This window comes from Antennarius striatus, chromosome 2 (assembly GCF_040054535.1).
Source record: "Antennarius striatus isolate MH-2024 chromosome 2, ASM4005453v1, whole genome shotgun sequence".
NCBI lineage: Eukaryota > Metazoa > Chordata > Actinopteri > Lophiiformes > Antennariidae > Antennarius > Antennarius striatus.
Window position 1 is genome coordinate 26,253,068 of NC_090777.1, and position 62,390 is coordinate 26,315,457.

The 62,390-nt window shown below is 45.1% G+C and overlaps 7 protein-coding genes, 1 long non-coding RNA gene and 1 other non-coding gene across 12 annotated transcripts; 2 read left to right on the plus strand and 7 right to left on the minus strand.

Annotated features, from left to right (window-relative positions):
• Nucleotides 1-450: 450 nt before the first annotated feature.
• marchf9 (membrane-associated ring finger (C3HC4) 9) lies at nt 451-9,713 on the minus strand. Its single transcript, XM_068342702.1, has 4 exons — nt 9,381-9,713; nt 2,966-3,121; nt 1,558-1,750; nt 451-975 (listed from the first exon to the last, which is right to left on the minus strand). The coding sequence occupies exons 1-4, from the start codon at nt 9,711-9,713 to the stop codon at nt 644-646; spliced, it is 1,014 nt and encodes a 337-aa protein (XP_068198803.1). The 3' UTR covers nt 451-643.
• A 6,190-nt stretch (nt 9,714-15,903) lies between these two features.
• On the minus strand, nt 15,904-21,444 carry tspan31 (tetraspanin 31). Its single transcript, XM_068330597.1, has 6 exons — nt 21,300-21,444; nt 19,368-19,535; nt 19,146-19,226; nt 18,880-19,020; nt 18,435-18,545; nt 15,904-17,750 (listed from the first exon to the last, which is right to left on the minus strand). Exons 1-6 carry the CDS (start codon nt 21,360-21,362, stop codon nt 17,676-17,678), a joined length of 639 nt encoding a protein of 212 aa, XP_068186698.1. The 5' UTR covers nt 21,363-21,444; the 3' UTR covers nt 15,904-17,675.
• A 777-nt stretch (nt 21,445-22,221) lies between these two features.
• agap2 (ArfGAP with GTPase domain, ankyrin repeat and PH domain 2) lies at nt 22,222-38,301 on the plus strand. Of its 2 annotated transcripts, XM_068327551.1 has the most exons (19): nt 26,353-27,236; nt 27,355-28,471; nt 30,923-30,981; nt 31,132-31,219; nt 31,321-31,406; nt 31,481-31,616; nt 31,706-31,840; nt 31,956-32,074; nt 33,139-33,291; nt 33,437-33,511; nt 33,840-33,944; nt 34,108-34,285; nt 34,365-34,475; nt 34,551-34,685; nt 35,278-35,429; nt 35,521-35,611; nt 35,708-35,930; nt 36,509-36,788; nt 37,112-38,301. In XM_068327551.1, exons 1-19 carry the CDS (start codon nt 27,177-27,179, stop codon nt 37,316-37,318), a joined length of 3,510 nt encoding a protein of 1,169 aa, XP_068183652.1. In that variant the 5' UTR covers nt 26,353-27,176; the 3' UTR covers nt 37,319-38,301. The 2 variants fall into 2 exon arrangements, with proteins under 2 accessions (XP_068183660.1, XP_068183652.1); XM_068327559.1 differs by lacking the exons at nt 26,353-27,236; nt 27,355-28,471 and adding an exon at nt 22,222-22,692 and having other exon boundaries at nt 37,112-38,283.
• Nucleotides 34,567-40,115, minus strand: LOC137603809 (uncharacterized). Of its 2 annotated transcripts, none has more exons than XR_011037327.1 (3): nt 39,975-40,115; nt 39,338-39,448; nt 34,567-34,704 (listed from the first exon to the last, which is right to left on the minus strand). It is a non-coding gene; the product is annotated as an uncharacterized lncRNA (long non-coding RNA). The 2 variants fall into 2 exon arrangements; XR_011037326.1 differs by lacking the exon at nt 34,567-34,704 and adding an exon at nt 37,231-37,346.
• Nucleotides 38,943-39,014, minus strand: trnaq-cug (transfer RNA glutamine (anticodon CUG)). The gene has a single exon. It is a non-coding gene; the product is annotated as a tRNA-Gln (tRNA).
• Nucleotides 39,418-43,106, plus strand: LOC137603800 (zinc finger and BTB domain-containing protein 39). Of its 2 annotated transcripts, XM_068327580.1 has the most exons (4): nt 39,418-39,510; nt 40,003-41,254; nt 41,337-41,690; nt 41,819-43,106. In XM_068327580.1, exons 2-4 carry the CDS (start codon nt 40,022-40,024, stop codon nt 42,731-42,733), a joined length of 2,502 nt encoding a protein of 833 aa, XP_068183681.1. In that variant the 5' UTR covers nt 39,418-39,510; nt 40,003-40,021; the 3' UTR covers nt 42,734-43,106. The 2 variants fall into 2 exon arrangements, with proteins under 2 accessions (XP_068183681.1, XP_068183673.1); XM_068327572.1 differs by lacking the exon at nt 39,418-39,510 and having other exon boundaries at nt 39,517-41,254.
• A 1,303-nt stretch (nt 43,107-44,409) lies between these two features.
• Nucleotides 44,410-47,319, minus strand: gpr182 (G protein-coupled receptor 182). Its single transcript, XM_068337692.1, has 2 exons — nt 46,361-47,319; nt 44,410-45,936 (listed from the first exon to the last, which is right to left on the minus strand). The coding sequence occupies exon 2, from the start codon at nt 45,931-45,933 to the stop codon at nt 44,863-44,865; it is 1,071 nt and encodes a 356-aa protein (XP_068193793.1). The 5' UTR covers nt 45,934-45,936; nt 46,361-47,319; the 3' UTR covers nt 44,410-44,862.
• A 1,148-nt stretch (nt 47,320-48,467) lies between these two features.
• pip4k2ca (phosphatidylinositol-5-phosphate 4-kinase, type II, gamma a) lies at nt 48,468-53,764 on the minus strand. Its single transcript, XM_068331704.1, has 10 exons — nt 53,303-53,764; nt 52,674-52,771; nt 52,389-52,485; nt 52,140-52,289; nt 50,690-50,836; nt 50,537-50,575; nt 50,325-50,438; nt 49,858-50,119; nt 49,651-49,754; nt 48,468-49,544 (listed from the first exon to the last, which is right to left on the minus strand). The coding sequence occupies exons 1-10, from the start codon at nt 53,459-53,461 to the stop codon at nt 49,464-49,466; spliced, it is 1,251 nt and encodes a 416-aa protein (XP_068187805.1). The 5' UTR covers nt 53,462-53,764; the 3' UTR covers nt 48,468-49,463.
• A 2,535-nt stretch (nt 53,765-56,299) lies between these two features.
• Nucleotides 56,300-60,483, minus strand: igfbp6b (insulin-like growth factor binding protein 6b). The gene is made up of 4 exons (XM_068335825.1): nt 59,904-60,483; nt 59,031-59,065; nt 58,205-58,324; nt 56,300-57,870 (listed from the first exon to the last, which is right to left on the minus strand). The coding sequence occupies exons 1-4, from the start codon at nt 60,238-60,240 to the stop codon at nt 57,757-57,759; spliced, it is 606 nt and encodes a 201-aa protein (XP_068191926.1). The 5' UTR covers nt 60,241-60,483; the 3' UTR covers nt 56,300-57,756.
• Between the last annotated feature and the right edge of the window lie 1,907 nt (nt 60,484-62,390).

Consider the following 62,390-nt stretch of genomic DNA (forward strand, 5'->3'; position numbering starts at 1 on the left):
GTGAAATGTACATACATATCTTTATTGCAGAAATGTCAGAAAAGTGTCACTGAACTGTTATTTCTTTCTTCCTTTTTTTTTTTTTACTCATCATGACTTATTGTTCCGTCAACGATTCCGCATTTCTCTCGGGTTCGTTTCAGTTTTCGGTCTAATTGCCAGCATCTCGTTAGCTCGTAGAAACAAAGATCGTTACACATTGTTGTCTGGAAAAGCTTGGCTTGTATGGAGTTACATGATTTTCTCTAAAATCATACATCCGTACAAAAGCAAGGAGTAAAAAAGAAACAAAAAGAAGAGATAAAAATAAAACCGAGAAGATGAAATTAAATAAAACGGTGTGACCTGATATTGAACTGGAAAAACGTCTCACCATCTTGGATTAGGTTATAAAGCCTGTTTACACCCCCCATCCCAACCCCCCCTCACGTCTCATACTTAATGTCCTTATAAGCTATTTCGTCCTTATTTTCATCATGTCTTTATTTATTGTAAAGGAGCCTCTGGCTTCCTCTTGTAGTAGGAAAGAAAGAACCTGTCTGTTCCCACATCGTCTTTACACTTTAACACGAGGTCCATGAGAAGGCCCCCCCCCCCCTCATTTACATCCTTCCATGAGGACGAGGCCCGTCGCCTGTCCGCCTCATACGGTGGTTACCCTCATCACCACCTCCCGGTTGGCGGCGGCTCGGATCCGCGGGTCGTTGGGCCTCAGCTGGCTCAGGATGTGCAAGATGGTGTATCCACAGTGGTGGTTCAAAATAGTTCTTAACCTCCTGCTCTGTCGACCGCCGCCGCTGCTGGCCAGTCCGTGGGGGTTACTGCGAGAGCCGCGACCCCCCGTCTTGCTGTTCGAACTCACCGGGTCGCCCAGATCCTTTGATTTCTCATAGTTCAGTACTTTCCACTGCTGATTGACAGCCTGCCATCGTTTGAAGATCCGATACACTGACGAACCCTCGTGGATGATGAGGCCTGGGCAGGAAGGAGAAGAAGCATAAAGAGAAGGATGGTGCGTGAATTCCACACAGCTTTGCTTTAAATATTTCGCTCTGCAAGCTGCAGTCAGCATCACAGCAACCCTCCTTTTGGCAATAATCATGGTGCAGATATCTGATGCCATCTGTTCACAGTGGAGTCAACTTACACTAGAACCGTCCACCAGGTTGGTCCCGGTGCATGAAGCCCTGTTCTCTGCAGCATCATCAAAATTTGCTTTGTTTTTAGTGTAGTTGTCATCTGCTACATGTTCACCATCTGCCTCTGTAGTCTATTCCCTGTTTAATCTTGCACGACCTTAACAACCAACAGAATGTGAGCTGAATATTTTTACTGCACCGTGTTTGTTTGTCCTTGCATAATGCAACCTATGCTTGTTAAAAGTACGTTTGTGTGGTTGCAGAGCGCATCCTCCTCCTTTGTTACATAATGCATCCCTTCATCCTCTGACACCTAAACCTTCTGCTGCACCCATGTTTTCATGCGGTGCTGTTGTTCTCATGCATCTTGTCTAAAAAAGCTGCAGCGGACGTTTTATATCTTAGCGTCCATCTTTACCTATGCAGACGATGTCCATGAAGCCGTACATGCCGTAGCAGATTTGGAAGAGCAGGTCCTGACGTTGCCACTTGGCTGAGGGGCTGAGGGACGACCAGATGAGCCAGGAGATGCTGGCGATGAGGAAAAGGGAACCCAGGATAATGGCTGCTATCTGCACCTTCTCAATCACCGTCAGTGAGATGGCCTGCCACTGAGAAGGAGAATCAGGATTAAACCAGAGGTGGGAGAAGAAATCACCTCCTTTGTTGAAGTAAATACAAGTTATATCAGAGTACAAGTTAAAGTCCTGCCCTGCACAACATCCAGGATTATTCTGCTCATATCTGAAGATTCTTTCATGTGGGTTTCCTTTTTGTCCAAGGTAAATCAATCAATATCAATTAGACAATTTTGAAAAAGCTGTAAGACATAAGGAATAAAATGTACAGATGGTGCAAAAATGTTCCAACCATTAGACACTAGAATGCCTTACGGCTGTTGATCATCAGGAAGCATTATGTGTGTTTATGAGTGAAGACATAACGCTTTATGATACACTTTAACGTCCTCATCACAGAAAGTGTGACTGAAAATGCTAAGACGGAATTTTGTAGCAAAAAGATCGCACAAATCAAAACAAAAAAAATCTAAAATCGGCAGCATCTTAAATCTAAAGCAGCAAAAAATGGAATCTCTTAGCTAGAAGTTTCTCAAAGTACTCAAAGTAAAAGTACTCAGTTACTCCATCCCCACAGGGAAACATTTACACAAAGGGCTGAAATACAACAAAACCTCCCTACAGAATTCTGTTGTCTGCATCTAAAAATATATTTTCTGCCAATTTGAATGAGAAGATGTCAAAAAAATTGTTTTTAAAAAAAATGAATTTCAACACATTTCCTTCTAGACCTGATCAAACCTCGTTGACTCGGAGGGGTGATGGTGATGCGGCGGTGAAACAGGGTGTTGTGTGGAGCGTTTGTTCTCTTCTTGGCAGCGTTTGCGTGTCGTATACGGCGTTCAAAACGTCTCAGTCAGCAGTGTACAATAAAATCGCCCTTCCTGAATGACTCATGAATTTTAAACATTTAAGCCTCGCGGAGCATGAAAGCATTTGTGTCTACCTGAATGTCAAGAAGGGTTTTACATATTCACCAGACGATCACCCTCTTGTTTGCGTGATGTTTATCCAAAGCCCAGAATCAAAAATAACGTTGGACGCGAAGGAAACTGAAGAGGACGCAGAGCCAAACAGAAATGAATTGAGCCATGCTTTGTGAGCTGAATCCCATGTGAAGCCTGAGTCACACTCATCTGAATGGGGACAATGTGAGAGCTGGGGGGGCCCAGGTTCTACAACTCATTATACTGTGATGATTTATGTGACATTGAGCGTTTTCGTGCTGCAGGTTTGACATCACGTTACCTGCAGAGGGTTCTTGGTGCTGATGGCCAGGACTTGGTACTTGAAGTAGCAGAGCTCACAGCTCCAGGATCCCCTCTCGCTGATCCAGCGGATGAGGCAAGGCTGATGGGTGCAGCGCACCGAGCCGTCACAGCGACAGGGGCTCAGCAGCTCCCCCTAAAGGACACAAACAGAACAGCAGAAAGAAGTCAGCTGAATGAGTCACCATCAATACCAGTTTTTTTTCCGCACTATAAGGCGCACCTAAAAGCCTTTAATTTTCTCAAAAACCAACAGTGCACCTTATAATCCAGTGAAAACCATTTTAAAATAGGCCATTCATTGAAGGTGCGCCTTACAATCAGTGCGATTACAGTGCCAAAAATAATGTAAGCAGTTGTGTTCTGTTTCAGTGAATTTGGCGTCTGTGAAAAAAAAAAGAAGAAGAAGATTTTTTAAGAATAGGAATACGGTAAAAAGTAAAAACCATGAATATATTCCTGGTCACCATATTGTAATTACAATATCACATGACATGTTTAGTTTACAAGAAGATGCCTTCTTTAGGTAGATTTCCAAGAGTTGGATCAGACTGAGGCAAAATTGTAAAGCGGGCCATCTCCTCCATAAAATGTTTATTTGTGAGAAACCTATCCGATGAACAAACAAACAAGCAAACAAAGTACAATGGCATTGAGAAAAGCAAATACAGCAGTCTCCTTTAATTTATCTAACGCTTCCAAAATCAAACCCACTTAGGATTACCGTAAATGTCAGAAGCTTCTCCAAATATCCGCATGTTGTTGACGTTCTTCAGGATCAACCAATATTATCTGAATCCACATTAAAGTACAAACGCTCATGGACACCAGCCGCCTAAATATGCCTGATTTTTTTTCCATCAAGATCCAATATCTCCAGAGAAATTACCTCCATGCAGGAAGTAGTAAACAAATCACTGGATAAAGGATGTTTAGATGCTTTCTAAAATACATTATTTTACTCAAGAAAAACGCGTGAATACAATTTATCTAATGAGACCTCCAGGTCATATTACACAGAGAAAAAAATGAGTTTAAAAAAAATATTTGTCGCCCTCTTCCTGCAATAAACAGAACTACATTGAACGTTTTGTGAAAAACATGCATTTCTTGTAAAAGTCGACAGTTAAACTGCGTTAAAGACTCAGTTGTTTTTATAATTAGCTTTTAATTTAATTTCATGCTTTACTTGTTTTTGTCTATTCAAATTTATTTTAATGTATTCGCTTGGTTTTGTTTGCCGAATGTTTTGCAGCACTTCGGGCATCGTTGTGTTTATTTGTTTACTTATTTGTATCCCCGTTTCCCCATTTATTGCGTGTGGCCCTCTGGAAGCGGATAAAATAAAACAATAAAAAATACAACATACTTAAAAATAGATATACATGTATAACACGTAGAAAAAGGTGGTGTCTGTCCATATAATAAATTCCACTGAAGTCAGATGAAATTAAATATAATTCTGACATATAAAAATGGCAAAACCTGCTCTTTGTCTGATGTATTCTTTGCCACTGTCTCTCAACCCAACAACATCCGCAGCCTGTTGGCACATTGGTCACATTAAGCATGGCCGGCCCGGCCTGTCGGTACCGTTCACTGTCAAACATCTATTTTGTCAGACACATCTGAACCCGTTCATGTCGTCGCTCACGAATCACATCAGATTCAAAGCCTTTCAAACAACAGTGTTGTGATGAAGGAGAGACGAGCTGCTGCAGCCTGACACACGAAACCAACACCGTCTGATTAATATGAAGCTAGAGACACTTAGCTTACCTTATATTAACTTAGCTTTTTTGAGCAAGCACTGCTAACTTAAAAACACCGTCAATATATATCATGTCGTTATCTTTCATAGCCAGGCTGTTTCATCCTCACCTTCATGTTAAACTCAGCTAGAATAATTGGCTCAATCCACTCATTCAGCTCTTTGTAAGAACATCAACAGAGTATTTTCCCAGTAGCCTTGCACATCATAACACCCTTGTTTAGTTTGATTATGAAATAACGTTTGTTTAAAAATGCAGCTAACTAAATCAGATAAAATACTGCAAACAGGGCTTTAATTAATTAAAATGCAAAAGGTATATTCCTCCAATGAAAATTCCTTGATGAACAAAGCTAACAAGCTGCTTAACCTTAATCTAAAGGGAGTGGATTCCTCTAAAAGAAAGCAAATAACTCTTTTCCTACCAATTTATCACATAAAGATTATTTTAATTTGTAAACAGGATCCAATTACGGTACAACTTGAAACAACAACAAAAAAAAACATTACAAGATTAACTTTATGTTGCTTGTCCATGTAATAAAGAAAATAGTAAAATCAACGTAAGTGATTGTCTCTGAATTGATAACAGTGCTCATTAAAAATCCATCATTAACAAAACGGGAGTCACTCACCACAGATGGGCTTGACTCACGTTTTATTCCCCATCACTGTTTGTTGACACAATTAATTAATTGCTTAAAAATACAAAAGGAATATCCTTCCAATGTAGATTCCGAGATTATCAAAGCTAACAAGCTATTTGACTCAAATAGTGACTGGGGTTGTTTTTCTGTCCTGTCGTTCTCCCATCCGACCCGTTTGACCTTCCCACTTATAATAAAAAACTTCAAATGTCCCGCTGCATAAAAGATTGTGTTTGGTAGATGAGCCACACGCCACTCATAAACTTTAAAATAACTTGCCTGATGACATTATAAAGATAACACAGAGAAGGTCAGGAGCATACGAGAAACTAAATAAAAACCATATGAAAGCAAACATTTCTAAAATGTCAAGCTGTCGTGGAGGAGTGTGTGTGTGTGTGTGTGTGTGTGTGTATGTGTGAATGCTAATGCCATGATCAACTGGAAACCAGACATTTAAAGGTTGTAATAATGAATTTAAACATCACCTCGAGGAGAAGCTGCTTAAGCAGAAAATGTGATACGTTTGACGACGATAATTTCATCTAAATTTATGCCCTAATTCTAAAATCAAGAGGAGTGCTTTCAGGAGTTGCTCCTTGAATGACAATTAAGCGACTGTATAGATTTATGTCACCCATTAAATATATTCATATGTAAAAAAATAAAAGCACTGAGCCTCTTGAATGAAATGCTGATGAACTTTTGTTTCAGCCTCACAACTACTGAAAATCAAGACGTGGGTGACTTTTATTTTGAAAAACTAATATGAAGGTGTGAGGGATATTGTTTTAATGGATGTCCACTAACGATGAGAATATAATTGTTTTTTAGGTATCTGCAAAACAACCTTCAGGTCCTGAAATCTAATTTCAGCTCGATGCAAAAGAAAATGTTCTGTGCAAATGAAGTTGATATTCTGAATGAGAGGAACCATAAAGGAAAAACGTGACATTTACTGGATCAGAGTTCCAAGCAGTGACACTAATAAAGACTTGACACTTGCAGGGGGGGGGCAAATAAAAAGCGATGAAATTCTCATAATGTAGTCAAATCTAATTGAATCCTACAGCAATGAACTAAATGAAGATGGAAGTAAAACAGATTTTTTTTTCTAATTATTTTTGCCTGTGTAATGCATCTTTTCCATTCGGAGGCTCTAATAGTGCACTTATGTGGCGTCAGAGTAAACGGAGAAATCAGTCTCCTGCTAGGAAATTTCCCATGAACGATGGGGTCGTGTCGGAAAAAGCAATTGGGAAAGTCTACAAAAAATTTTGCTCCTCAACTTCCCGACATTGACGTCATACAGGAACATGGAGGAGGAGCCTTAATGTCAGGTTTATGCCTTTAAAATACGACATAATGCATAATATTCTATTAGATATCACCTCTTGCCTGAAGATTGACCTGGAATGTCATTAATGTGGTCGATTAGCATTGACCTTGCTAACAAGCTAGGTAAAGAAATACTTATGAGCTCAAGAACGCTTCACTACCCATGAAATGGGACGATTCAGGGACTCCTTAAATGTGCTACGACATTTTAAAGTCAATTCCTGTACTTGAAGGCAACACAGAGTGAAAAACAAACTGAATGAGCAGCATGAGATAAAATAAAACTAGAACATCTGCATCAGAGTGTGTGTGTGTGTGTGTGTGTGTGTGTGTGTGTGTGTGTGTGTGTGTGTGTGTGTGTGTGTGTGTGTGTGTGTGTGTGTGTGTGTGTGTGTGTGTGTGTGTGTGTGTGTGTGTGTGTGTGTGTGTGTGTGAGGCAAAAACTGACCCAATTACAAACGTAAAGGATCATTCTGGACTGGACTGAAGATATAAATGCTAGAAAACAGCTTGGAAATAAGTATAATCACATTTGCAGAACTGTGCATTGAATACAAATAACGACAGGGTCAAAGGTCATTTCTGAGACGGAAAACATCACTAGAGCATCAGCGCGACTCTTTAGCGTCTTTAAACACCACGTTAAATAGCAGGAAGCTACGTCAGTTGCACAAACGCTAACTGAGACGACTAACCACAAATACCCCGGCGTGGGTTTTGCCCCTCTCGGCCACTTCACGAGTCATGAAGGTGTTAATTTGTCGTGTCACTGCTACGACTGCAAACGGCGTTCCTCCCTGGCTCTAACCTTTAGACACAACTCCAGAGTGGAAGTGGCCTCTGAGCTCCCGGGTGTGCGTCGCTGTGGAAACACGCTGCTGGATATTACATGTGAAAAGGGCAGGTAGGGGTGATCACCACCACCACCTCACCACCACCACCTCCACCTCCTCCAACATACTTGTTTTTACACGCGACCCCGACACAGCCGGCCCCTCCGGCGGGCTCCGGCACGACACCAACGAATCCAGACAGCGTTAAGTGGAATCAGCCGCCGCACCACCACGACACACACTGATGGCTTTGACAGACAGTTAATAAGGATTCATACTCAATGCAGCCCACAGAGCTAGGTGATTATGTCTGTAGGTAATTGGCACGCTGACGGAGACATTATCCTGGCCCCTGTTGTGACCCGCTTGAATAATGAAATAACTGTAAAATGGCAAACGTGTGCTTCCGCCACACGCCACCCGAGGAGGTTTACTTTAACCCCAGACGTGGGGGGAAACTGAGCGCTGTGGAGGCGACATCACAGAGACGAGTTGATGGAGGAGTCTCAGGGTTTTCCCTCAGTGCTTTGTTTGCTCGCTCTTTGTCTGTAGCTCACAGCCATGTTGCACAATGAGTCACCTTGCCGGAGAGTCTGAAGCCAGCCCAGATGTCTCACTGGGACTAGACGGGGAAAACCGAGGTCGACCCCTCGTCTGCAGCATCCAATGACTTTTTAACCCGTAACAAGGCTGGAACAGATTTACACTCCGTCCCGTCGCTCTCCACTTCAAACGGCTCTCGCAAACAGAAAGAAACAAGGCAGCTGTCGTAAATTAGCACATGGGCTGTAATAACGCCATTGGCCTATCTTAGGGAAGTGACTAAATGGTAATAACCATCTGTGCACCAACAGGATTTACAGTGTTTGTAATTATCTCAGACTTTTCGACTACCTGCGGAGCCAGGTGGAGCAGGTTTTCTGCACATCTGGTTGGATCAACATTTGTTGGCCTCAGACCAGAGTTGTTGTTTTGTTTCAAGCAACGGCGACAGACAGAGATAAACACATTTATCTGACTTTAGCATCGTCACAGTCGACCCGTGCAGCCGCCATGGCCGGGAAGCGTGGCATCAATCAATAGCTGATCATCCCGCGTGGTGACACATGCAGACAGGGTGGGGTGGGAGTTGATTTACAAAATGATTGTGACTCATGCAATCCTTCTCGTTCCATTTGTCATCCTGCAGACCTAATTGGCTAACTTTCTTTGTTGCTATGCTGGCCAGATTTCAAATGTGTGGGAACTGTTCCCTCTCTCCACCACCGCTGATTAGTTTATATGAAAACAGTGTTATGTAGACAACTAGATCATCTTTTGAGAAATTAAAAAAAAAAAAAAAAAAAGGGACAATAGCCGCCTCTGAACGGGGAGGCGTGAGGACAGAACGCATCACCATCTGCAAGGATTTGTAAAAAAGAAAGAGCCGTGTAAATAAAAACCATTTGACTATTTTTGTAACAGAGCCTTTATCCTAGATTGTTTTTTTTTTTTTTCCACAGAAGGCAGTTGAGGGGAAGGTGGGTGGGAGAAAGAGATGTAGGACAGGGTGGTGGTGGAGAAGAAGAGGAGAGAGAGAGGGGGGGGGGTGGTGTTGTAGTAGCTCCAGTGAATCTTAGATCCTTTGTGATTCATATGAGAAAAAAAAAAAATCAAAATGGCAGGTGTGATGATTTAAAAATGACAACTTCCCCTATAACTGAAGAGGAACAATTGATTCACGGTGAAATGCCTCCACAGGCTCTCCCCACAGAGATGTGGAACAAAACTGGGTCTGTGGATGTGGAACCATTCTCTATTATATACCTGCTCTGGGCCTTGGAAACAGATCCGGCACTGGGGGGTCCGCATGCTGCTGGCGGTGCTGGCCAGAGACACGGCGTCCAGGCCCACTTGCAGCTTGGGCTCCTTGTCCTCAAACGCCAGGCTCCGGGGCCGCGGGTCGCTGCCGTAGTACTCCTCCTCATCGTCGCGGGAATGGCAGTCGACGAAAGGCGGCCAACCGCAGCCGCCCATCCCCAAACCTCTCATGGTGCCGGTCCGTCTATCTGGGTCTGAGCCGGACTGTCTCGAATCGGATCGCATAAACACCAAGACTTTCAGTTCATTAAAAAACATGCGGATCCGATACTTGAACATGTTTGGCTACATACAGAACCCGCCAGAGTTATTATTATTATTATTATTATTATTATTATTATTATTATTATTATTATTATTATTATTATTATTATTATTATTATTATTATTATTATTATTATTATTATTATTATTTCACAACGGGCTCATTCTTGGTTCTGATCCAGGGGAATAAAGGCTCTCGCCCCACTGATGGCATGTGTATCTAAGTCAATGCAGATGAAAGATTTTTCCCTTCCAGCCTGGCCGACACTCTCCGTTAATATTCATCACTTCAAACCAGTCAACAAACACCGTCTAGATGCCTCTTCCACCGCACCCCAAAAACACAACGCACGGTTTTGGATGTCCACGGTCCATTTTTTTTTTTTCTCCCCCCCTTCTCCGTTGCTCTCAAAGGCTCCTCTTTTTTCACATGCGCTGGGCTTGCAGCAGAAAATAGCCTACATGTTTTGCTACCCGAAGCAGAAGACTGAGAGAGAGTGGACGAGAGGAAGAGAGAGCAACACCGAGCCGGGAACCAGGAGATGATGGGATGTAAAAGACAACGACATTCCATCCATACAGTCACATCTGGGACTCGTGTCAAGAATCATAATCCAAAAAAAAAAAAAAAAAAGATGGAAAAATGGAAGTTTGATGCCTATTATTTTTTATTGTGTATCCCAAACGTCGGATCACTGTCCATTTTCCTCCCTTATATCTATTCCATGTCCTTTTTTCTTTATTTATTGGATGCTCCTTAGGTTGATCCACGAACAATCCTCGTCAATCCACGCCGAGACCAGAAACACAATCCTTTTCATTTGCATGTCCGGGAGCCTAGCTGGAAACATGGCAAGACAAAAACACCCGAAAGCACCATGTTTCCCATCTTCGCTCGATGTCCCTCAGCATTTCGCTGCGAGCCCAAAATCCGCTGAAATGTCAAAGAGAAGCGGAATAAATAAATAAATATATATATAAAAAAAGGCACCCTGCGATTTTTCTAATGAGGGAGAAAAAAAAAACTGGAGATGTCTTCACATCCGAGAGCAATTACACAGCAGTAATGGCATTGATTATTGGATCAGATAGATGGTGGTGAGGATACTGCTGGCGCTGATTTTCCTCCTCGAAATGGTCGGCTTGGAGATTGAACCAACGCAGCAGCTACTTCCGGAACAGGGAGAAAGAAGAAGAAGAAAAAGAAGAAGAAGAAAGCTTGCCATGCTGTAAACAAATCGCTGTTTGTCTCTGCTCATCCATCCGTGTCTGATGCGCCTCTCCCAGCGCTCCCAGCAGCCGGACTGGGATGGAGCCGCTTGCTTTGTTATTGAGCGACCAGCCGCTGTCCAGGGTGCTGATCTCTCCCTGCCGACGCGTGCACGCGCTGCGGCCACGCGTGCGTGCGCCCGGAACCCGCGAAGTACGAACCGGAGCTCGTTCAGGAGCGACGCTGTGTCGGCTTCAGTAGAGGATGGGAATTATGGAATCTTCTTCTCCTTTGGGCTTCTCCCTTCAGGGGTCGCCACAGCGAATCAGTGTCCTCCATCTAACCCTGTCTTCTGCATCCTCTTCTCTCACACCAGCTACCTTCAGTCTGGCCTCTCTCACTTTATCTCCAGAACCTCTAACATGTGCTGTCCCTCTGATGTACTCATTCCTGATCCTATCCTTCCTGGTCACTCCCAGAGAGAACCTCAGCATCTTCATCTCTGCTACCTCCAGCTCTGTCTCCTGTCTTTTCCTCAGTGACACTGTCTCTAGACCAAACAACATTGCTGGTCTCACCACAGTTTTGTACACCTTTCCTTTCATTTTAGCTGAAACTCTTCCATCACACATCACACCTGACACTTTCCTCCACCCGTTCCATCCTGCCTGAACACGCTTCTTCACCTCTTTTCCAGACTCTCCATTGCTCTGGACTGTTGACCCTAAGTACTTAAAATCCTCCACCTTCTTGATCTCTTCTCCCTGTGACCTCACTCTTCCACTTGGGTCCCTCTCATTCACACACATGAATTATAAGAATCCACGAGGAAAACGTAAAAGACATTTATCTTTATAGTAGATTTCATAAATAAAGGTGTCAAATACATAATGTAGAAATAAATTAAAAACATTATGCTTAGTGAAAATACATAAGCATCCTTTAAAAACACAATACCTCCTGCACCTCCATCATCACTACAACCTGAACAAACAGCATAAACAAACACAGCACGTAGCACACGCTATATTTCATTCAAGGATTCAAGGATTTTAAGGCTTCAGGGATTCAAAGTGTTTATTGTCATGTGCACAGTAAATAAACAGGGTTTTTCTATACAATGAAAATGTACAATGGACTTTACCATCCGCACTTAATGACATTGGAGTTGTCCATATATATAATAAAACAAAGAAACTACTACAAATGCTATACATACTGGTGCATCTTGACAGTTATTTACACAGCGTGCATGATGGTTGTAGCCTTAGGTTGAACTTTTATGAAGTACTATCAACTGTTAAGGAGTCTGATGGTGGAGGGAAAGAAATAGTTCCTGAGTCTGGATGTCCTACACTTTACTGTACCTGATGTCAGCCAGATTCACACACAATCTGGATGAAATAATAGGAAATAATGATGGAGAATCCAGATCTGTCCATGACCTCAGCACAAGTTTGGTGAGACAGTGTTGTGACTTTTGATTGTCATTTACAGGCTGAGACAAAAAGGTTTTAACTTGTCTTTCTACCCAACATGGCAGCGCTTAATAATAGGAGTTATGTCACTCTGATTAATATGTACTGTATTATTGTCAGATATTGGACATTGAGCCAGATGTCTGAGGTGGTTGATGGTGGTGAAAGAATGTTTTGCGTGGTTGAGAACACAGCCGGTTTGAAGTGGAGCTCACAAATCATGACTCAGGGTCGTTACGTCTCGGTGTCTGCATCTCAGCTCTCTGTCTTTTGTCTTTTAGGATCAAGCACATTGCGATGTCTTGAGAACCGTCTCTTCAGATTTCCTGGATCGAAACGCAAAATCATAGCTCTGACCTTTAAACAGATCTGCAACACCTCTGAGCGTGTTCCTTCCTGGGTTAGCAAAAGAGGAATCTGCTTGTTTTTCTGACTCCCAATCCGGATACAGATGAGATCCGTATGCACACTGACGCCACAATGACATCCATCCCCTTCATGTTCAGCGTCAGGTTGCGAAGGTGTGAACGAAGCTTTAAGGAGCAGAGGAGTTCGCCGCCTCGGTGTCGTTTATCAGAACGGCGAGACAAGCTAATTAGAGAAACATCAGAGGCCCGGGTCTGGAGGTCACTTTAATCTGCACTTTGTAGAGAAGAAGAGGTCTTACTCTCTCTTCCTCTCTCTCTCTCTCTCCTTCCACACTCTGCATTCTCCTCCCTAGCAACACTTCCCACAAATTCCCCAGTCACATTGATCTTGATTGATTTTTCACACTCTGCTTGTTTTAGATATGGATTTATTTTGAGCCTAACACTTGATTTGAGATGCAACACCATACTTTTGCCATGGTTCCCTTATATACAAATATACATCCACTATAATAAATCCTTCCGTGTGGACGGGCAGCGCTGCTTTGTTTGCGATGATCAAACACCAGACTGGACTCATTGTTTGTGGACTTCTATCCATCACAACAGGCGGATAAGCTCCGCCCGCTCACATAAGTGATGATTAATCAGACAAAAACAAACACTGCAAAGAAATGTGTTTATCATTCAATGCTAATACGGTTTGAGCAACATGCATTAGCATAAAAACTAATAATCTGTTCTGCAAGTGCAATGTATGACGGTACGCGTGTGGGAGGTTTATTTTCTGATGACTCCGTGTGGGGGGAGGATTGGTGGTTACTACTAATGAGGTGATCATTTTCAAGAGTCTGTCTGTTCTGGTGTCTGTATCCCAAACACTGAACCAAGATTTATTCATAAAGATTTGATGTCTCCTCACCAGGAAGACACATTTATGTTTAATGTTCCATAAACCTGAATTCTTCACCTCATATCTTCCATTTTCTTCCTCCATTTCCTCCAGCGTCTTTTTAAAACCATTTTCTCCATCATCCACGGTTCAATTTGTGTCCGACACACCCCACCGATGCCATCGGGAGAGCTCCCATCTCACCCCTTTCCAACCCTGCCTGTTCTACCCGTGTCTGTCTGGGTTCCCCTCGGGTTCTCCGGTTCCTCCATCATCATCAAAAACGTGCAGCAGAGGGGAATCGGTGACTTTGAATTAAACGTAGGGATGAAATGACTTGTCTTTTGATGGACTGGCGACTTGTCCTGGTTGAACCCAGCTTCCTGTCCGGCTCCACCCCCTCTGTTCTGTTCAGAAACGGTTCCAGAAAATGAATCACCTGCAAAGGATAAGCAGGAATAGGAGACTGATGAATAGATGCTGGTGTACAGCATTTATGGGATGCAGTATTGTCTTTAGACAAACAAAATGCAAACCTCACACGCAGAAAGTGAAGCAAAAAACTTTGATGTCATGTTTAAGTTAAAAAAAAACACCTCTATTCAAACTCAGACCGTTCTGACTAACAGCCTCCATGAGTTCCCTTCCTTCTGCAGACCGACAACACGCATCCTCGCTCTGTTTCATTATTGATAGAACATATTGACCTGTTTGTCTCCTCTCACTGATGAGAATGATTTGCTTTCCTGTTTGTCCTCGCAGTGCTGTGAGAAGAATCCAGATCCAGATTTAGACCCATTAAGGCCACGCAGGTTTGGCCTCGGCGATCCTGCTCCGGCCTGGAAGAGACCCCTGCCGGAGACGGAAGACGTGGCAGATGGATGCCGTTGGGAAAAAAACAAAACAAAAAAAGCTTCCACATGAGAACACAAACGGAAACATAACTGATCACTGCAGTTATGGGAGAATTCTTCAGGTCGACTGAGGAACAATTTACTGGTGTCTGTATGAATAAATAACTTAAAGCAGGATTTCATAGAAACTATCAACCGCTGATGATGCCACTGTGTCCACAAACCTGCGTCCAGATGAAGGGTTAGATCCAGGCTTTTATAAATTATTCCTGCCTATGCATAAGCTGCTGGGCAGACTTTGGAGTTGAGGGGTTGAGAATGTAAAGCAAAACATCCCAGCAGCCATTTCACCAGTGGAAAATGGGACTATTAATAGGAGCTATTGGTTCCTACTGATCTGGGTGGCATCTTATTTTGCCCCATGCTGAAAAGCTATACATAATTAGTTCTGCTCATAGGACAAGCCTGGTAAAACCCATTCATTACAGCGCTGTGATATAATGGACCAAATGTTTTAAGATCCTGTCTTCATACACTCGCAGAGTCTTATGCTATATCCGTATCCAAGGACAGATGGCCATCCCTGTCGGTGCGATTCTCCGCAGCTTCTCCGAGCTAATACACCCGGCATATGGACACGCATCACAGGGTGGGGACTGGCATCGGGCCCTCAGGAGAACACGCTGACAGGCTAGGGGGTGCAGCTTTCAAAACACTGATCCCTAGCCATTGGAATAGCTTGACTTAAAACCCTTACCCGGTGCATATAGAAACGTTCCTACATCTCAGGAAATGAGCCTGCAGGTGCTCCCTGGTCGGACGCACCAACGCAAAACATTATGTCACACCTTTCCTCGAAAGCATGGGTACCGGTGTTGGCGACAGCCTGCCACAGGCCATTAGGGTGATGGCAGAGGAGCAGTTTATCCTCATTTAGGATAACCTTGAGGTGGATGGTATCAGGATAATTTCCCTGTGTGTGATCTCCCTATCATAATGTACTTGAGCTCTCCTTCTGCTCTCTACCCCACCCCCACATTACTGGATCCATCCCAGCTGAAGGGATTAATGGCCTTCTGAAGGAATATCTCTGGCAATCAAAGCCGACGCTTCACCAGATTCATTTTAAAATGAGAACAATGACGGTTCCCACCTGCAACTTGCAATCAATGCGCCTTTTAATCGTCACTTTAAAAAGCCACCTGTTTTTATATTCACTGCGTATCTTCAGAGGTTTGTTCATTTTAGTGGAAACTGAAATAAGTGGAAGGTGGAAAAAGGAAAGGCAGATTCACAAACTCTACGCTGCCATCATGTGGTCAGAGAGGTAACGTTTTCAGTGCCGACACATTTTAATATGAAAACAGCTTCACAGACAAAAGGACACCAAGAAACCAGTTTACAATTTGAGGTTTTATTATTTGCAAAATTAAGTCTCAAAAATTCAAGATACATTTGAAGAACGAGTGCACACAAATTCAAAGTGAAAAGTAGCATAATATAACATTATGATGCTAAGGACTTGATGAAATGTTAGTGTGTGTGTGTGTGTTTACACCGTGATAGTTCCAAACTAGCAGCAGGAAAATCCATATCAGCTGAGTCGACAGGTTCAAGTAAGACATGTAGTTATAGTTTCAGTTAGACCTTTGTGAGTTAAAAGCAATTCCAAAGAGAAAACACGTCTTAAAAGAGAGAATTAATCAGCTTGTTTCATTATCCAACAACAAGAAATGTTCAACAGCGAGCTTGGTACTAATTGTACAACATAATCGCAGCCTAATGCATCAAAAATCTTAACTTAAATAGATCCTGAAAAGGTATTTTGTCTCATTTTACAAACCACTTATTTACAAACCACTTAACACTGATGAAGAGGAGCTGACAGCAACAGAGAAAAATAATTCCACTAAAGAATTGTTTTTCTTTCAAAATATTGTAAGTAAAACATCCTTTAAAGGAAATAAGTCAAAACCATGTGCACATATTCACAATTAATAAGACAACAAAAATCAAGCTGGCGATTAGATGTTTCGGCTTAAATTTACCAAAATCTGTCAAATCAAACAGCACTTATTCATTTTTTATTATTTTTTTTTACAATTTTTTTCTTCCAGTTACACAGGAAGCAATGATACGTACCTGAATCCACATCGCACAATCAGAATCTATACTAAGCAACATCACTGTGACACAAAGAAAGATAGATGCACAGGCAGGGAGGCGTAATGTGGCCTTCAGAGACCCTCACCAGCTACATGACAAACCCACTAAGAATGGTTTCTACAAGATTATGTACAACATCAAGGCTGCAGTCCACCGGCATCCTAATATCCGTTATAAGTTAGTTGGCTCAGTTACAGTTCATAAATATTTGAACCCGAATGAATAGCAACTACTGAAAACCCTTTTCCTGCTTCCTGCCAAGTCCTGGCATTTGTGGCATCTGGAAAAACATTTCTCAAAAGGTACAAGTAAACGTTTGGACACGCCTTCCCGTCCGCTGGGACGAGAAACCCTGTCCGAACTTTAGCTACTGTACAATTAATAAAAACTACCTTACAACACAAGACCAGTGCGCGTCTTCCTTTTCCTCCTCAGCCGACTCCTGAGAACTCATCGATCACACCGGACACGTTTGGGAACGCACGCACACATCACCGACAGCATTACCAGAGGAATATATTTGCCGTTTAGCGGCAGCACTACATTAGAGACAAGAGGGACATTTCAAGGTACATACAAGTTATCTGATGAACACAGAACACAGGCATCTGGTTGGTGTGAGGAATGAAAATCAACAAAGGGGCCTGATGCTGCAGGCCTGGGACACATGCAGGAAATCTGGTACTCAAATCAAGAGTGAGTTGCCATACCAACAAGTCAGGATTGTCGGTATTACAAGCTTTCCTTTCATACATGAGTATCCAGGTGTTCTACTTGAGCTCTGGCGTGACTTCTGAGCAGGTGATGGGTTGTTGGAGTTTCTCAGTCTCAAGCGAAGATGTGTGTTTTGTTTCTCAGTGTTGGTCGGGTGCTACGTGTCCTCGTCCGTTCTGTGCTGTTGGAGTTGGTGTGGCACTGTGTTGTATGCCTGTCTGCCTCTAGGTGTGCGTGATGCTATGTGGATCAGTGTGTTTGAACTGCGTCTGCTGCACTGTGTAGCTGGGATGGACTATAGGAAAGCACTTGGGTTTGCTCGCGGATCCTTCTGGTTCCTGTAGCGCACGGCAAGCCACACCCCCAGGATCTGTCACAAGTATTGGAAAAAAAAGGAGGGAAAATAAAGACATGAAGGTTGAGAGCATGAGAAAATTTCATCTGATGTAGTCCAGTGCTCAGCTTGGGATGCACAAACACACGCGATAGCTTCTTCTGTGCTACGCTGTTTACTCGCCTCTGGCAATTTGTTCTCATTTTGTGCACCATTTCACTCAGTGTCACTAAACTCTGCTCATAATGGGAGAATTAGTTCACACAGTTCATTCAACCATTTGCTTCCGTCTCACAAGGATTGTAAAAATCCATCTGAATACATCTGTTTATTTGTGGTGGCGTCCAGCCACAATATCGGCATCAAACGTTTTAGGAGCCCATCTTTCTCTCACAAACAGACCAAGTGTTTCCCACATATAGATTTCAGCTGACAGCTCCACTCTAATAACTGCTATAGTATACATTTCATGGTGATCCATTTAACAGGATCGCTCTTTTTATTTGACACCGTAAACAATTACAGAACCAGCAAGGAATTTCCTTTGGGTCGACTCCCGATCAAATGGAGATGCATAACAAAATGGAAGAGCATAAATTCACAAAGCTACAAAGAGCCATCAGTCCAGCCAGAGGGCAATGTTAAACTCTCTTTTGTCTGAAGCACTGTTGAGACCGATGGAATGGGTTTGGGTTCGCTGGTGCAGGACGGGACACTCACCTCAGTGAAGCTGAAGAAGAGTCCGACCCCTCCGAGGATCTTCAGAGCCTCTGATGCGTGAATCAGCATCATATCGCCACAGGTGTAACAGACGTTTTTCTTTTTGCATAACTGAGTGAGAGCCAAAAAAAAAGGAAGGAGAATGAGTTAAGCCTTCAGTAAGCCGGTATTAGATGCCAAAATCTATTCTGAGACCAACAGGAAGGACAGCTTTTAACCTTTTAAGAGAAATATTTGTGGGAGGTGTTGTATAACTAGAAATATAACCGGAGTGTTTGAATGTTCTGAAGTATAAGTGGAATGAAACAAATAAAATGCAGTTTAATCACACACTAACTCTAATCGGCTGCTGTACCTTACAATTCAACCATACAATTACCCTCCTGGCTTATAAAACACACTATATAAAACACACACGGATAAAGCAACACCACCGCAGACTCACAGCAGTGCAGTTGTGCAGGTCTTTTTCAAACTGCGCCTGGGTGTCGGTGCTGTTGAGCAGCCCACAGCAGTCGAGCTGAATCTCCAGGTCTATCTTCACCTTGTCTTCCAACAAGCCCCAAGCGGATTTCAGAAGTGTTTCCTGGAAAAGCAAATAAAACAACTTAGACTAATGACTTCACATCAGTTCAAGTCTGCAGGCCTAAAACTGTTAAGCAAACATTAAACTTAACAGATGCGGTCTGGTCAGAGATGACAATTGCTCACCTGCTGCGAGCGGTTCATCGCCAAGCAAGAACAGGATACTCCAAATTGAAACAGGAAAACGACAAAAAGAATGACCATGTACTGGGAGCAAAAGGTCAAGGCATGCACACACACAAGGCAGACCAAACACACACATTACATAATCACTGTATACAATTCAGTGCTACTGATGCGGTAATTAACTATGAATTTTTGAATCAACTCCAGCGATGGGGAGGATACGAAGAAAAGCATGACTTGGTGGTGGTGCATTGCTCCGATGAGGCCGACGATGGCGATGAGCAGCAGGAAGATGCCCACTGCGATGACCCCTCCGATGATGTGGATGCTCGACACCAAGCCAAACCCCTTCCCCCATGCTGCTACTCCGATCAGCAGCAGGCCGACCAGCTGAATGGAGCACAGAGGAGGAAGTTAACCAGAGTCAGCTGACTGAACGCATTACAGGCATCACATGGGCAAGGGAGGACAGAACAACATCTATTCTATCCCGGTTCCAGTTCAAATGAGAAAGAAACACAGATGCTGGCCCCACGACGATTTTGTAAATATTCTCGTGCTGCTGACGCTGTCCTCGTTCCACACAAGACTGATGACATCGTCTGTGACTCAGCTGCCAGCATGACTGGTGGCACATGTACATGTTCCAAAGGCTGATGACTGAGCACAAATATAAGTTCAAAATTAATCACTGAGTAACTTCATCTCACAAAGCATCAAATTTTATCACACAAGTTTAACATAAATGGTCACTTTTAATCGAGTCTTTTCAATCCTCTTGAATGACTTGATTACGTAACTTGGGTGTGATTTATTGCAATAAACAAACTAATTTTAAATGTCTTAATTCTATGTATACTTGACCACTATACTACTGATGTAGAAGCACCCCCCTAAGTTCATATATAATTATTTTAACATGTCAGTTTTTCATATTTTCATACATTTAACTAAGACAACATATATACACCAACATAAAGGCCGCAGCTCCCTTTTCATCATTACTTTATCTGTAAGTTAGACAGTAAATTGATTTGTTTTCTAGCGGTAACAACATCAAAAGGCACCAAATCATCAGATTTGAGGAATTGGGACAACAGAGGTGTGTCTGCTTGAAAAATAAATAAATAAATAAAAGAAAAGGCTTAAATAATTCATAACATGGTAAAATATTTGTGTGCGTCCATGACACATAACTATAAATATCTGCACAACCTAAAAATGCATGACCAATCAGTCAAGTATTGATGTAATGCCGTCGATCCACACACAAGAAAAGAACATGGGAGAGGAAGAGAAAGAAGAATTAATAGTTAACAAAAAGGGTGACGCGTCATTGAAACTAACCAACACTGCAACGGACATTTATTTACAACTACTTGATTTTGTCTTGATTAAGGTAACATTTCTAAGTATTTTTAGAGTTAGAAGTGACAGCAGAGGTTTATATTTTATGGCAATATACAGACTATGTGTGGATATGGTAATCTATGATCTATTCACATGTCTGGTGGGGTCAAAGTTGGAAGATAACCCAGTCTAATGCCCAAACGTTCTCCAGCAAGTGTATCTCCACAGGTTGAGGGGCGATTTTTACATGAATGCCGCTGATGGATTTCATTGAAATTGCTAATCAGGTCCTCAGTTCAACCACCACTTAGTTTGTATTAGCAATGATCAAATCTAGCTAAAACTGCTGACTATGACAACAACGACACAAACAACTGTTAGCTGCTTAAATTGTGTTCTGATAAGTCGTGAAGACTGACGAGAGAATCAATACCAGAGATAAACCATTCAGGTGTGTCCAAAGGACATTTTAGGCCAACTGGCCTCAAGCTAACGGCGGCTGCTTACATACAATGACGATAGCTAACAGGCTAGCGAGCTGAGTTAAAAGGCTGGGGACTCTATTATTCTACATTTCAATCTAGCTTGCTAGCGGACACTAAAAAAGGTTTGTAGGTGATGAGTAATAAACAAATTAAAGTCCGTACCGACGCTCATCTGTGAGGTGAAGACAGAGGCATGCGAACGCAAAAGGCGAAAACATTAGTAATTTAGCGATGTAACTAACATTATGCTAGTTCATTCACAAGCTAGCTAGCCTTAGCTGCTAAAACTTAGCGTGATATTTTATCTTTGTCCACTTACCATATAAACCACATTCAGGGAACAGAGCGCATTTTTAGAACAAGTGAATCCGCCACACACCATATTCGAAACACCTTCGTGGGCTGAGCCCTGCTAATGAATGAGACCTCAAAAGGAGTGCTAGCCGTCCCGTCCCACCGCAGCCAATGTCTGAACGCAAATGTTTTCGGTCAGCGGGGAGGGCGTGGTTGATGACGTCAGCACCGCGTTCGACGTAAGCTTGTCGGCCGACGTCTCGCGGTTGGATAAACAAATAGGGAGCCTGCAGGGCGGCTTCCGGTCTTGTAACGCAGTAACCTACTAGTTAACAATTAAGTGATAGAAATGTTAAAATCTGTGTTCAGTGAGTGCTTTTAAATAAGGTGTTTACCACAGAAGTTGGAGAGTTAAAAATATAATTAGGATTAAAGAAGTAGAAAAAAATAGTACACAAACTATTAGGATGAAAAATGCATGGGGTCATTTGAAATTAAATTATTTATCGTGTCAGAAAATTTTAAATTCATGTGCTAAATTCAGATTTAAGGTGAGATCAGAGAAACATTATCCCCGACCAGCTGAAACAGCAACATGCACAATAAACAGGCTTTATTTTAACATTTCCAACGATCCTCTTTACTGTCTTTAAACATAAAGGACTCTTTTTTTTTTGTAGGCAGAGAAATGCATATATATAAATAAATAAATTCTCAAAAAACATTAAAACATATTTAAATACATTCCAGAATGCATCGTTTTAACCAGATCCATGGCTAAGGTTAACAGGCTCTGTCTTGGCCCATGCTTCATCTGTCAGTTTTTGTAAAAACAACCAACATGGGTGAAAACATGCTACTGACATTCTGATGTGATGTTCTGCATTGCCTTTATGATTCAAAGCACATGCTATGACACAACTAAGAACATGTATGCATTCATTTCAAGACCTAGAATGAGACAACGCCACCTTCTTTACACCTTACCATGCTTTTGGCAGCAGCTGTTGTACTGTGAAGAATATCATTTCAAATAAGGAAGTGAAGTCGGTCTGCAGAGGAAACTGACAGACTCATATTTGCGAACTTGCTTTTGTGGTCTAGAAAGAGAGAGACACGCTCAGCACCAGCCGCCCTTCTTTCACTGCTGCTGCTGTCTGAAGTTGATCTGAACCTCGTGGAACCACCAGCAGGGAGTTCAAATGGCCTGCGGCGACCCCTTTGCTTCGGTTTGCTGACGGATCCACATATCAGGATGAACCCCAACGGTAAATCGGTGAACTCCATTGCCATCAAAACGGAGGTCAAGAGGTTTGAGTCTCTCCAGAGTGCGATCAACAGACTTTACAAACAGTTTGAAAGAGTCACGGATCAACAGTTGCGCGCAGGGCTTAAAGTTTACCTGCACAGCATTCAAGGTAGGCTCATCCTTCCTGTTACTGTTTGTTAACTGATGCAATGATAGCGTACCAGAAAGTGGTGCATGCAGGCCTCTGACTCTCAGGATGCGTGCTTTAGTGCATTTCTTTACATGATTGTCGACCATAAATCCAGACTCTGGTTGACAAAAGGTAATTTGTTCCCATTGTGGACGTAAATCAGTCAGAGTCGGGGAACACAATCACATCGAGGACTGGTGTATTCCTCCGTGCTTCCTCTGTCAGTTAATGTGTATTTTCTGGTGGAGGTGTTCCTCAGTTGATGGTCATTGTGGTTTCCTTCTAAGAGCTAAACATTATCTTCGACTACTATAGTGATATTTATTTGTGAGTCAACTTCTGGACATCCAGTGACAACATCCCTCAGCAGCCATCGCCATGGCAGCAGGACTAAATCTGCTGTGTGGCCTATTTCCTGTACGCCAATCTGAAATTGCCCTCAAAGCCACTTCCTTTCAGAGGAACGGGGCCTTTACATGTGTAGCTGATGAGCTTCAAATCATTTCGTCACATCTCCACTTCCCAGCATTTCTTGTTAGCGTGACGCAACGTGTCACTGTCACACTTGGCAGCGTTTGTTCTAATCTGCAGAGGTGGAGAACAGAATGTGAGGCTGGCAGGTCTAAGAGGCACCGGGTGACAAGTAGAAATTAGGGAGAGAAGCTCCGGAAACCCCCCCCCCCCAGCACTGAAACATGAATAATTATAACCAAACGCACAAGAACTGTAGCTGAAAGAACAAAAGAATCCAAATTGAACGTTCTATTTTTCTTATTATTTCTCTATCTACGTGAAAGTGGTGTGATGTCATGAATGGTGTTGCAAGTGGAACGCTCCCACACGTCTCAGAGTTTCACACAGATTTGTTGAAACATGTTCAGTTGAGTTTACCGAGCTCCTTCCTGTCTCATGCCCCACCCTCACCAACGTCTGATGACTAATAAACAGACACGGTGAAATAAAATGCATCCTTGGTGGAGGAAAGCGTCTTACCTTTATTTTAATCTGGTGATTTGTGATAGTCGCTCCTGTCTGTGTGACCCTATCGTTGCTCAGCTCCCTGATGGATTTTGGGATCTGTCCGGATCCAGAAACAACCGTAGAGGTTTCCTCCTACATTAAATATTCCCTTCAAGTGTTCTATTTATAATTAGGCTGCTGGATCCAGTCGTGAGCATCAAACACAGCTCATCCTCTGTGGGGCCTGGATCTGAGGGTGCAGAGTTCACTGGTGCAAAAAAGAGAGTCGCCTTTCTTTCAGGCTCAGTATGTTAGGAAACGGTGGGAGGAAGAAGAGACGGGGGAGGAAAGAGGGAGGTGGAACTAAATGAAGACTTCAAGTGTGAATATGACTGGCATTGTGTTCACTACAGCATGGCTGCAGAGTTGGGGGGGTGTAGAAGACAGTCTAGGAGAAATGAAAAATCATACAGCATGACCACAACCCTGGGCCATCCATCTGACAGGGCCCGCCTATGTGTGTGTGTGTGTGTGTGTGTGTGTGTGTGTGTGTGTGTGTGTGTGTGTGTGTGTGTGTGTGTGTGTGTGTGTGTGTGTGTTGCAGCGAGCTGTCAGGATTTATGCATGTGTGACCTTTTATATAGGTGTCGTTTTCAATATAATTGGCTTCCTTGCGCGGCGCCTCGACCTGACGTCCATCAGCAGACGTCTCACATCGTCACACGTGTGGATTTAACACAAGTGGATTTAAAACACACACGACCGTCACAACTCTCCTCCTCAGCTGTTCACACCTGGGGGGGGGGGTCTCTTTAATCTCTTTAATTCATTCTTCTTCTTCTGTGGTGGTCACTGCTGTCCGGTCGTGCATTTTCCCCTTGAGCCCATAGGAGGTGTTTTGTATTCTGGGGGGTGGGGTGGGGTTTCTGTTGCATTGACTGGGGATGAGGGGGACGGGGTAGACCAAGCAGGTGGAAGGTCAGATTGTGCATGAGGGGAGGGGGGCGGCATCTTCAGAGTCTGATCCTCTGATTTACCTTTACCTTTGCTTTAACTTTACTTTAACCCTCTCTGTTTGGGGAGGGTGTGTGTGTATGCGTGTGTCTGTGCATGTGTGTGTGTATGTGTGTGTGGGGGGTGTCGTATTTTAGAATGTCATAGCTAAGTGTTTTATTTGTCCCAGAGCGGACAAATGTATGAAGACAAATTTGGGTTTACTAACATCTAAGTTTACAGAAGCAGTGGAATTTTTAAGAAACAGAAGTCTTAAATGATATTAAAGTGTTTTCATACAATTGATGAATGAAATTAAATGAAATGAAAATTATTTTTTCTATCAAACGTTTTCCAAAAATTGTCACATGTAAAATAAATTCTGGTGTGTCAGCAGCCTCTGATGTGTTGCTGTAAAGTTTGAAGCTACAAGTTTATATATATTTTTTATCACAGATGTAAATACATACATCTTAAAAACACGCTGGTGCGTTCACTGACCTGCGAGGGTTCACGACCAGCAGAGACTTTCAGACTCAAAAAGGAGCTGATTCAATCAAATAAAAAAATGAAATAATTAAGGGTCAGGGTTAGATGATTACATGATCTGTTGATGTCGCAAATACGTTTTCAATCATAAATCAGTTCTTAATCAAGTCAAATAAAATTAATTTATTCACATACTTCCTCATAGGATTTATCGTCTATGCCATATAACAGCGTGTGTGTGTTTGTGTGTGTGTGTGTGTGTGTGTGTGTGTGTGTGTGTGTGTGTGTGTGTGTGTGCGTGCGTGCGTGTGTGTGTGTGTGTGTGTATAATACACATGCATATTGCATTCTCCCCCATATGCTCTCCTCCTCTCACGCTCCTGCTGGCATCACGCTGTGTTCCAGAACTCACCCTCTTCAGCTAATGAACACGAGAGCAGCCGATAGATCACAGATCAATACACTCTCAGGAAACCTTCCTCACATGCATGTACACCACACACCCACACCCGACATTCACACCGACAAACACCCTTTTGATGCACAGATCCTGTGCGCGATTGTGATTCAGAATGTACCAAAGAAGGAGGAGGAGGAGGAGGAGGAGGAGGAAGAACACGGAGAAGATGATTGTTCCATCAGTAGCAGGAAGATTGTAACACCTTAGCAACAAACAAGCCAAGCCTCCGACTGAGGAGGAGCCACACACAGATGGATGGTCCTGATGAAACTATTTTGGCAGCTGAATAAATTAAACCAGAAGCAGACACCCTCCAAAAGTGTCGAACCCCCTCCAGGGGAGAAAAAAAAAAGCATTTTTAAAAATTTAAATCTTACATCTCCCATTTTCTCCCCTCTCCCCGCTGCTGATCCCTTCTCTCTCTCTCTTGCCCCCCCCCCTTCCCTAATTTAGCAGGTTCAGCTTGTCTGTACGCTGCTGCTTTACTCACCCCCCAACCCATCTACTCCCCCCCACACACACACAGGGAGGGGACGGGGATGGGAGGGATGTGCAATAAAGAGCAGGGACACTGCACACAGTGTGAGGGGGCAGCAGTGGAAGTGGAGGGAGAGAGAGGGAGGAATAAAAAATAAAGGAGGGAAAGAGGAGCAGCAGGAGCCTTCTGCATTGTATGGATCGCGTTTAGGATCCGGGAGGGGCCGGGAGGGACAGGAGGGAGGGACGTCGGAGATTCCTATCTGTGCGTTTGTGAGAGCAGGAAACGCTGATTGTGGGTGTAAGAAGAGGCGATCCGTGCATGTGTGTGTGTGTGTGTGTGTGTGTGTTTGTGTGTGTGTGTGTGACTCCCCCCTCTGTGCCGGCACCGCGTTGTCATGATGCTCCACGCCTGACGCGCTCCGAGGACGCGCTCCGCCGGGGCGACAACCAGAGAGGGTCGTGATGGCCGGACGCACCCAGCCTCGGTCATGCGTCTCTGTCTCCGGGCTTCTGCTGGATTCTCCCCCCGCTCCCCTCCAACCCTCTCCCCGCTGCTGATGCCCTTCCTCCTGCCCGCCTCCCCGCTCCCGCGCCTTCCGAACGGATGCTGCCGTCAACATACATGTGCGGCGCGCAACGAGAGCCCATGATCCGGACCGGACTGCATACACGGCTCTTGGGGTACTTTACCACGCTGCTTTTAGGGTAACACTGGTGAATTCTTAAAGGCATTACCTTTTTCAGGTTTACAGCTGCTCGTTCATTCCTGGTGACGTATGATGCAGTTGATTTTTGCTGTGAGTGAAGACGATGGACTGAGCAACATATAAGAAGGAGGTGCTGCGCCTAGAAATAAGGTCATGTGAATAATTACCATCAGGACTGAAGCACCAGACAGCGACATGAAGATTTATTTGTCTCTGTAGCTGCATATGCATGCAGTGGAAATTTTTTAATTTGGCTCTTTCCAGGGAACAAAAGAGCTGATTGGACGGCATTAACTGCTGAAGGTTGTCAGGTAAGCACAGGAGGACTCCGTGACTGAAATTAAAAATCCCATATACAGAAATTCGGGGGATGGATGAACCCTGCGGCCCTTCTGCTGTCGTATCTTCTGAGAAGAAACTTAATCTCCCTCCTTGTAAGTTTTTGGTCACGGTCGCGCCGTCAGATTCTTTCACATCCCAACAAGCTGGCAAACTGTCAGTTGTTCATGTCGCTCTGTCTGCTTCCATTCATCGACTGTGCGTCTACTGAAGCTTGACCACATGAGCGGAGGCGGCGCCTTGCAGCAACGCACCACCTACCTCATCTCCCTCACCCTGGTCAAGGTAGAGGCTGTGGAGGAGAATGGAGGGGAGGCCAGGAGCAGCACCCCACAGGGGAAGGATGCGGATGGCGTTCCTGGAGGAAGGATGGGTGGAGACGCTGGGGTGAGAGCGCAGGGTGAAGCTGGAGTGGATTCAGGACAACCTCAGAGAGGGGAGGACGCCGCTCGTTCTATAAAAGGCGAGAGGACAGATGACCCCCACGGCGGAGACAGAAAACCCCTCACTCCTGTCAAAACGTCATCGGATGTCGACGTCCCGCGATCAGGGAGTGAAAAACCTCAATGCAACTTTTCAATCCCACTACCGGCTGACAGAACTCCCAATCAGAAGCCTGCAGAGATCGATGCGACGCAGGTGGAGAAAGCTCTTTCCACCCCAGAAGCAAAGCGAGGCATGCCACCCTCGCTGACCACCACACCTCCACCAGAACCCGTCCGTACCCCGACCAGGACCAGCCTCCCCATCCGCCCGGTGGGACAACGCCCCGTCAGTCTGCTCAAGTCTCACAGCAGCGCGGCCACCCGAGGTCGCGACTCCAGGGAGGGCCGAGAACGCAGCCCGACCTCGGCGCAGAGTCTGGACCGCAAGGACTGCCGTGTGCCCACGCGTTCGCCGGGACCCTGCAGGGCTTCGTGGGCCGAGGCCAGCAGACCCGAGGGATGGAGGGACCTGAGAGATGATGCCCAAGCTGGACTGCCTTTAGAGGTGGCAGGTGGCGTGGCAGCAGTGATGAGGGACATCCCCAGGAAGGAGAGACTAAAGACGGGTTCAGCCTCGCTCCCCGCGCCCGCTAACCAGGCCTCCAAACCGGGACGCAAAGGGAAAAGCCGTACGCTGGACAACAGCGACCTGAACAGTCTCTCTGAAGACCTGGGGCTGGCCAGGGACGGCCAGCAAGCCCAACAGGGCCAACGGGGCTCCGCCAAAGACAGGAAGATGCTGAAGTTCATCAGCGGCATCTTCACCAAGAGCAGTTCGGGGGTGGCGGGGTCGTCTTCCACAGCGCCTCCTGTTTATATACAGAGAGACTCCAGTGAGGAGGAAGGTAGGAGGTCGCAGACACACGCACGACATCTCCATCACGTCTTCACCTCTCAAACCACCCTCCATGACACCGAACCGTGACCATCGGGCGCCTCAAGCCCTCAAAAAAACGATTAGCGTGTAACCTTCATGTTGCACAAGCATGTGTGCAAATTGAGCGTGGGTGGGGTCGCCGCGCCGAACCCCACGCAGAATATATGTACGAGATTTAAGGGCATCACGTGCCAAGAGGCCTTTTCACGAGAGCTGTGTGCGACTCTTTGATCCGAAAACGACAATAGAATCAGCTTGGACAGTCTCGATCTAAATCCCCTCAGAGCGTGGGCAGATTTCACACCGCTGGAGGGGTAATCTCCATATTCACACACACACACACACACACACACACACATACACACACATTTAAGCATTCCCAGCAAGGGGTCTAAATCTCATAATGAAGCCAAAGGGGAGAGGAGCCGATCACAGATGCAACGCTCCACTTCATATTGGCCTCGTCTTTATTTCCAAGAAGGCGACAGAGTGAAAGACATGAGGAGATGTTTGTTCACCCGCCTCAAAAAAGGGAAGTGTGGAACCGCAGCCAATCAGAAGCATTTCTAATCCACTCTTTGACATTCCACCCACTACATCTTCTATCCACTCTCTGGGGCTTTTTCCTCATCCTGCTCCATCCTGTCTCGACCAGACGCTCGGTTTAAATTTCATCATGTCAAAAAAGCCTGCAGCATTTTTAAGATTTATTATCTTTACAACTGCCGCTGTCTCTTTTACAACCCGTGCATCTCTTTCACAAACAAGGCTTGCTCAAAGAGAGAGCGAGCATCAGCTGCAGCGGGGCGAGCGAGCGAATGAGTGCGTTCCTGTTTGATGTATTCATTCACTCATTGTGTATTCACACTGTTACACACACACACACACACACACACACACACACACACACACACACTCACACACACACTCACCCGAGTAGTGAGACTAGCCCAACACGCGTGCACAGACGCACGCACGCCAGGGCAGGAGGAAGTGTTGCCATGGCAACCGGCAGGACTGCTGCTTCTGCCGCTACAGAGGCAGAGTCTGATGAAACAGATGGGTGGATGGTGGAGGAGCAAGAGGAGGAGGTGTGTGTGTGTGTGTGTGTGTGTGTGTGTGTGTGTGTGTGTGTGTGACCGTGCGTTGACACGGGCGGAGAGGATTCTGACAAACATCCAGAAACAGAATTGAGTTAAGAAGAGTGGGTTTTGGTGAGCTATCAGCTGCTTGTGGGGGTCGCGGCGAGCGGTTCGAGCAGGCGGCGTGGATAATTGGTTTCTGTGTGTGGAAGCAGCTGAAGGATCACGTCGTCTGATCGCTTCTGGCAGCGCAGGAGTCCAACATAAAGAGAGCTTAGAGGGCGAAACATAAAGATGGATGTATGTGTGGTTGGGGTTGTCCTTTCTAACACATCAACCCTGTTTTTACCTCCAACGAGGAGGCCATGCTTCCATCTGCAATGCCTTTTTTTTTGCTGGTTTGCCATATTTTTAAAACGTTGAGTAAATAATTAGCAGATATGGATCAATGATCGGATCCTGATGCTGCCAGGTAATCGGGTGCAGCCTAATACAACCAGTCTGCTGTAAAGCCAGATGTTTCCTGTTCACATACAGTTTTATCTGCCTGGTTGTGTTGCATTACTACTGCATCTGTTTTTTGTCCTCCCTTCCTTGCCTCCACCCGATTAAGTCTGTTTCTATTAAAAAGTTGTGATAAAACGCTGCAGAAATGAGGCTTAAAAGTTGTCATAGCCTCTCTTCCCTCTTTGGTGTGACTCACAGCATAAAGGAGGAGCGCTTGATGGAGGCAGCGAGGGGCGCTTGATGTGCTCGTCAACTGCCTCCTTATGCACGGAGCGGTGGAGTCGTGTTCTTTTCCGCTGGTGTTTTTTTTTATTTTTTATTGCAGTATAAATATTTGATTTGAAAGCAAGACACACTCATTTTCCATTTGTGCACACACCACAAAGCTTCACGTGAAGTCATGATTCAGGCATATTTTATCTCAGCCCATCGACACCGAGCTCCAAAGCAATAATGTGTGATGTCGTTTCAGACGTGTAGGATTAAATCAAATAATCCGTCGGTTCTCATAATCCAGTAACTATAAATTAAAAACCCCACGTGAGTTAAGGTGTGACTTGGGTTCCTCATCCTGTTTAGTTCATTAAAGGCCATCACCCCCCACCACACCCCGCTCCCCCACCCGCACACGGGGATAACGAACCGTGTGGCTGCAGCTCCTCGGATCCCCGGCGCGACTGAAAGGTCGACGACCCGCTAGGCCTCACGGGCGCTCACGCCGGCCGGTCACGTAGCAGCTGTGTGATTTATTGTTCTCCCACAGGCCGTGATGATGGCTGCCCTTTCTCACCGCACATAATTAAAACGGCGACTGTTTATCTCTCCCCCAGTAAATATCGCCAACAGCCAGGAGTGGAACCTGAGCAGAAGCATCCCAGAGCTCAGACTGGTAAGACCAAGCTGCAGTCGATCACAAGTGGTCAATTCTCCATCACGCCTCCTCCAGTTTATATACTGGAGTGTACTCTGTAGGATATCCACTTGTAATGAAGTACTTTTAGTAATCCTTGTGTAAAACAATCCTTTTTCCTCCTCTCAGGGCATTCTGGGAAGTGTAAAAAGCGGCAAGTCAGCGCTGGTGAACAAATACATCACAGGCAGTTATGTTGCACTCGAGAAGCCGGATGGTAGGAAAGATCTTTGTCAGTTTAATCTAATTTTTGATCATTTGTTCACCTGTAGAGATGAGGATGTGTTGGCGTAACCCATCTGTCATTGTCTCTGAAAGGTGGCCGGTACAAAAAGGAAGTGATGGTGGACGGACAGAGTCATTTATTACTGATCCGGGAGGAAGCGGGATCACCTGATGCGCAGGTGCGTCTTGACAGAGGCAGTAATTAGTATGCAAAGCCTGTGCGGCCTTCTTCATCATCCTCTTCCCTCTGCAGTTCTGCAGCTGGGTGGACGGGGTGATCCTGGTCTTCAGCCTGGAGAATGAATCCAGCTTCCAGGAGCTCTACCAGCTCTACAGCCTGCTGAGTTCTCACCGCACGGACATCCCCGTCATCGTGGTCGGCACCCAAGGTCAGAAACACTTCATCCTGGGACCAACCGGTCTTATCTGGACGTTAAAGGAACAGTTCACTCAAAGATCGGCGTTCTGTTTGTTCCAGATAAAATCAGCAGCACCAACCCCCGTGTGATCGAGGACCAGCGGGCCCGGCAGCTGTGTCTGGACGTGCGTCACTCGCTGTTCTATGAAACCTGCGCCACCTACGGGTTCAACGTCGATCGGGTGTTCGCGGAGGGTGAGTTGACGCCAGGTTTATTTTGTTTTATTTTTATTTTTTTTGGTGAGTGAACCGATCGGATGTGAAGAGCTGTCACTGAATACCAACTCCTGATGTAACGCCTGTTTTCCAGCTGCCCAGAAGATTGTCGCTCAGAAGAAGCAGGCGGCGCTACAAGCCTGCAAGTCTCTCCCGAACTCCCCCAGCCACTCCGGAGGCTCCACACCTGGATCGGCATCGTTCCCTGGACAGGTACAAGATGAAACGCTGCTGAAACAGTTTTTATGAATGAGACATGAACAGATTATTGTACTTAAGCTGGAAAGCGTGTTGAATTTTGGGTCCATGTTTACCCCACAAACTTCTGTGGACCAAGAGGTCTTATTGAAATTTTAACTAAATTAAAAGGGATCGCTTTTCCCTGGCGAAGGCGTTCCATGATGAATACCGTCATATCCAACAGAGGCCAGCCATGGGAAGAGAGATGGAGGTGCATTAGGGTCACAGCTTCCTAGCACGGCTTCCGGGCTCAGAACGCACAATACAGCGAGATAACGCTCCGGTATCAAGACGCTAAGCGGCTTAAAGAGTCCATATCGTGTAGCAGGCGGAAGAGAAGTCGAGTTCCTTCTATTGGTTCTGATAAACTGATCAAAGGAGGTGTAGAAGTCTCCCAGGCGTCCGGATCAGTAAGCCGAGTCCACCTCTGAACAGCAGGAACGTCTCAATTAACGGGTCGGCTTTATCCGAAGGCCGACTTCCTTCTTTTACGTGGCTGTAATCTAATTCCACACATCCGGCTTTCTTTCTTCTGAGCTGCACATCGTGGTGTACGTCTCATCCTCCGACCACATGGAAAAATCAGCTTGTTCGAAAAAGAAATTTTCTCCGATCGTAAGGAAATATATGGATCTGTCTTAGCCGGTTCTGCTGGCTCAGCAATCCGTCGGTGAATGCTAGGTAAAGTTAAATCCATCCGTCAAAATGAAACGTCGTTTCCATGCCGATGCGTCTCAGGGACCGTTCATCACCTCCTCTGCATCCACCTCCGCTCGGCGAGTTTTCCCGCTCCCCACTCGCGTCGACGAGATGATCGACGAGCGAATGATCCACGCCGTCGATCGTCACCCGCTTCTTTTTTTTTTTGTTGTTGTCAATGTGTTTCACCAGTTTTTCATCTTTCAGCCCATTTCTCACCCTCTTCCATCTCCTCCCTCACGCCTCCATCTCCATCTCCTGCCGCCGCCTGACCTCCTGACCCCTTTCCTGTCCTCCCACCCCATCCCCTCCCCCCGGGGACACACGCATCCTCTCAGATCAGTAACGGATTGAGTGGCGGGTACGCCTACTCCCTCCCCTCCACCCCTGTGGTCGGTCACAGGGATCTGCGGGTCGCACAGGGAGAGGGGGGGGTCGGCGGCAGCTCCCGTTCACTGAAGAGCATCCCCAGGCGGCCCTCCCTCTTCAAGGTCAGTTGTTGCCAACTGCAAGGAGTTTCACACGTTTATTCTCCCGTCATGATCTCTCGCCATCATTCCATCCCATTCGTCTCTGATCTCTGGCTCCGCTCTGAGGGTTCAGCTTCAACACGTTTCTGCTTCTGTTTCGTTTCAGAACCGGGATTCAGACAAGAGATCCGCTGACGGCAAAGGAGACCTGAACAGCGCTCGTGGCGTTCCCATCAAACAGGTAAAAAAAAATTTGAGAAAGCTTCTCAGAGAAATGATTTACAGGGTCATTTCTACATCGGAGGAAATGTTTTCCGCATTTCCGGCTCCGATAATTCCTTCCTATTCCCTCCACAGCAACAAGATGGGAACAAAAATGCTCTTGTCTATTTATTTCATCTTACATAAGCAGCGTTGGTTTCATCTTTTTCAACCTTTCTCAAGGGTAATCTATTAATATCGTGCTTCCAGCTGTCGTCAGAACACTTTACGCTTTGAAGACAGTCTCTCTCTGTTGTGTCGAAGCTAAATTTAGTGCCGACTGTTGTGACCTGGCTTGTTTTTGACAGAGCATCCTGTGGAAAAGGAGCGGCAGCTCTCTGAATAAGGAATGGAAGAAGAAATACGTCACGCTGTCCAACAACGGAACGCTGTCTTACCACTCCAGCCCCAGTGTAAGGGAACACCGACGGATCAATCAGGTTTCAGTGTGGACAGCATGTTGGATCAATGACGATCCATAGATTTGCGTATGATAAAAATATTCTAGTGATGTAAATGTGTAGCTGCGTACAGATTAGGAGTAAATCTATGACTAAATCTATCGTCGGTTTTTAGGATTACACACAGAATATCCACGGAAAAGACATCGACCTCCTGCGTGTGACGGTTAAAGTTCCTGGGAAACGACCTCCGAGAGCCGTGGCCCCCGTGGGCCCCTCGCCTGCACCCACCGGATCTGCACCCGGGATGAACGGACTGAGCAAAGAGCTGACGGCTGATAACAGCAGCACAGGTACCGGATTACGGTTTACGACGGGAAATGTCGTATGTGTCGTATGAATGGGACTAACCGGATATGATCGTCCTCTCAGTTCCTCAGCTGTGTCCCGCCACCCTATCCGTGGTCGACGATCGCCCCGGCGGGGGGGAGAGAGGCCTTCAGCACTGCCCCGCCTCCCTGTCCACCAAAGCACAAAGCGTCGGTGGGTAGAAATATCATCAGAATCACATTTTATTTACCCGCCATCATACATGTGCGCCTCCTCCTTCCTCTTTAGATGCCCTGGAAGGGGCGGCCAATCCGTTCTCTGGAAAAGACCCCGGCCAATCGTCTCCCATGAGCGACAGGAAGAAGAACAGGAGGAAGAAGAGCATGAACCAGAAGGGAGACGCCGTCGTCGGACAGGCCGAAGGTACTTTTGGAGGCTTTTGCTAAAAAAAAAAAAAGATTTATTATAGATAATGAAAAAAAATCATCAAATATTAAAGAATTTTTCAAGATTTAGTGCGAAGCCAGCTTTTAATTTTTAATTAACGAACTATTTTAACATGGTTTTTTTTACATATTCTTGCATTTTTGCTCTTCTTAATCCTCTGTCTCTTCCTCCTGAGGATATTATATTCCTGAAGGGGTTTGTCTTGCACTGGATGTTTCTTTAATTCTTCTTAACGCTTCTTCTCTCTGTGTGTTTTCTCCTTTATCTCTTCCTTATCTCTCGCTCTGCAGCCAAACGCAAAATGTGGAAATTAAAGAGCTTTGGTAGCTTGAGAAACATTAATAAGACAGGTAACCAGCGAGGATGATGAAGCTGCATCTGCTTGTGCTTTCATTGTACAGTTCCCTTCCTCTGTTTGCCTCCATCTTCATCTCTTCTTCGTTTGACCTCGTTTTTCATCTCGTTCAGATCTTTCCATCCCTTCCTTCCGTCAAAATTCAGTTTTGTGTTCATTGGTCATTTCATCTCTTGTTTTTGTAACCTGGTTCTTCATCCCTCGTTCCTGCAGAGGAGGAAAACGCAGACTTCATCGTCGTGTCTTTCACTGGGCAGATGTGGCACTTTGAGGCTCCGAGCCTGGAGGACCGGGACTCGTGGGTTTTGGCCATAGAGAGTCAGATCCTGGCCAGCCTGCAGTCCTGTGAGAGCGGCAGGAACAAGGTTCGGCGCGTTTCCGCAGATCCGTGTTGCGGTTCTGGAAACCCTGTGGATGAATACGTTTACTCTGTCTACTTGTGTGTTGATCTTTCAGGCTCGGCGGAGCAGCCAGAGCGAAGCCGTGGCGCTCCAGGCCATCCGTAACGCCAAGGGCAACGGTCTGTGTGTGGACTGCGAGGCGCCGAGTGAGTTCCTGCGTCGGCTGCCGGAAGAGCCCCCTCCCAACCTCATCATGTTCTGGTTTCCACCTCATAACCAGCCTCCCTTCCCCTCTCCTGCAGATCCCACCTGGGCCAGCCTCAACCTGGGCGCGCTGATCTGCATCGAGTGCTCGGGGATCCACCGGAACCTGGGCACGCACCTGTCCCGCGTCCGCTCCCTGGACCTGGACGACTGGCCCGGGGAGCTCACGCAGGTTCTGGCCGCCATCGGGAACCACATGGCCAACAGCATCTGGGAGAGCCGCACCCAGGGCCGCACCAAACCCACGCCCAACGCAACACGGTGGGCGGAGCCTCAATTATAGCCACGCAACTTTTGAACCTGATCCATACATGGTGATGCCTTTACATTACGATGGATCAATGGCTACAAACACGTAATGATATTTAAGTAAGCAGATATGAGGACATTAAAGTCTTCGTCTGCTTCTATAAATCATTCATAACTGGTGTCAACAGGCGCTGAATTATTGATAACCTATAATAAGCTTTTCAGTATTCATATTCATATATTTAATATATTAATATGGTTCCACTCATACAAATCTGTCCAGTTAGTGTTTTAATCATTTAGATTTACAGTTTGTATTGTAAATTTGAATTTATTTCATACAGAGGAAGTTTGTTTCACTGTTACAGAAATTTTCAGTGTTATTAGAAATAGATTTTCATATTTATTAACTTTTTACTAAAACGAGAACAAGGACAATAGTTTCCACATGTGAGGTCAAGCTTTAGGTCTCTTCTAGGGACATATTTGGACCAGAACATGTCTTCTCTGTCGGTGACGTCATCAGGATTCAATTACAAATCTGGGTGTTTATATACAGTACTGATTTTATATTTTGTGTTTTTTTCAAGCGAGGAACGGGAATCGTGGATCCGTGCTAAGTATGAACAACGGGCATTCGTGTCGCCGCTCCAGCCGGCGTCGGAGCCCCGGCTTCCGGATGAGAACATGCCGGCCTGGCTGCTGTCGGCGGTGACGGACAGAGATCTGCCCAGACTGCTGCTCCTTCTGGCCCACAGCACCAAGGACCAGATCAACGCCCAGCCTGCCGGGGCGACGCCGCTGACCTACACGGCCCTGCATGCTGCTTGTCAGCTGGGAGACGTGGTCATGACCCAACTCCTCGTCTGGGTGGGTTTGATCTTTGATCCAGGAATTCTTTAAAAACTTTCAAAATTCCAAGAAAAGACAGCAATCGATACGTGTCTAATTGATCTGAAAACTAAATTAGCTGATGATTATCGTTACTCTGTTATAGAGCAGTCAGACTCATGACTGGTTCAACAATCGTGAGTTTTACTAAAAGAAATTTAGAAACTTCTACGGCAGCCCAAAACGGACAAGTTTGACACCAGATTAAAGAGCGTTATCCCCATTTTTACCAGACTTCAGCTAAAAAGAGTTTTATTAACAGTTAATTGTTTAATGAACTAATTTGATCTCTCCCCCCCCAGTACGGAATCGACGTCAAATCTAAAGACAACCAAGGCCAGACGGCCATGAGGATAGCCAGGAAAACAGGAAGCAAAGGCTGCATTGATATTTTGCTCCAACACGGCTGTCCCAATGAGACGTCACCCCCCACTGCCACGCCCGTCCTCTCCCGCCGGTCCAGCACCGCCAGCCTGGGTCGGAACAGCTCCAGGAAGCGGGTGTCGTAGCGGCGGACGGAAGAGGAAATGGAGGACGCTGATTGGTTGGAATATGGACATGGACAGGTGAAGGTGACAGGATTTAGGAGGGGGAAAAAAGAAAGAAAAAAAAAAGACTGAGCAACATATCAAACCACTTAAAAGCAATATCATTTTGTTTCCTGATGACAGACATATTGCTGAAATACTGTGTTGTTGTGACGTCATTTTAAAACGACTCCAGTAGAAACGTGTAGCCTGTCTTCTGTCTCTTCTGTTTCACTTCCGCCCAGAAGAAGTGCAATAATCCAGCAATGATGACGAAAAGCAACAAGAGTTGGGGTGTATCAATGGGGACCGCGTCAGGTGACTGCTGTGGGTGTGTCGATGCGTCAGGGGGAAGCCGCTTTTATCTGAATTTATCGTGACCGGATCTCCGGTGCGTCACGTGGTTGCGTTAGGTGCGCGTCCGGTGCGGCTGACGCGCAAGCGCATCTGCTTAGAGTAGGTTTGGAACATGAAATATGTCGGTGTTACTCTCACAGATGAAAGATATGACGTTTTAATATACTGTAAATGTGACTATACTACATGCTTAGTGTTACACTGTTAAATTCAAATATCCCAATTTTGTAAATGATTTTTACTGGTAGTTTGGAAACTATGTCGAGTCTGTTTTTCATCGTCTCCTATAATTTTCACGTTCATGAAGCATAAACCAGTAAACTGATGCTTTTACATATGTAAACATGTGGCTCTGTTAAGTTTTCTTTGGGATGGCGGCTGCGTAAAGACGTTCATGTTAATGTTGTGTATAGGTCTCTGCCATGAGTTTACAGTGAAGTATGACGAGTTGCAGGTGTCGCTGTTGTTTCTGACACTGTGGGTTGTGTGAATCCATCATGAGCTAAAAGAAATGGTTACTGGAATAAAATAAACTTTTTTTAAATTAGCATTATCATCATCATCTGCTGTGTTTTATTACATCGTGTTGGACAGATTTTCTTTTGCGAATGAGAAGAAGATTACACCTTGCGCCACCACCAGGTCAAAATGCCAACTTACCTGCCATATAAGGAGGTAGGTTGTGGTCGTCATCTGGGTTCAAGTGCATTTTTACTATTGGATAAAATCTTCAATGCTTGGGGGAAAAAATCACTCCAAGATCCGTCAGGTATAAGATCCACCACGCATCAAAGTCATAAAGATATTTAAAGGTTTGTTTGTTTTTTAAATCTGGTTTATGGGTTATTTCCCTGGAAATTAGTTCTCTAAAAAAAAAACAACTTCATCTGCTTCTCCCTGGATCCACACCAAAAAAGTTTTATTCTGTTGTGTGTCCCGTCCTTGAAGAAGAATTGTTCTTTATGAATCCATTTTGTCCATCTTAAATATTTTTACACACGTAGATATGCAGGCCCGAACGCACACAAACACACAGACACACGACCTCTATATCATCTCCTCTGCATGCCTGCAGAGGTCTGCAAGCATTCAAAGGAGAGGATATTGATTAGGTGGTGGGCAGCATCTCTCTGGTGTGCCCAATGATTAACTTGCTGGGGGATAGTTCCTTACTCAAGGGTACCTCGGCAGTGTCCAGCCCAAAACATAGTAGACCACCGCCACACCTATATTTAGATTTACAATAATTAGGTTCCACCGAGATTTGAACTCGGATCGCTGGATTCAGAGTCCAGAGTGCTAACCATTACACCATGGAACCACATGCCTTAAAGACAAGACATCATACAGCAAAATTAAATAGAATTTTTTACGGTGATCAGTTGAGTAGTTGTTGATTAATTTGGGGAAATGTTAAAGAAAGAGCCATGTCACACAATTCTTAAGAAAATTATAAAGTCACAAATAGTTACGGGTATGTCCCTTATCACACCGTAACGCCTCAACCAAAATGCGTGAATTTATTATGTATTTATTTATTTATTTATTAGAAATTAGGCTGACTAGTAAACAAACAACCATGATTTGTTGGACAAAATCCAGACTTCCGCGTCTCGGTTCAGTTTCATACATGCAATAACTCACCCGGCCGGCAGATAGCGCTCGATTAATCCGTCTTTGTTGACATACGTCATCAAAATGCGACCAACGATCAGACGGCTTGTAATTAAACGCTTAAGATAGACGGGTTCTTCTCTAAAAGACAGAAAAAGACAGGAGGACAGGAGGATTCGTCACATTCTAACACATTTCAATGAGTGAGTCTTAAAAATGAAACAAACGAGATCGAATCGTCCAGAAAAAAAAAAATAACGATATTTATGTGACGTGGAAACATAAAGATGTTTTAGCGGTTTGTGAATACATTCAAGTGTGTGGGCTGGCTAAGCTCTGTTAGCTTCTTTTTAAACGCAGCAACGGAATGAATAAAAACGGCAGAAGTAATAAAAATAATGATAACAAATATGTTCGTTTGTTTTCCTGTCAGTGGCGATGGGGCGGTAAATTGTAGGTATTTTTCTTTGCAAATCTCTGATTGTAGTAATGACAGTCACTTTTCAAAGTCCACACATTTACAGCAAAGGTCAAGTTGTTTGATCAATATTTAAAAGTTTTAATTGGTGATTTGGGAATTTTTATGTGGATTTAGGAGTGGCTACTGATTCAGACATCTGATAACATTTCAATCAAAACAGGCATGGATTGCCTGATTGCTCATTACCTGCTCTGACTCTCAGCTGTCTCTTCAGGTTTCCTCCAGCAGCAGTGATGAGGATCCGGCTGCAGGGTCCCGGCCACGCCGCCAGCCTCCTAGCTGAGCTCAACCGCTGTCGACAATCACGCCAGTACTGTGACGTGTTTCTACACGTTGGTAACCGCACGTTTGCAGCTCACCGCGCCGTGCTGGCCTGTTCTGGGACGTACTTCCGTAACTTGTTCGCCCGGGCTCCGGCCTCGACCACCAGTGCCTTCTCTTTGGAGTTCATCTCTGCAGCCAATTTTGAGAAGGTTCTGATGTTCGTCTACACGGGCGAGATCTTCACCGATCTTATAGATGTTGGGGTGCTTTATGAGCTGGCTGAGAGGCTGGGCATTAGTGAACTGGTGACGGCCTGTCACGGTACTTTCCCTGACCTGCAGGCTTCTATGTCTGCAAACTGTAAAGCAGAAACACTGGATTCCAGCGTGGCGACTGCTGCTGCGTCGGTGGTTCCTGTCAGGAGTGCAGCTTCCGTATCTGCATCGTCTGCATGTTCCTCTGCTGCCTCCTGCTCGTCTCTGTCTTCGTCCGCCGTGCCGACCCCTGCTGCTGCTCCCTCGCCTCTCTTCCATGCCAGGATTTCCAGGACCGTCCGTGAAGCTCACACCGGGACTCTGGGGTCTCTAGAGCTGAAGGCGGAGGACATTCAGTCTCACACTGGCTTTGGACAGATGGTAGCAGATCATCAACCAGCAGGTGGACAGAGTCTTTTAACCTGCAGCGCGCTCATCCAATGTGACGGCGTTCTGCCTCCGAGGACAGCGCTCCAGCTGAAGACAGAGCAGGAGGAAGAGGAGGCAGACGGCAGCTGCGAGGAGGGTGGTGCAGGCAGACGTATGATTTCCGAGAGCGTGGGAAGCTGTCTGCCTCAGAGCGACGATGCGGCGCCATCTGACTCCCGCTCCTTCTCCGACTCCTCGGCTCAGCTTGGAGCTGAGGCCTGCGACCCAACCTCTTCCTCAGGAGAGCCTCTGGGCTCCCTGCATGTGGAATCAGTGGAGGGAGGCGTAGTGGAGGTGCAGAGGGACGGCAGGCTGATGTTTGAGGATGATGGAGAGCGTGAGGACGACAGGGACGCTTTGGAAGGGAGTCGAGCCGAGGAGGAGCAGTGGAGGCAGCTGTCAGGAGAGATCATCGAGCTGAGCGACGATGAAAACTTCATGGAGGAGGCAGAAGAAGAAGAGGATGAAGATGACCTTGTGTGTCTGGAGAATGGGGAGGAGGGTAACTCCAGCAACCAGGTAACATTTGTCCTCATCAGCTCTAAAATATTTCCTGTAAATGTAAGTCTGATAACCAGGAACGATGCTCCTCCTCCTCCAGGTGGGGGGGAACCTGCTATCGTGCAAAGCGTGCTCAGCGTCGCTCCAGGCAGACCCTGCTGCCATCAGGAGACACGCCGAGACCCACCTGACGGAGCTCGGGCTCTGCAGAGCGTGCGGGACCTCGCTTCCGGACCGTTCCGCCGCCGTCGCCCACGCTTTGTCACACGTGGGGGTGCAGCTCTTCACCTGTGAAATGTGTCACCTGCAGTTCTGCTTTCAGAAGAAGCTGCTGCGCCACCACCGCCAGACATCTTCCTGTTACAGCATCCCTCCGGCGGCTCTGACTGACGTCGGCCTGAGCGGCGAGCTGACGTGCGCCGTCTGCAGCAAAACCCTCAGCAAGGACTTCCAGGTTAGCCGACTGAAACAGTAATATCACCTCAGGTGTGATCAGATCAGAGACAATGTAATCAGGTTAGTACTAATCATCAGGAGAGACTTGGTGGTTAATTAACGCTCGACTCCTCCTTCCCTCCCCAGACGCTCAGAGACCACCTCCTGAGCCACGTTTGCCCCCAGAGCCTCCGCTGTGGCGTTTGCCTCCTCCCCCAGCTCTCCCTGTGCTCCCTGCTGTGGCACGCCCTCGCCCACCTCTCCTTGCCGGTCTTCAACTGCCCACACTGCGCCAGCTGCTTCGTAGAGCGCCCCCTGCTGGACAGACACATGACCTCACATGCCGAGGAGGCGGCGGCCAAAGAGAGGGAGCTGAGGGTCAGAGGAGAAGGAGAGGGGGGAGGTGCGGCGGGATCGGACGAGCTGCATTGCTTTCTTTGCCCGCAGATTTTTGTGTCCTCCTCTGCCTTTCTCTACCACCTAAGCCTCCATACCAACGAGCCCCCAGGGGGCGCTGGCGGAGGAGGCGCCGGCGCCCAGGGATGGCTGGGCAAACGGAAAGCCGACCAGTCTCTGGAGTACCCTCCTTCTTCTTGCTCCTCCTCCGCTCAAAGGGACGCCAGCGGCCTCGTGAAAATGAGCAACCTGGGGTTTGGCCCGTCTCCTGGGGTCCTCTCTAACGGGGGCTCAGGCCAAGACGGCGGAACCGGAGGAGCGGGAGTCCGTGGGAAGTGGTACCGGTGTCGCTACTGCGGTAAGCGCTTCGCCCACTCCGGGGAGTTCACCTATCACCTGCGGATCCACACCGGGGAGAAGCCCTACCAGTGCAAAGTGTGCCTGCGCTTCTTCAGAGGCCGCTCCACCATGATCTGCCACCTGAAGACGCACGCCGGCGCCCTCATGTACCGCTGCACCATCTGTGGCCTTTACTTCTCCACCCTCAAGCTGGTGTCGTCACACATGGAGCTGCACAAGGACCAGCTGCCGCCGGACTTCAACATCGAGCAGACGTTCATGTACAACGATCACTCGAAAGAACCGCTGGCCGCCGTGGACGCCTGAGGACGGTTCTGTCCCCGCCCCGGTCGCCTCCGTCCAGCATCTCCTCTACATCTGGTTATCATGGACCACATACCGCATAAATAGACTAGGGGTACAACTTCAGTGTGTTTATGTTCTATATCAAACTAGAAGTCTACTCAGTAGAGCCCATCCCTCCATCGTGCTTTCATGTGTTCGTCTTCTTCCGTCTGTTCAACAACACAAACACTAAAACCAGGATAAGCTGTGATTTCCTGCTCGGAGCGTTTTCAGCAACATTTTAATCTAGATTTGAAAATCATCTCCAATCATTCCTGAAAAAGCAATGAAATATTCCTTTATCCCAACTGATGATTTGGAACGAATAAAATCAAACTAATGTGGGTGAAAAAGCTCAGAGAAGCATAAAAATCTCGCCTCCGAGGGAAATTGTAATGAATAAATGTAAAGGTTTTATTGATTATTCACCTTTCGGTTGATTAATCCCTCTGTTGGCTTCTTTTGGATTACAGTATTCCCTCGCTTAGTCGCCCTTCAGGATGCGCGGCTTCACTACATGGCGGATTTTAAAAGTTCTATATAAATAAATGTTTTTCTCGAGATGTAAGTTTCATCTCATCGAGGACACGGGAGTGCACTTTTGCCTTGTGAAGTGGGATTTTTTTTCTTTGTGAAACCATTGCAACGGCTCCCAAACGTGCTGCTGGTTTAAAATCGGCACGAGGACGATTCATGAACGTTTAAATTACTTTTATTAATAAAATAAATAGTCTGTTGCTATATCAAGGATTTTGGTTTTCGCGGGTGGTCCTGGAACGCATCAACCGCGAGTAACGAGGGATTACTGTACTCTCTGGGTTTATGTCACCCTGTGAAAATAAAAGCAACCAGTAGGTGGCGCTGTGACGACGTCATCGCACAAGTCTCCTATAAACTTAAATATCAGTTTTAGGTTTTTATGTCATACACCTCCACATTGAACTAGCACTTCACTGTAGCACGGAAATATTTTCTTATATTTGAGTTCAGCTGTTTCACTCAAGTTCTCAAAAACTCTTTTAAAAAAAACGTATTTTATTTGTCACGAACTTAAAAACACGTTTTAACGGTGAAAATGAGTCACATGCTGTGTTCGCTCCTGTAACGTATTTAAGTGCCCGTTACATCTTTGTGTAACATTCGTATCTTACCTCATATTTATGATGACGGTGCAGCTATTTTTTTTTTTTTTTCCAACGTTACCTGTTTTTAAAGTTAAATCTATGAATGTTGGTTTTTTATAAAAACTGTTTTTGAAAACAATAATTAATAAACGCCTCCAGCGCATCCAGCCTGTTTTGTGTCCGGTGCTTCAGAACCCGTCCGTCACCAGGATGTCAGTGATGAACTTGCAGAATTGTGTGACCCCCCCCTCCTTCCGGGAGCTCGTGACCTTTGCCCTCTTTACAGCCGCAGTCTCTTCCTGTTATTGTGTCATCTATGGACTGATACCTAATTTTTATTAAAACTTCTTATCATTTAAGTCCGACCCAGCCCAGATGGAGTCAGATATGGAGGCGTAATAAAGATCAGCAGCTGGAGGAGAGGAGATAACCGAAGTGCAAGAACAGCAAAATATCTCTGCAACAGAAACACGCTTAGCTTCGAAACATGCGTGTCCACACGCTAGAACATCGCTGCACAATAATCCCACTGACTGTCTTTAACAGAAAGAAAACCTTTATTTCATATTAACAGGAAATTACATGACAGACTGAAGCGGCAACCAGAAACATAAATAAGCATTTAGCGACAAGTAATTTATTAGATTTGCGATAAAACAAAACGCGAGTCTGTTCGGTGGGATCTCTGTGTGTGTGTGTGTGTGCTCATAGAGATGGCTCTTATCTGGACAGACAGAAAGGTTCTAGAGGTCATGAGTTCCTGTTGGGGGGGGTGGTGGTGGAAAAAAAACAAACATTTCCTGTCTTCGTCTCTCTAACACTGATCAGATACGCGATTAAGAAAAGACAGGAAGTGGATTATTAGAGGACGATGCTGATAATCGGAAAAGTCATGAACGTCACAGTGAATCTGTGCGCCTCTGGTGATCTGAAGCACCAGGACGGGTCCAGGCGTGTGTCCAACATCTCGCTCCTGAAGCCGTTTCTTTACGAGCCGACGTCGGACTGGCTGGTGCTGGCGTTGCTCAGCTTGCGTTGCTTCCCGGGGTCTCCGGAGCCTCCTCTGGCCCCCAACTGGCCCTCCAGTCCCTCTCGCGGGATGTAGTTCACCACGGTGTTGATCAGGTTGTCGCGGAAGCTCTTGCTGAGGAAGTTGTAGAGGATGGGATTGGCGACGCAGTGGAAAAGAGAAAACCCGTCCACCAGCGCATAGGAAAAGTAGAGCACCTCGACCGCGTTGCAGCTCAAGATGTAGTTGCTGAGGTCGTCGACGATCATCAAGAACACCACCATGTGGTACGGCAGCCAGCAGGCGACAAAAACCAGCGAGTACACGTGCACCAGCCACACGTCGCGCCGCTCCTGCACGTCCGGCGCGGTTTTGACCGCGCGAGCAATCAGCACGTTGCAGGTGATGATGGTGGCAGCGGGGCCCAGGAACTGGAAGAGCAGGCGAAAGAAAGCCACGGTGACAAACCATTCGAGGAAGTTGTTCTCGGGTATCATGTAACAACCCGGCTCGTCGTACTCCAGAAGAGTCACGTGGACGTTCTCCAGGAGAGCAAGGAATAAGGAGAAGGTCCACAGGCCTCCGCAGAACAGCCAGCGGCGTCGACTCAACGCGGGAAAGAACGCCGGGAAAGAGGGTCGGGTCAGGGAGAGGTAACGCTCCAGGGTCATGAAGGTCAGGAAGAAGGAGCTGCTGTAGAAGTTGATCATGTAGACCAGGTTGGTGACCTTACACAGGAAGCGACCCCACAGCCAGACCTTGTCCATGGTCACCTCCATCATGAAGAAAGGCAGGATGACGATGACCATCAGGTCCGAGAGGCTCATGTTGATGACGCAGAAGAGAACACCGTTGGCCGAGTGGCGTCGGCGCCAGTTGACCCAGATGACCAGCACGTTCTCCAGCAGTCCCACCACGAAGACGAAGAGGTAGAGCAGGAAGAGGGTGATACGCCGGTAGCTCATGTCCAGCTCCAGGGTGCACTCGTACATGAACCACGGCGTGCCATTGGTGTGATCCAGCGAGTGGTTGTTCTCCAGAGCGCTCATGGTCTGGAGGGGGAAGCAGAAATAGTTTCATATCTGTGCAGAGTTCAGGTTTACTTTGGGGTTAATCCGATTATGTTTCCAGACATTGCATAACTGAAACGCAGAAGGAGGGCGGCAGACGCGATGGGAATAAAAATTTCCATTTCTGTGCGGAAACACGCAGACATGCAGTCATCAATACACGAGGTTCGATCACACCCAAGAGCAAACTATTGACAAATTCCAAATGACAGCTCCCCTCTTTTAGTAACCCGTCAATGTAAAAAGCCCAGGGCACCTTGACATCTTTAATTTTGTGATGTCACTGATGTGGACATCACTTTACACATGCTTCTGGAGCGTTCTCATACAGGCAGTGAAATGAGCCACAGTCTTGAAAATTAGTGTTGAAATGTAAAAAAAAGAATAAGTAGAGGCTAGAACGTACCTGGCTGTGATGAAGAGTGTGGTGGAGATGAAGAGGGCGGGTCCCTCCTGAGGCCTGGAGGACTTCTGGAGGGTTTTCTGAATAAAGCCTGCAGACGGAAGATGACTCCTTCCAGCTCTGATGTTCGGGTATATCTGAGCGATCAGGCAGCCGGAGGTTCCTACCCTCCCATCAACCCACACACACACACACACACACACACACACACACACACACACACACACACACACAGACATACACACACACACACACACACACACACAGAGACATACACCTACCAGGACATCCTCACTGAGTAGTGGGGAGTGACGTCGGCGCTACAAGGAATGCGAGTTTGTGTTTCTAGAGAGCAACATGTTCAGACATAAAAGTGTTTCTGAAAATCTGTTTTTTTCAATCAGAACATTAAAATTTTTACTCAAAATGTAACAATATGAAAGAAAAATAGCTTTAAAGATTTTAAAAAAAGGTTTTGTTTTTTATTCAGTGAAACAGAGTTGTGTTTATGTGTTGAGTTTATAGTGGATTTAATTTTACTAGTTCATAAAGACACTTATTTTTTCATATTTATCCAAAGCAGCATCTTTGATATTAAAATGTCCAAGTTTCTCCCCAGGAAGTGGAACATATGGACTCGAACTGTTTCCTTACAGTCAAAAACTGCATTTTAACGTTGGACTGCAGCCAAAAGCAAAATGGAACAAGAACCTCAAGTTCCTGCAACAGACAGACTTCCTGCACAGATTCAGTTCTGTGGGTTAAAAGAGATACATAACTGGGATCCTGCATGTGAAGCACGAGCGGCTGGTTTTATGTTTATTGGTAGAAAAGTTCTGGTGGGTCACCTCCGACCTGCACCAGTAGTGGAAACCAGTTGGTGTGGATTTCTTCTTAAAAACACAAAAACAAAGTTGTAAAGTGAGGGGGGAATGCTAGAACTGTTATCTTAGAGGCTTAAGATTTTAATCTTTTAAAGATACTGTAGACTGTAAATATTACAGTAATAATAAAAAACATTTTAAAACAAGCCCCCTTCTTGTCGTTTCTCCAATAGTAATTTGTCGACTGAAAAAATTAAGTAGGACGAGGAGAAGCTGATGATGAGTAGAACTGGTGCAGAAACGATAAAAACAGGCAAAACGTAGAACAATTCCAGGAAGCTCTGCACATATGGTGAGTGATGGGCAGAGAGCGGGATGGGGTAGGGGGGCATCAGCCACATGGAGGAAGTGGGGGGTTTTGAACCTCAGCCCACACACACACACACACACACATCCACATCATCAATGCAGTTTAAAGGTGAGCTGCTGTTTGGCCTCCCTCCAGCAGGTGGTGATAGAGCGGCGGCGCCCTCTAACTTTATTGCAATAAATGTCACAAAACACAGCCCTGGAATCTCCTCACTATCGATCCTACGGGGGCACTAGTCCCAGAGCAGTCCACTTTCTAGGAACCGCAAAAGGTCACGACAGAGGTCAGCGTTCTGCTGAGGGAACACAGGAACGTTTATGTTGGCTGCGCTTCCCGCTGAGTCGTGGAATCTGCTCCCTGGACGCGGCGTCAACGCTGGCTCTCCGGTTCGTCAGCAGTTTGCAGCTTAATGACCCTTCAGCGATGTCTTACTCCTCATCCTGGTTCAATCCTGTTGTCTAGAAACGCTCAGAGTTCTGGTGAAACAAGTCGGAACCTGTCAGCAAATTCTGTTTCTGATAAAATAGGAAGGAACCGGTCAGCAAAAACATCTCCTGGAAAGTGTGAGACAGATCCTGACCCCCAACCCCCCATTGCGGTGTCCGAGGCCGGCGTGATAAGCGCCTCTAGAACACGCCGCTCCGCTGCCACTGACGGTTGGAGTGCGAAGACCAAACATGTGATGACAGACATGACACAAAACATGAGTGACATCGTTAGCGTTAGCACGCGGACACATGGAGGGGCGGAGTCATGTTTAAAAAACAACCACGGATCTGTAGAGAACATGATTACAGAAGATTTAAAAATCAGTTGTCACGTAATTCATCCCTTTTTGAGGTTGATTCCGGTTGTGTGTAATGTCAGGATATATCTTCATCATCAAACTCACAGCGAATGAAAAGTCAGACACATCAAAAGTTCTTTGTAAAATATATTTTTGGTCCAAAAGCTGATTTGCAAAAATACAACATGTGCAATCATGGAGCCGAGCGGACGCCTGACCCGGCGTGGAGTTAGTGTCATAGTTACCATGGTAACATGTGAACAACGGCTTCATCCCTACATCTAATCACATTGATTGACATAAAGCATGAACACTGGTTGTGCTTCAGAGGGAAATGCTCATCGTCTACATTTTCAGATGGAAACGCTGTAGTTTCCGAAAATTCATCCCAGACTTTGGTGGATTTGATTTAAATGATGCAAAGTTAGAATAAGCTCTAACTCCACACGTTTGGCACTCTAAAAACGCTAAACTGCTCCAACAGATAATAATAATAATAATCTCCAATGTAGAATCTAGATAATTTTATCACCCATCTCCATTAAAGATTCACAAACCCAAGATTTAAGGAATATTTTCACTTTGATACCAGGAGTTAGAGGAGATCTATGCTAACACAAAGCTACCGCTAACAGACCAGTCTGAGCTTCTTGCCCTCTAACTAAACAATAAATCCGGTCGCCTCTGGTTGTTCTTCACCAACGCACTGAAGCACCTTAGTTTGTTACCACCACCTTGTGTCTGGTGGAAGACAATGACGCCGCAGCAGCAGTTAAAGTTAATAACATCTAACTTTTGGAGTGAAAGTAAAGAACCCAAAGTATGTCATTGGTCTCTAAAGACCAGAAGAGAAACAGAAAAATTTAAATTTGATCTTTGATCGATGTGATCAAACACTTTCCGGGTTTCATCCTCCTCCAGTTATTCCGTTGTGAGTTATTAATAGTTGGAAGAAATGCTACGTATATCTTAAAAATAAATAGAAGTATCAGAAGTAAAACTTTGCTACGAGTGAAGCAGCCCCACCTCGGATCACATTTAAATAATGTGTGCATACTATTTTTGGTCAATGTTACAGAGGAGCTGACGGCCGGTCCGACAAATGGCAGTGATGGTGGCCGAGGGTTACGCAAAAATGTTTGAGATGAAGTCGCGAAATCGTTTTGCGTACTGCTCGGGGTGGACCGTGGAGATCTCAGCACCGGCCTGCAACAAAAAGAGAGAGCGGAAGAGAAAGAAACGTGTTAGCTTCATCCGTTTACATCACATCCTCCATGTTCGGGGTGGGATGATCGTTGCGACCGCCGCTTACCCCGTGTTTGACGGTTTTCGCTGCATGTGCGGCCTTCTTCTTTGTGTCGTACTGAGTGAGTACGTCGATCAGGCCCATGAAATACACCTCCCTCTGAGGGGCTCCTGCAGAGCGATGAGGATTAAAGACATGATATTAGATGAATGAACGAGAGCGTCGGGTCCTCACCTTAATGTAATTCGCTTGCAGCCCGACCCAGACCCTCACCTGCGCAGCTCCTCATGGCGTACATGTCCACATACGGGTCAAACTCCCCGGGGCCCAGAGGTTTGCAGGCCGACATGTACCCAGCGATTCCCTCTGGAGAGGTGCCATAGGAGCCCACCGCCGCACCCGCCGTCAGGCCGTTCTCCGCCTCCACCTCCTCCTCATTGGAAACCTCCTCGGCCTCCTCGTCCCGCTCGGCTCGACCCACGTCGTGGATGCCGAGTAGCAGGCTGTAATCCATGATCTTCAGTTTCACCAGGAACTAAGGAGAAGGAATTAAACCAAAATGTAATTTGAGATGAGTGAAGGATTAGCGCCTAGCTCAGCTCAAACTATCCTTTATCTTCACATTTGATAAGCTACATGCTGTTTACGGCTAAAGGTACTGATTAGACTCCTATCTGATGCTGCCCCCGTGTGGTTGCGGTGTGAAACAACAGCAGAGTGTCAGACTTGAAGACGCCCACCTCCACGTCTCTCTTGAGCTTCTCCATGAACTTCTCCTTCTGCTCCTCGTTGACGTACACCTTCTGCATGTTGTTCCTGAAGTCCATGTCCTTGAAGGTCGGAAGCTCTTTTCCCTTAAGGAATAAAAACTATCTTTAGCAGGAATTTTTCTGCATTAGGGGGAGACAGTTGGTGACATGATATGAGATAGATGGAAGGTTGTTTTTTTTACCCGCTCTTTGCCACTTGCTTCACGATCCACCAGAGAACCCTGCAAGATCAAGTGTGACAGGGAAGAATGTTATCTTTAGAGTAATAAACCATGCTTTTCACTGCAGTGATGGGAAGTGTGATAGAAGGTCAAAACGTCACAGTTCCTCCTTACCTTCAGGTCGTACTTCCTGTGCACCACCAGTCTGTGGCTGAACATGTTCCTCATGACGATCAGGTACGTTTCCTCGTTGTCCACGCCCACCCGATACATCCCCAGGAACTGTGGCAGCAGGGTGCTGCCATGACACTTGACTATGTGCTGAAGGGAGGAAATGAAGAGTCATAGCAGGTCATTATCTCCTCTCCCTCACCCCCACTAACAAGTTTACACTCCTCAAAGGTCACATCTAACGTAAACCAATCACTGAGTCTAAAAAGGTTAGCCTGCTAGCGGCTCTCAGTGAAGCAATCAGTTAAGATAAGATGTCTCCTTCAGACCGACGTCATTCAGTTTCTTAGAAAACACACGGGTTAGGATGTTAACAGCATAAGTCCGGATGCTCCGAAGAGTGTTAATGTGTTAAAAATAATATGACATAAGCATTTATTTAGCTTTGAAACTACATAAACTACAGAAAAATAGACGAAAAAACAACAACTTCTTTTTCAGGGATTCAAAGCGGTACATTTTCACAAATACTCAAACATGCTGTCATTTTCAGATAATTACCACCTCAAGGTAAAGTCTTATCAGTTAATTATATGTGGTTCACTTTTTCTAAACCATTATTATGCTTTCCAAATGAAACTGGACCTCGATGTTCTGAACATTCAGCCGAACCCAGTCTGTTGCGGCTTCGGCTCAACACTGCTGTTTGAATGAAGCTAACCAAAGGAGGCGCTGAGGAGATCATCGCCTCTGGGTGACCGTCATGTCACGCCGATTGTGGACTGAAGACGTGACAACGTTAACAGCGACCTGCAGACGGAGCTGATGCACGAGGGGCCGCAACGCCTTCGCAGGCCCTGATAACAATCAGTACATTCAGAGCCAAAGGAGTTAAAATCACTCTGAAACAGAGCTGCCATTTTCCCTCATCGCCCTCCCAGCTCTATGTAGGTTGAACGACCACAGGCTGCACATTCCAGCAAGAGCTCAAAACAGCCAGAAGTTTATAGTGGGATGTTGGGTTCTGACCCAGTTTAGAAGCACGGGCGCCGACACAAAACACAGCAGAACTGTGTCACTTCTCTCCCGCAAGTGTTTCCTCTTAATCACATGACCAGGAGTCTGAACATCTGAGTTTACAATCGATTTAAAAACCAACTTCTGTTTGGACACAGACCTCCCCAAAAAATCATACACAACTTTCAAAAATGGACAATCTGGACTCCGGACACTTGTCAAACTGAGCAGACAAATAAAATATATAAAGACAAAATAAATGTGGACACGTAAATGTGGCACTGAGCAAACTAACCATGAAGAGTTCCTTTTTAGAACTCTTATCTTAAAAGCATGATGTAATAACTCCATTTTCACTGCACAGATTTGACTCATTTCTCAACAAAACAAAAAAACGGTACATCCCAACAAGAACCTTCAACCAGCCGGGCCTCACCTGGTGATACTCAGACAAGATGTTGTGCATATCTGCCACATCTTCGCTGGAGATTTGCTTGATGACCAGCGTTCGGTCGTAGGAGTTGAGGAGGAGACACTCTCCTTGGTCGTTAACGCTCCTCACTGGGGGGCTGCGAGTCAAAGAAACCTGGAAAAAAAGAAACAAAAAGCATTAACATCATTATCAACCTCTTCCAGGTGCATCCTTAACAGCTGGACCGCATGAAGAGGTCTGAAAACAGGGTACCTGATAATCCAGATCCTCGATGCCGAACCGTTCCCTCAGATTTCGGAAGACTTGAGGGCAGTATTCCTTGAACTTGAAATGTCCTGGAAGATTTTCTCTGTGCAAGGAGAGAAGCAGAAAAGTTAGAAGCGTCACACAAATGGCTGTTTTTTTCTAATTTAAGAACAAGTTCCACAGCAGACAACACATCAGTATATGTTTTCCTGCCACTGGTAGAAGATTCATGCAGGGTATGCCTTTCATATTTACACTTCAACCAGTTTTGTGTTAACTTTAGCGTCGTACTTGTTGAAGAGGTGGTTGTTGACTTTGATCTTGGTGTTGGCCTTAAAATCATCAGGCAGAAGCATGACAGGAACTGGAACCTGGTTCAGATCGTTGATCTGAAACAGTGGAAACACAAACAGATCATTTCAGGCCCAAGTCAGAGTCTGTAATAGAAGCATGGTAAACAAATAATTCAATTACACATGAGTAACGAGTGGAGCTGAAATGTTGAGTAGATTAACTTTCAACTCCAGGTGTTAAATGACATTAAAGATTACAGATGTCGTTTTAAAAATATACCTAGCTATGATATGACAATTTCTATCATCAACACTTCCCACCATTATGTTTTAAGAAATAACAATTGATGTAGTTTGGTGTGGGAAAGCAAAACAACAAAATTCACATACAAAAGTTGCAGCTCAGATGACGTTCAGACCCTGTACTGTCTCTAAAATTATCGGATTAAATAATTAATAAGAGAGGTGTTGAGTTCCAAACATAAGTCATGTTCATTTTATTTGATTAAAAAAAATTAATACAGATATGTATTATATATTGAAGCAACATTCCCCTCACCTGAATATCACTAGCTGCTAACTGAGTTAGCTAACTTTAGCATCCGCTAGCTAGCACCAGCGACTCACCGAGTGATTGACGCCCCACATGAAGACACTCAGCACGGGCTCGCTAGCTCGGAACACCTTCACCTTCTGCTGCACAAAATGCTTCTTCTTCGTTTTGGTCTTGGGTGCCAAGATCACCATGGGATTGGAGGTGGCCCCCGAATTAACGAGGGAAGCCATGACCGCGGTCTCTCTCCGCGTCCCCGTGTGAGCGAGCGGTGACACTTCCTCCTGATGCTAAGCTAAACTAGCTTAAGCTTGTCAGGCTGCTGCTGCCCGGGTCACTGAGACTGACACGACAATCAAAGGTCACTGGTGGAGCTCAGGTTGTGTTAAACTATTTTTGCGCCATTTAATTCCCTACCGCACAATTTAACGTTTAAACTTGGGACGTGAATAATTTGCAGGTATCATCCATGCGTGACCACAGACAGTCTCCAAATATCCACTGACAGTCCTCCACCGCCCCCTCGAGCCCACCCATGTTATTATGAACCACGTGGTGACTTTATGATTGACAGGCTGCAATAACCAAACAAAATTGGAAGTGTTGCGTCACGTGACCACAGATGGGCGGGTACGTCTTACTTTCGTGGTGCGTTCAGGTTAATTCCGTGTCGGGAAATGTCAGCACTCGATACAAAGAACTGTTATTAGTGACGAGACACAAGCAGCGAGTTCTGTACTTAGATGCAGTTTCATTATCTGACAGATTATTTTCCCAAACTAATTACCTCCATAGAAGGTTATAAAAATTAAACCTCAATCTAAATCCATCCGATTTTCTTAAAGTTAAACAAATTTTGCATTCCACATTTTCACGAACGGGATTAATAAATACAGTAATATGAATGCTTCTTCCGCCACTTTCTTCCTAAAGTTGTAGACCTGTTTGTATACTCATGGTTAAATGTAATCCTAGACGACTGTTGTCCTTTTTCACCCTCATGAATTGTTTTATGTCTCATCCCGTCATTTCTCCTGCACTCATTCACACCTTTCATGTTTATGTAGTCATAACCTCCCTCATTATGTGGGTTGGAATATCATCTGTTTGCATCAGCTGTTCACGTGGTTCAACAGCGCAGCTTCTTTGTCAGCCAATCATCTTACTGATGCCAATATGATCCATTTACTGTTTCTAATGTTGGCCGTGGTTAGAGGGGTTTTTCCACAACCTGGCAACCCAAATGTTGTCTTTCTGTGACTCACAACTGAGACACAAACAGAAGATTACTGGATCAATTAACTGTAGGTCACAAACTCATTATAAATTAGAGAGTAAATGTTTAAATGACCGTAACAATGAGATGAACCACAAGCATATTTGCTAGTGTGGTTTAAGAAGCTCTAATTAATTGATGAATTAATTAATCTTTAATAGTAAAAAAAACAGTGAATTTTTCCTTTTTTCTAAAGTATAGAATCTGAATGTTTTTCCACCACTGACAGCCAATGATTGACAGCATCCCACTGATGAAGGGTAGCGCTGAGCAGTAATAACAGAAAAGAATTAGAATGGGTGACCTCCCTCATTATCTTAACTATACAAGTTCACTATAAAAACTTGGCCATGTCCATTCTTCTAAAAATGTTTGTTTTCAGGTAACTGAGAGAATGCTTTCACAGAGATGTCACAAGTCTTATGCAAAGCAGTATTGTTTTAGTTTTGTCACTAAAGGAACAACATTGTGTTTCACCTCACTGAGGATGTGTCATGAGTTTAGTGCACCACAAACATCCAGGTCTTCTCCCCTACGACTATATTCAGCCATGATGTCTGAGTCTACTTTTACGTCACCATGGTTATCAAGCCACAGTGGAAACAACTTTTGTGTATTGAGAATTCACACAATATCGTTTCTTTCAACCTGAAGGCCTGGATTTTTTGAGTATTAATGTATTTTTTCTAATTGCAAATATTAGTGTCTATCATCAGCTTTAACATTTTGCATGTTTTTCAAACTCTGCATATACATACCAATATCACATTTTTTTTGTAGTGCCATTAAATCTTTTGTGCCTGACTTCATCTGGTGTCTGATGCAAAGAGGAAAGCTCCTAGAATAGCAAATGCAACGAAAGAAGTAGGACATGTGGTGGTGTGATTCTAGAACGGATCATGCTTGCGTCTTTATCCTCTGCAAAAACCTTCATTTCGTATTATGCATGAACAAATGGGACATTCTATGTGGTTACCTTGGAAACAGGCATGTATCAGTTCTCCGTGTTGCAAAGCGGGAGAAAATGATCCTTTATGTGCCGAGTAATGGCAGAAAAGCAGCATGACGCTAATGTGCTCTAATGTGTAATCTCACTGCTGGGTTACCGCAGAGGGGATGAATGTGAGCATAAACACCTCAAACCAAGGCTTTTTATCCAGTTAAAATGCAGAGTAACCAGATGATTTAAAGAATCCTCACACCTTTATGGGTTAAAAAACAGGAGTATTAAAAGACAATATCCTCCACCAGAGCTGTACACTTCCTCCATCATTCTTATAAGTACTTTGCTGATTTAAATACACCTGGATTTATGTTCTTTTACCATAAAGACATTCATAACAGAAAAACAGAGCTTGGATCCATCCATAACTTCTGCCATTAAGAAGTCGAGTCAGCATTTCAGTTTCTGGATCACCTGTTTTCACACCAATCCATCCTTAGCTTTCTCAGTTAGCTGGAATCCCTGAGGGTTCTGGTGATGTTAAGAAAGTGTCAGAAAAAATTACGGATTTGCCCTTTTTGTCATGGGTCTGGGTTCCCTGTCATCCAGTTTCATGTATTCTTCAAATAAATTGATAAAACTAGTAACCTATTCTTCCTGAAAATTAAAAAAACCTGTCTCCCTTCCTTCAACTTAACCTTTAAAACTATGTCACCTTTCAGTAAATGGATCAGCACCAACTTTCATACCTGCATAAATGGTTACATCAGTTCATCGCTCAATTAATATCTGTCAGTGTCAAAATGAAACTTTCACACATGAAAAGATGACAACCAACAGCCACTGTTATATTAACATATCTTTAATTCTTCTCCTTTTTTATAATCATTATGTTTTATTGTCATATTTTCAAACCTTACAGGTCTTTTGTGTATGGACATGTGATCACGGCACACATATTGGCACAACAATGTTGTTCAGAAATAGATAAATTCTAATCACACGTTATAGCACACAATTTCATGACTTTTGTAAGGACTTTGGATAGACATACAATTATAAGAACAAATTTTGACTTTTTTTTCCCCTTACTGCAATTGGAATTTGAAGTACGATGTGCCAAAATAAAATGTAATAGTAACATGGTCATTCTCCATTCTCAAATAAGCATAAATTAAAAAAAAAAGAAATTAAAAACATGAGATATTACCATAAGATGTGCAGCAGTTGAATAGAGCTCTGTTGAATGTGATGAGTTTTGCCATTAATGTGCCTTTAAAGCACAACACTTCCCCTAACATGAAATAAAATAATCTCTGTCTTTAAATAAGAAACTGCTGACAATATAAAAATACATGGCATTGTACTGTAGTTCATTAAATAAACCAACAATTCATATATAAAATATTATATTGACGTGTATAAAAATATGCCTTACAACTTTTTGAAAAGGGAAACAGCCGTAAGCTTTTTGTCTGCCACTTCAGAACACACAGTCGACCACAAAATTCCAACAAATGTACAAACAATCAACTAATAAGCAGTCAGAATGCCATTTTTGACCAATGAAATGAACAGAAGCATCCAGGATCATATTCGTATGACTATTTTTTTTTTTTCTGACTTGACTTACATATAAGATACTGAAGGTTCAAGCAGTACTTGATGGAAATACAGACTCAAAAATAAATTAATAGAAAAGAAATCATCTGTCAATTCGGTATGTTGATATCAGTGTATCTTTGGAGAGAGGGAGAGAGGACGGTGAGGGAGACACGTTTTTCAAACATTTGTGTCGCGTCACCTGCGTAACAGTATTTCAGCCCACTGAGATCAGAACAAACACAGGCAGTGTCAGCTATCCTAAAGTAAAAATGAAATCAAAATCTACCAGAAAGCCAGGACAAGAGCCAGGGAATATAGAGACCAATCGGAGAAACGCCGTTTGGATTGCTGAGGCAGTTCATGGAGCATTGATGTAAGCATGCACGCAGCACGTTGTCAGACGACGCAGAGGACGCTGCTGCAACTGTTGGACATTCAGCCAAATTGGATTTTTGCTGCTGCTGAACTGTGAGTGTGTCTTTCTTCTAGAAAGGACAAGAACATTAACTGTGTGTGTATTTTCCATAGGAAGTGGTTTATCCCTGCTACCTCCTGTCCAGGCAGTGTCTAGCACAACAAGCTAAAGCCACCCCCTCTCCCTGCATTCCTGCTCCTCCACCACCACCACCACCACCTCCTCCTCCTTCTCTTCCTCCTCCTCCTCCTCTTCCTCCAGGCTCAGAGCAATAGGACAGACTCGTCCCTCACTCCCCATCGCATGGTAAAGTACCATCTTCGTTGGCACGTGAGGGCACGGGCGTGCCGAGCTCGTCCACGCACCAGCAGTGGCCACGCTGCATGCCCTTGGAGGAGCGACACTGTAAGACGGAGAAAGAGATTTTTTCAAAGGGAAGGAGGGTGGAGATGGAGTGGGAGAGTGAAAGAGAGGGAGGTGAGAGAGGAAGATAGAGGAAAATGATATGTCATCATAGCGCAGTAGTGATTCTCTGACTTCACAGCTGAGAGTGCCATGTGATTCTCAGCCCCCGTGGTCAGAACCGAAACCTCTGGATGCGCCGAGCAGAAAGCTGCAGTGGAGCGCAGCTCCATCAGGAACACAATCAGTGCAGCAACGACACATTTTCACACCACAGGAGGAAACAAAGTTCCAGCAAATACGTTTCATGATGTCTCAGGCGATTAACACTCTACCTGCTTTTTCCTATAAAAGCCACGGGTGTCACAGTTGGGTATATAGATGTCACGGTCAGATTGGATGATGGTCAGCTCCAGACCCCTCAGGACGCTATTGAGCAGCTTGCGGCAGGGCGCCTGAAAGCAGCGAAGCAGAGTGAGAAGCCAAACATCACCAAAGCTGTCTTCATCTGAAGAACCTTCCCCCCCCACCCCCTTCAGGTGAAGGTTCTGGATCTTATATGACCAACAACACATGTGGATGCAATCAGGATCAGCCACAGTGGTGCAGCATAAAGAGGCAGAAGCACAGCATATGCACATTTTTTATACATCACATTTTTACACATTATATAACCATTATTGTTACACAATGCCTATTTTTCAGGTCACCGAATGGTTCGAAGTGACTGTGCGTTTTTTTTTTGTATACGTATGTCACTTTGACAAATTAAACCATCACGCCGCTGTTATAATAACATACATTCCAATTCAAATGCTGCGGATCCTTCAGCTCGCAAAAGTGAGAAATCTGAGGCGGCAGCAGCTGACTTGAAACTTTCCTGATTCACATCATGCTCAATTAGTTCTGCCGCATAGCAGCACACACATCATGCACCATAATGCATGGCTACAGGGTAGAGTGTGTGTACATGCCAATGCAACAGCCAAAACAGCGGACACTGTATGTTAATAACTGTCAGGAAGACGATGCAGCTGGATTTTACAGCCCTCTGCAACACATACGATACGCAGTCTTGTGACACAAAACTCTTGATGCATGACCAGATTTTGATCATTTATGTGACGACGCCTTAGCGTTACTGTGAAAGCATGAACTTACTCTTTCAATGTCACCGCTGTGTGAGGGATGAGGACCTGTGAGGAAATGAAACATCGGCGTGAGATTGTGACACAAAACCATTGCAACCATTCATCTCAAACCACATCCAGTGTTTTCTACGTCAAACGGCGTGCATGCAGAATTTAGAATTTCGGTGTCACCGTTTTACACTGTATACGCTCAGATGAGATATATCAGGGTCGGTCATTCAATGAGACCTAATTCCAGGAGTAGATCTCCTGCTCTGATGGTTAATCGCAGTATCTCGATTTGAACAGTAGATGGAGATCAGTGCAACAGAAAGCATCTCCATCAGGATGTGGGTGACACTGATAGTTCCATATTCATTCCAGATTCTCTTCAGAGAGGCTGAGTTGTAGGACACATTCCTGCCATACATCCTCTGTGAAATGGATGACATACATTACACTGTACAGCTCATGTATAAGGCAGGGGTTTTCATTTTTACCAATACGGTTGCGACAAAAAAATACTAAATGAGAGGTCATTGTGATTTATGATTTGACATAATTTTTGACTAACAGATCCCAGCCTTACTAAAAGGGATGTAACGATAAATGTCATTTTTCTCACGGTGACTCCAGAGCAGCTGCTTCTAAGCAGGCTAAAGGTTTGCCAATCCATCCGTGGTGCACAAAATGCATCCAGGCTTAAATGCTAAGGAACTAATTGGCCTTTCTTTCTGTGGCGAGTGACGAAGCATCACATGCAATTCTCAGCAAATACAGGAGACACACTGTAAATACAGTCGTACGTGTTGCACACCTCGAGGCTCCCTGCAGTGTCTGTCAATGCGCCACGTGCACACACGGATATATACGTGATTTCATGTATGTAAATACAGTATCTTACCTGTGGGGTGGGGCCTCTCAGTAGGACTTGTCCTGCTGTGCTTGGCGCAAATGCCCCTTCCCTGCAACAGAGCCTGGAGGGGGCTGTGCTCCTTTGGTGGGGGTACACAGCGGAGCCCCTTGGTACAGCTCAGGGTGTACACACCACAGGGCTCTCCCTGGGCCAACACTGTCGTGCTGCCGGCAACATTATGGTCCCTCTGGGGCCGACCTGCCCCCAGTGGATCCTTGCAGGAGGGGCAGACCTTGAAGGGGCCTAAGCGGTTTGCCCCGGTCCATGATCCGCAGTGAGCAATCAGCAACAAAACAATGGTTGTTAAGTTAGACAGGAGAGGCATTTTCTGCTCAGGTCTCAGGTTCACCACACTGTCACTCTCTGTCAGTTAAACGTGGCTGATGCTATTTCTGGATGGATATTTCTCCTCTCTGTCTTCCTTTTGCTTCCCTGTCCTCTGTCTTCTTCCCGTTTCTATAGAGTAGCTCTCCTTGGTGCTTTGCTGGTTGAGTCCCCTGCAGTATCAGAGGAGACAAATGGAGATCGAGAGAGACACAGCAAAGCACCAGCTTTTAAAGATCTGAAAGGCGGTGATAGAGAGAGGGAGAGAGGGAGAGAGAGAGAGAGAGAGAGAGAGAGAGAGAGAGAGAGAGAGAGAGAGAGAGAGAGAGAGAGAAAGAGAGAGAGAGCACAGTTATGACACCTTCAGGGGCAGGGACTCAGAGAATAAGAGAGAGAGGGAGGTGGCAGGGAGAGACAGAAAGACAGAGAGCAAATGGGGGGTGGATATTGTTCCTTTCAGAAATGATCAAAACCTCTCCACCCTTTCCTGTCATAATATACTGACACATAAATCCAGCTCTTCTCTAACATTACAAATGCATCAGTGGTGGTCACGGTGAGCTTTTTCATACTTTATTTCTAATGCCTGAGACCTTTCTGGAATAATATTTGCCATGGTAACAAATACAAATCTATACGTGCCTCCATCTTCCTCACCACTGCACTGCTGTTTACTACAAAAGAATGCACAGCTGCCTGATTTCTCCTGCCAGGATTCTCTGTGGTTATGACACAGAATATTTATGGTACAAACACGACATAGCACAGCCGAGTTTGTACTTATTATTTTTCAAATGACAGAAAAATGTATAAAAGTTTAGAGCCGTGATCATAAACTGGTAGGGATTTGAAGAGACTCCACAGATGAGTTTGAATTTAAGGTTTTCATAATATTTCATATCTTTATGGATTTGGGTTTGGACAACAGATGTCAGACTCAAACCTCAGCAGTAGAGGAAGGACCGCCTGCAATTCCTAGCTGGTTTAGAGGATGCTGAGTTAATAAATTGGAATCAAAATAAATCATTTTGTCAAGAAATTAAATAGGTATTCTTGAGAAAATACTCCAGAAATGTTAGAAGCATTCTAATGTAAGATTCCCTTACGTGGCATGCACAAACTGAAACTGTGCCTCAGCATAATCAAATCATTGCTGACTCAGATATCTAACACAGGCTAATCCAGTCTTGAAGAAAACTCCCAGATTATGATTCAGCAGCAATTAAATATCAACTGACTTCATGGAGCACATCACGTATTAAAGGGTGAGGGGAGTGAAGGTTATTGTGAAGCAGTTGTTTGAATTGGAAGAGTAATCCTTTGGATAATCAGGAGAGGGAGGACTAACTTCTGCAGGAATGCACATGGAGTCAAAGCCAAACTGCTAATAATGCAATATATCGCTGGGCTCAGCCAGTTAGGATTTTCCACTGTGAAAAGACGCCCGAGTCCTTCATCATTCTGTTCAAGACATAACACTTCATGATGCAATTTTGTCCAAATACTTCTTATGAATAAATGCAGGTTACTTGGTGCATGAATTATATTGTCATACTCTAACATTTGATACATTTGTTTTATGCTCAAACACAGATACTTAAAATAACTTTGCAAATCAAAAAGATGTTGAGAAATATCTCCCGCTGTCTCCTCTGACATTTGACATCACTTTTTTTGCCTCTGTAGACAGATGCGACCTGCACATGATACTAAAACCAAAAGACAATTTCAGAGTACAAATAGAATTTGAATATTAAACAATGCCACATCTCATTGCCTTTGGACATTTGTGCCCGTAGAAAAAAATGTACTGTACTGTGTGCAATTTCCCCTGACATACTGGCCTGTACATTCTGGAATTCAGGGCTCCAAGAAGTCAACATCTACTTTGCTATCAGCAGCGTGCTGTTCTGATTCTACTTGGCGTGGAGGGCAGAAATCACCTGCCGTCCAGATCAGTTCACGACTTTGTTTCCATACATGAGGAGAATGTTCCAAGACACACGCCAGACCAACGGGGGCTCTCTTTCCACATTGCCTTGGGATATTCATTTTTCCTACTCCAGCCACATTTTTTTTTCCTCCTCCCCCCTCTTTCTCTCAGTTCAGGTCAGTCCCAGCTGGCTCAGAAAGTTTCTCTGCTGCCACTTC

Excerpts from the sequence above, each read along its gene's own strand:
- LOC137603800 (XM_068327580.1), top strand. The coding sequence starts at position 40,022 with ATGAGGATCCGGCTGCAGGGTCCCGGCCACGCCGCCAGCCTCCTAGCT. Across the intron at positions 41,255-41,336 it reads AGGGTAACTCCAGCAACCAG|GTGGGGGGGAACCTGCTATC; the intron begins GTAACATTTGTC and ends CTCCTCCTCCAG. Across the intron at positions 41,691-41,818 it reads CCCTCAGCAAGGACTTCCAG|ACGCTCAGAGACCACCTCCT; the intron begins GTTAGCCGACTG and ends TTCCCTCCCCAG.
- agap2 (XM_068327551.1), top strand. The coding sequence starts at position 27,177 with ATGAACCCTGCGGCCCTTCTGCTGTCGTATCTTCTGAGAAGAAACTTA. Across the intron at positions 34,286-34,364 it reads GGCTGATAACAGCAGCACAG|TTCCTCAGCTGTGTCCCGCC; the intron begins GTACCGGATTAC and ends TCGTCCTCTCAG. Across the intron at positions 34,686-35,277 it reads CGTCGTCGGACAGGCCGAAG|AGGAGGAAAACGCAGACTTC; the intron begins GTACTTTTGGAG and ends TCGTTCCTGCAG.
- marchf9 (XM_068342702.1), bottom strand. The coding sequence starts at position 9,713 with ATGTTCAAGTATCGGATCCGCATGTTTTTTAATGAACTGAAAGTCTTG. Across the intron at positions 1,751-2,965 it reads GCACCAAGAACCCTCTGCAG|TGGCAGGCCATCTCACTGAC; the intron begins GTAACGTGATGT and ends TCTCCTTCTCAG. Across the intron at positions 976-1,557 it reads CATGGACATCGTCTGCATAG|GCCTCATCATCCACGAGGGT; the intron begins GTAAAGATGGAC and ends CTTCCTGCCCAG.
- pip4k2ca (XM_068331704.1), bottom strand. The coding sequence starts at position 53,461 with ATGGCTTCCCTCGTTAATTCGGGGGCCACCTCCAATCCCATGGTGATC. Across the intron at positions 52,290-52,388 it reads TCGAGGATCTGGATTATCAG|GTTTCTTTGACTCGCAGCCC; the intron begins GTACCCTGTTTT and ends CTTTTTTTCCAG. Across the intron at positions 50,837-52,139 it reads TCTTGTCTGAGTATCACCAG|CACATAGTCAAGTGTCATGG; the intron begins GTGAGGCCCGGC and ends TCCTCCCTTCAG.
- igfbp6b (XM_068335825.1), bottom strand. The coding sequence starts at position 60,240 with ATGCCTCTCCTGTCTAACTTAACAACCATTGTTTTGTTGCTGATTGCT. Across the intron at positions 59,066-59,903 it reads TGAGAGGCCCCACCCCACAG|GTCCTCATCCCTCACACAGC; the intron begins GTAAGATACTGT and ends ATTTCCTCACAG. Across the intron at positions 57,871-58,204 it reads GCTTTTATAGGAAAAAGCAG|TGTCGCTCCTCCAAGGGCAT; the intron begins GTAGAGTGTTAA and ends TCCGTCTTACAG.
- tspan31 (XM_068330597.1), bottom strand. The coding sequence starts at position 21,362 with ATGGTGTGTGGCGGATTCACTTGTTCTAAAAATGCGCTCTGTTCCCTG. Across the intron at positions 19,536-21,299 it reads CCCTGAATGTGGTTTATATG|CTGGTCGGCCTGCTGCTGAT; the intron begins GTAAGTGGACAA and ends TGCTCCATTCAG. Across the intron at positions 19,021-19,145 it reads CGATGAACCGCTCGCAGCAG|GAAACACTTCTGAAATCCGC; the intron begins GTGAGCAATTGT and ends TTGCTTTTCCAG.
- gpr182 (XM_068337692.1), bottom strand. The coding sequence starts at position 45,933 with ATGAGCGCTCTGGAGAACAACCACTCGCTGGATCACACCAATGGCACG.